The sequence below is a fragment of the Prinia subflava genome, chromosome 4 (genome assembly GCF_021018805.1).
Source record: "Prinia subflava isolate CZ2003 ecotype Zambia chromosome 4, Cam_Psub_1.2, whole genome shotgun sequence".
Classification (NCBI taxonomy): domain Eukaryota; kingdom Metazoa; phylum Chordata; class Aves; order Passeriformes; family Cisticolidae; genus Prinia; species Prinia subflava.
The window spans coordinates 46,077,759-46,149,547 of NC_086250.1; the positions used below are offsets into that span (position 1 = coordinate 46,077,759).

Here is a 71,789-nt window from a genome sequence, read left to right on the forward strand (position 1 = left end):
AAGGGAAGGTTTGCATTTCTTGTTTTGGGAGCTACCTTACAGAGACTTTTTTTCAACATCAGATGTGACACTAGGCTCGACAGAGGGCAAATATTTGTCCTTCATTGGGGTCACTCCAAAGCCTTTTGCAACAAGAAGGGATCACAGCTGGCTGGGAGGCAGCTCCAGGGCATCCTGACTTCACTGTGAATTTCATTTTGTGCAGGCTCTGATATAATTGAGGGAGAAGAAGGAGTAGCATTTCTCAGAGGAAGCACTGAGTATGTTGAGACCAATTCTTTTGTTATTTCAGGTCTGCACACATTTCATGAGTACAGTGCTTGAGTACTTTGTTATTACACCATGTCAGGTGACAAAGGTATCAGCTCTCTGTTTTAGCATTTGCAGCATCTTCCTAGACCTGAGTCTGTGCAAATTGTGTCACCTCCTCTTGGCAGCCACTGCTGTCCCTTTGAGGGGCTGGTTGTGAGGAAGAGCTGTGCCTGGGGTGCCTGCTGTGGCTCCAGGCCACTGGCACACGCTGTCAGCCTTGGCAACCACTTCCTGCCTCAGGGCAAGCACCTTGGATCTGCAGAGAATAAAAAACATTGGTGGCATGACTTATAAGGGCAGCCTGATGTGTAACACCTACACACTTTTAAAATGCAGCCTTTAGTCTTTAGCTTCTTCTTAAAGAATAGAAATACTTGAGGAAAGTGCAGCAATATAAAAAGCTCTTTTTTTTGGAATTACCTACATCTTGCCCTGGGAAAGGGGCTGGGGGAAAGTGCAGTGGAAATTTGTAATCTTTGCTTTGCATAAAGGACATGTTAGAGGGCCATGCATCAGGAACCTCAGTGATGAGTGTCTTACATTGACTAGGTCTCTGTGAGTCTTCACATTGTGGGATCTAACACAGGGCTGCCTACCTATGCCTGCCTCAGGGAATGTCTCTCATAACAGAAATAGACTTTTGCTGTGAAGGACAGGAAATGGTCTGTGTGGAGAACAAACAATATCAGGGTTGATTTAAGTTTTTAAAATTCATGACTTAACTTTTATTTATGGTCTTACTCATATCCCTTGAAAATCGTAAACCTTTATGAAGAAAGGAAGAAAATCAAAATGAACAGTCACTTAATGCTTTTAATATCCCTGCAGCTCTGAAATGTTATTTGCTTCTGTATTTTCTCTGGAGAACTGCAGAAACATGGCTGTTGTGCAGGTGTCAGCATTCAGTGAAAATTGTTCATTCCCAGTTACAGCTTTTCAGGATGATAACTTTTTCTGTTTCAAAATCCATCAATTTGCTCACTAGAAAGCAGTAAAGGGTTATCGAGATTTCTCCCGATAACTCCGAGGGTCCAGCCAGCGGAGTCATGGCTTAATAAAATAGCGAGACGGCTTCCCAGGATATGCTTTGTAAAATAAAAGTTTTAATAACAGCAAAAATAATAAACGTTAAAAAATGAAAAGAGATAAGCCGAGCACAGTGTACCAAGCACAGCTACACAGGCTAAGGCACTCCCAAAAAGCCTTGTGTACCCTTATGCAGGCCCTTTAATACTCGATGGTCTAGGTGGGCTTATTTGGCTCTTTGCCCAATGAGATGGACACTGGGCTTTGAGGTGCACTTCCAAAGCCCTATCACTGTGTCTGTGCTGGGACTGAGCCAATTGCAATGAGCAGGCTATAGAAAATTCTAGTTTGACTTCCTTATATGGAAACACCTGCTCGGGTACAGAAATGCACAACTACATCTCACCCTGTAAAATCATATTAAAAAAAGAAAAAAAAAGAGAAATAGTTACTTTGAAAAAATTCTCACTTTTGTTCATAATTGTGATTGTGTCAATAACTTATTGTTATTTAACAATTTGGTTTATAGTTAAGCTGTAGTTTTATGGATTACAAAATTTTAAATTTGGTACTTTCTTTTTATTAGCCAATCTTTTAAAATTAATATTTAGTCTCAAATTACATATGAATCTTATTTTACTTTTTGTTTGGGGAGATTTTTTCAAGTGAACTATATTTTCTTTTTCTTCTGCATAAAGATTTGATAATAACTTTTAACATACAACAACGAACAATTTTGACATGACAATAATAACTTCAAAAATTTTAACAGTGCAACTTTTATAAAACTTAAGTCTCTGCTTCAAATGTATTTCAGTGTCTATAGTGCTGGGCTGTGTCAGAATGCAGAAGTCTTCTTGAAGCTACCATCCGGGGTCATCTAGTGTCTTTGGTGTGTTCTTCTTCAGGTGTGCTCTGCTGCTCTTTTATCTGCTGCAATTGCGGCTTCACATTCTTTGCAGGGATCTTTCTTAGAGTCTGTACCTGTGGAGACAAACAAAACCTCTCTCCCTGCCATAAAGGACAGGCTCTAAAATTTGTCTTGTTTTCAGAATTTTTATGAATATGAGAGATTAAAAAACATATATATAACTTTGTTCAACCTTTCTATAATAGAAAGCACTACACCCTCTCCCATTTTTATATTTTAAAGAGCATTCTTAGCTATTTGTGTGCTTTTTAACAATAGATTGGCTTTTGAATGAATTAGTTATAATATGTGGTAGATTTGATATGTTGAAAAACTTCTGTAATTTTAAGAACTGTACATTTAGGAATGAGAAATGTTTACAAGAGATGTTTTAATTGTCTTTTTTGGTCTTTTTCTCCTTTATGTGTTGAGGTAGAACATACTTTAAAAAGTGTGTGGTTAGGCAAGTGAATTTGTTTGAATTGTTTAAATGGTTGATATTGCATGATACTTGTTTTTAATTTTGAGGGTTAACTTTTGCTGCTATTGATGGCGTAGTTAGTGTTTGGTAGTTTGGGCATGGTTGCACAATTGTCTTAATTTGACTTTGAGATATATGCGACACTTTTTACAAGAGCTGATGTATTTTGATGTATGGTTAAAAGTTTGCTGTTACCTTGCTATTTGCTATAAAACTTAGGAGTTTAGTGTTTGCTTTAACATGTGACACAATACAGTTGCTGTTGAGAAAAAAGGAAAAAGATTAGTATTTTAATGTGAATTTTACAATTGATTAGAACTTTTTCTTGAGAGGTCTTTGCTTTTTCTATTAAACTTGTAACATAAATTTGTAAATATAAAATATGAACTTTGAAAAACATGTAGACAGTTGTTCTTTTTTGGTTTTGAGATATAGTTTTTAGACTTTCTTAAAATCTGATTTTTATTTTTTGGTGTTAGGATTTTACTACATGGTTATGAGATTTTAGATTTTTTTGACTTATTTATAAAACAAATTGTTTTTAGAGGAGTATGAATTTTGAAAGGTTTTCAATTTAATTATAGAGATGAATTTAATAATTAGAAATTTTTTTTTGTAATATTTATACAGGCCATTTTTAAAAACTTTTGAATTTTGAATTAACTATTTCAATTAAAGATACGAGCAAGCAAAATATTTTTGCAGAATCTTTTCCTGTAAAGGAAAAATTATTTAGGAATTAGCTTTTATAATTAGTTTGGAATATAAATTTTTGGGCAAGTTATTACAATCTTCTTGCTTAATTGACAAAACAGAAAAGAAAAACCTTTTGTTTTGGAATTACTTGGTAGTCTTTTTCAGATCTTAATGAAAAAATTAACTTATAAAGTTCTGGGTTTCTTGTTAAAACTGCAAAATAAAAGAATAGGTCAGGGTTTTAAGGTATTTTGAGCCTGCTGCTTTGGTGGATTCTTGTGGTGGTTTTCATGACAGTCTTCTTTTGGACGAAGTCTACTTTGTATCTTGGCTGCTGGAATTGAACTGTTAGCTGTCTCTGTTCTGTTTTCTTGGAGGGTTTTAGACGATGATAAACTTTCACTGCTTCAGTCTTGCTCTGTCCTTGTTTTTGTTTTGTTTTGGTCTCTTGTCGCCAGAGCCGGGCTGGCTCTGGGGTGCTGGTTTCTTTCCTTATCTTGTGCCAGGGATCTATGCTGGCTGATGAATCCTCTGAATCATCAGAGAAACTGCAGGACGTGTGGGAAACCTTCTGATTTTTCATCGGAGTTTGTTTACATTTCTCCGGCATGGGCGCCGCCATCTTGGGGGTGGCGAGTTCCGGGGTGTCACATCCGGTTCCCACGCTCGTCACAGCCAGGGCGTGTCTGTCCCGGCTGTGGGTGACAACCCGGGGCGGTGCCCGAGGCTTGGGAGTGCCCATGGAGGGGGAGCCTCCCGTGCTGGAGTGGGAGGAGCTGAGCGACACATCAGATGGTTCGTGCCGCAGCGTCGGGCTGTACTGAGCCCGCCCACGTGGAGCTAAAGTTTCTGCCTCAGAGATGGGGAGAATTCCACGTTTTTCTTTGTTCTGTGAGCCCGCGCTTTCAGGGCTTTGTTCAAAACTCGCGCGCTCAAAATTAACGGACCGGGATCGCCCGAATCTCGTACTGGGTGACTGAGGGGGTGGGGAGGGCGGTTGGAATGGAACCCTAGCCCGCGTGGCCAAGGCTGGCACAGGTCCCACTCCGGGGGACTGAGGAGGGCTCGGGGGAGGGCTTTGGGAGCCTTTTTGCATTTTACTTTCTGGGCTCCTTTTTTATGGTTGCTTTTAGAGGCTTTTTCCAAGGTTTCTCTTTCTGCAGTTTCAAGTGTTTTTTCACTGCTGAGCCTTTCACCTTCTTCTGTTACAAAGTCTAACACAGTTTTAAAGATGGGTCTTAATTTTAACACAGATTTTTTCTTTGAATTATACAACTTCAATCCTATTTTGTTCCAAAATTCCACTGTTACTGTTTCAGCTGTATTAGTGTCCGGAAACTTTTTATAGACCCATTTCACAAGTTTTTTAAGTTCTTTCCTCTCAAACTTATAGTCTTGAATAGTCAGTTTATAATTAAAATAACAAAAGGTGTCTCGCTGTTCTACGGATTGCCGGGTCCCCATTGTCACTCACCAGAATGGCTCTTGTGATCCCCCGGCAGCTCTTGGTTTGTCTCCGACTCTCTCAGGTCACTCGGTGATTAGCTGTTCTCCAGCTCTGCTAGACTGCAGCTTCTCTCTTCTAAAGAGTAATCCACCTTGTACCAGAATCGGTGTCCGGCAAAGACCCCCTCTCACCGGTATAGGGGTTCAGTCAAAAGGCTCCCTCTCAGCCTTTTTGACCCAAAAATGTGGTTTTATTTTCACGACCAAAAAAACCACCACGAGCTCGCTTTTAAAAAAACGAAAACCAAGAGCAAAATGGCCTAGCTGAACATGAGGGCTTGTCAGCAAACTTCGATTCAGTTACCCTAATGTAGGGTCCGTGTTCGAAGGCGCCATTTATCGGGATTTCTCCCGATAACTCCGAGGGTCCAGCCAGCGGAGTAATGGCTTAATAAAATAGCGAGACGGCTTCCCAGGATATGCTTTGTAAAATAAAAGTTTTAATAACAGCAAAAATAATAAATGTTACAAAATGAAAAGAGATAAGCCGAGCACAGTGTACCAAGCACAGCTACACAGGCTAAGGCACTCCCAAAAAGCCTTGTGTACCCTTATGCAGGCCCTTTAGTACTCGATGGTCTAGGTGGGCTTATTTGGCTCTTTGCCCAATGAGATGGACACTGGGCTTTGAGGTGCACTTCCAAAGCCCTATCACTGTGTCTGTGCTGGGACTGAGCCAATTACAGCGAGCAGGCTATAGAAAATTCTAGTTTGACTTCCTTATATGGAAACACCTGCTCGGGTACAGAAATGCACGACTACAAAGGGTATGTGCCAGAAGGTTATTGATCCTGTCAAATGTAAAATACTGATGTCAAATACTGCAGTTTTAGAGAATGTCCTGAATGAAAAGGCAGACATATTATTCTGTCATATAACATTTCATTACTGCTTCATGTTCTACTGTTAAAAATGTCTATAAACAATAAAATGCATTTTTACAATAAATGTTGAGAACCAAGAATGAGTTTGTTTTCATGCTTACAGGGAGAAAATTGTAGTGTGTCTGGGATTTGTTTTGGCAACATTATTAAAATATCTTTTTGCTGTTTAAGGAAGTACAGTATCTTGAGAGTTTTTGGGATGTACATGTGTGTATGATAGAGTATAAATCGTCTGCCTCTGCATCAGTTACCATCACTTCTGCATTGTGTTCATATCAATGCATGACCCTCACAGCATTTCACCTCCAATTAAACTTATATTAAAAACTCATGCTTTTAATTGTTCTTAAGCATACTTATTTAAAACCCAAAGCAAAACTTTCATTTCTAGCTAAAACATCATTTGAGAAACTTACAGTATTTCTTTAACTGTCAGATTATTTTTTCCCTGTGGTGAGTAACTACAAAATTTAAAAAACCTGCAGGTGTTTAGAACAGCTAGTCATCACAGGGACTCCCAAAAGCTTTCCATCTTTTTTATTTCTTATGCTGGAGATCAGATCAGTGATTTCTGCTATTATATTATAGATGCAGTTGTTTATGGCAAATTTTTAAAATCTGTATTTATCAAAGAAATAGATCAAATAATTAGAAAAGCCCATAGCTGTGGTTTAGTACTGTATTCTTTGCCTTTTTTCTTCCATTTCCATATATTATCTGCTATCAACAATGAGGGAGCTGGAGCTGCAGACCCCCACAGTGACAGATTATTGTAAGCCAAGTCCTTTCAGACATAATGGAGAGTTAATTTTTAATAAAGTAGGTTAAAAGCTATCCTACTCATTGAAAAAGACAACACCTAACATATTCACATTAGCTGGTGGAAGATAATTGACCTTACCAGCCAGGGCGCAGTAAAAGGAAGCTGTGCAAGAGGATTTCAGTGCAATAAGCCATGGGCATATCTACACCCCACAAATTTAGCGTGTGAGCTTGTGGCCAGACAGAGAGATGTAGGCTGTAAGCAATGCCTGCTAGAAACAGCAGGCTCCTGGAAGCCTGAGGAGGGATTTTGAAATAGGATGTTGTGTTCTTGAAGTCCTGAGATGAGATCGGTGTAAAAGGTGAACAAAACCAAGGTAAAAAAAGAATGTCTGCAATTCTTCAGTACACACCAAACCCCATTGACAAAGTTGTAAATTCATTTCAGATGTTAAATACAAAATAAAATTTATTGAAATCTCACCAAATGGATACTTGAAGAAGCAAATTGATGGTTTTAATGTGAAAGACGTAAAATACAATTTCATTTGGATTTACGACTGTGATATCGTTATGGTGATTTATATGTTTAAAAGCTGTGAAATTAGTCATCTCAAATGAAACTGTGGCTGAGCTCATGTTTCTGTAGCAAGTCTCAGGTAAGTTTCAGTGTCTAACACATTTTTAAGTAAAAATGTAATTGAGATTTTTATTGCTTCTAATTGATGTTCATAAATGAAATGTAGTTTTGTGCTCATTATCTGTATTTTTCTTCCTTGCAGGATTTCCTACCCCAGTAAGTCTCAGAGCCGTGGATTATTGGTTCCTCTTTCACTACAGTGAGGGGGAGGAAATAAAAGAGTATAAGGCAGCATCAGTCCAGGTTTTGCTTCTTTGTCAAGTCCCTGCTGAAGGTCTGAGCTGTGATTCAGGTCAAAGCAGATGTCCTCTGAGCCAACCAAACCTTGAACATGTGCTTTCCTCACAGTGGGAAAACGCAGTGTTTCTGTACCAGGTGGGAAGTTGAGCTCATTGGGAGAGTGCCCGCACTTCTTCAGGGACTACAGAGATAACTGAACCTCAGAGAGGGGCTGCTGTGCTGCTAGGGAGGGGTGGGTGCCTTTCTACAGATGTTGGTTGGGGCTCTGGCTTGTGAAAAGAGAGCCTGCTGTACTCATCCTTATCTGGCGGCAGCAGAACGTTCACCATTTCCTGCAAACAGCCTGTCAGTCTGCTGGAGCCAGCCCTGGGGAGGTTAATTCATGCTCTGACAGCATTCACAGTCTGTCATTGGGCACTGAGGCAACATAGGGCTGTCACTCCATGCCATGGCTTAACCCCAGCCAGCAGCTAAGTACCATGAAGGTGCTCGCTCACTCTCTCAGCTCCCTGCAGGATGGGAGAGATAACGGGGAAAAAAGAAAGGGTAAAACCTGTGGGTTGAGATAAGAACAGTATAATATTTGAAATAAAATATAAAATTAAGAATAATTGTATTAAAAATGGAAATTAAAAAAAAAATGAAATAAACCCCTAGAAAGGCAGGTGATGTGTAATCCAGCTGCTCACCACCTGCTGACTGATGCCCAGCCCATCACTGAGCACTGATCTGCAGCTCCTGGCCAGCTTCCCCCGTTTATAAACTGGACATGATGCTCTGTGGTATGACATATCCCTTTGGCCAGTTTGGGTCAGCTGTCCTGGCCATGCCCCCTCCCAGCTTCTTGTGCAGCTCCTCCCTAGCTGAGCATATGAACCTGGAAACTCCTTGAGTTGGGGTAAGCACTGCTCCACAACAATTAAAACATCACTGAGTTTTCAACATTATTCTCATGATGAATCCAAAAACCCACAGCACTATACCAGCTACTGAGAGGGAAATTAACTCTTAGTCCAGCCAAAAAAAAGGACACTGTGTAACTACCTTCAAGCTAGAGCCAGCTTTACACGGTACAGGATTTCTCACCACATAAAACACTGAATAAAGGAATTTGATGTAAGATTAATAACAGCTGCTGCTATGTATAGGATCTAAAGGGCTTTATATATTTTGCTTGCTGTGAAACTTTCCCTCTCATGTCTTTATTGTCTCCAATCAGTAGCTATTCTTGTCATTGAGAGCTTCCAAAGCCTGGCTTCAGAGTCTACTGACTCGGAACGAAGGTCAGACTGCTGGTATTTGTGATCTATAATGTGCTCACCCAAGCACACATGGCTGAAAAAGATCCACTGGTGGTGTTTGCTGCCACTCCAGGGAGGAGCTATAGCAGTGACAAGTTTGTTTTCAGGCCCGAGGGGCTGTCAGGGGTCAAACGTGTCTGACTGCAACCAGTCTGTACAATTCATGGGGGAGCACAGAGCTCTTACAGCTGATGCGCACCTCGGGAGGGTGTTTTGCAGCACCGAGACTTGTGCCTTTGATGTACTTGGACTAAGGCAGGCACCTGGTGAATGAGTTTTCCTACTTTCCTACAAATTTTGTAGAGAGATAGAGGTGTCTTTCAAAATCTTAAGGAAAAAAAAGGATTGTATCTATACAAATGAAATATCTGAGCAAAATCCCTTCTAGAATTTTCAAAGATCTTCATCTCGTCACTGGCTTTACAGGAAACTTGAGGCACAATTTTGAAGGTCTGTTGTGCTCAACTCCTTCATTTTAGACTTTAGTCTTTCTAACTAGTCCCTGTCTGAGAACTAAAAGCAATTTACATTTGGAAACAGCTGAGATCTATATTAGGGAACCTAGGTATTTATAAGATATGAGGGATTTATTTTATAGATATATATATATATATATTTAAATCTGAAATATCTGTCTAGAACATCCCCTGGCTATATTCAGAAGATGAGCATACATATACTTAGTTACTTTCTTCTTCTTCATATCAAATACCACTTAATTGTGGTGCACCTCACGGTGGATACATAGATAGTCGGGTGAGATGATTTCTTTCAGGAGACTGTGGTGTCCGGGCTGACCACCACTTGCTGAGGACTTAGAAACTGCAACACGTGGCCCCACCAGCCTTGAGGATCATTTATGGCTCTGAAGCCAGTGGTTGCTTTGATACCTATCCCTTCACTATCTGGTTTTGCAGTGCCACTGCTGCTGCCTCATTCCTTTAATTCAGAAAATCACGTGTACTTCCAACGTTTACTGTAATGCCCAAATATCTGTTAACATTTTGAAAGTAACACTGAAAAAAGGAAGAAGAAACTTGCTTGAATGTGTACAACCAACACTCCCCTATTCTGCTCATCTCAAATTGTATATTCTCAGCAAAATTTAGAGGATATTATGCCACACATAAGCTGTTGTGCACATAACTTCCCAGTCTCAAAAGCATGGCTGCAGTACTTGAGCAGCAAACCAGACACCCCTGATGGAGGATGTGATTAAACACTCACACTATTATCCTGATTAATATGCAAATAAGCAACGCTAAACTGTTTATGAGATTCAAACAGTAATCACTGACCCACTTCAACAAATGAGGAATGCAGTCATGCTCCACGTAAGAATAGTGAATACATTTCTTTTTGCCATTCATTTGAGCAGAAGGCTCTTGAATTTAATGTTTTATGTTCAGAATATAAATGAGTTTCCTCTTGTCTGAAGCTTTATCTAAGATTGAAGAGAATGTCACACTGTTTTGTTCATACACTGCCCTTCTGTATTAAAGATGCATTTGAAATTTAAAGATACATCTGAAATAATGGGAAAAAACCTGCAGACCCTGCATGGTTAATCTTTTGCATATGTTTAATCAACAACAGAATAAAAATAAAGTGCACGTCTTTAGTGTCACTTCTACAGCATGATCCAGTAGCACCACCTGCTGTTTACAGGGAGCACTGCTGCTTTAGTTATATACACCACATACTATTTTTATTTAGAGATGTCCATACAGACCATAAGCATCTCTACGGCTTAACCTGTTTGAATGGCTATGGAAAAGGCTTCTAAATTGCTTTAGTGCTCTCAGAAACGTCAGTCCTTTACAGGAAAGGCAGGTATTTAAACAGTGATAGACTTTTGCAATGTACCCCATAATATTTAGCAATGCCAAGAGATGTATTTACTGGAAAATGTCTGTTTAGATGCCTTACTCTTACTGTTTTCTTTGTGGAAAAGATTTTGGCTGAAACTCATATCTTGGCAGCAGTAATGGTAAATTAGAAATCCATTACACTGGTTCCAGTACAGGAGAAAATAAAGCAATGATTTTTTGTAAGTGGGAATAAAATTCTAAAGCACTTACAGAGATCCACTTGAGATTGCAGAAATTTAAATTAGCTCATGTTAGTAAGTTAGAAAATTGTGTCATAAATGAACAAAGGATAATGTATTTTTTTTGTCTAAATCTAAGCTCATTTTCAAGTAAGTAATGAGCATATAACTTGCTCTTTTCCCTTTCTCTGTTTCTTTCCCCTCTTGCCTTGGTGCTGGCAATTCGTGACTTCAGTGCATTGTAGGAGAAGGGAATACAGGTGACCCTGACAAGTAACAGCTGTGTTAATTCCCCAAGACAGCCTCGCCCCTGATGAGTCACAGCTATAGCCAATAAAGACAAGTGTGATAAAAGGGAGTGGGCTAGCTGTTAAGAGAAAATCATCATGGAGGGGGAAGTCTTTAGAGTCATGAATGAGAGGCTCATGAAGAAGAAGGAGGGTCCTGAGGAGGGAGAATCACTGCTATGAGGTCAGTCTGGGTCTGCAGTTAGAGCCTGTTGTTGGAACCTGCAGTCACAGTCTAGCTGGGTGAAAGCTGCATTCAGAGTCTGCAAACTGATAGCTACAGTCAGAGGCTGCAAGGGAAACCTACAGCAGGAGCTGCTGCAGCCAGAGTCAGTGAATGGTTGGAGTCAGAATGGCTGAGCTGTAAAGAGGAATAAACCAGGACCCTTTTCATGCTGTGTGCAACAAGAAGTCTGCATCTCAGCTCATTTCTACTCTCTAACAAGAGGGGTGCTGCAACATGCATTACTTGGTTTTCTCTGCAGCTTTGAGCTGTGCTGGCACGGGGAATGCAATGAGGGGGACAGCAACTGCAGCTGGTGCTGCGTTGGTGCAGAGATGCCCCACAGAGGAACACTTTTCCCAGTGCCAATGCTAAAGCCCACTCCTTCCTCCCATTTCCCTGAGCAACTCACAAGGCCCCAGTGTGCAGGTGCTGCTTCTGCTCTAGCCTTGCAGCACAGCAAGAGGTTTCCTGCTTGTGGAATTTATGGAAAGGAACCAAGTCATTCACCTATGTCTTATACCTGTTCTCAAGGCTGGATGTGGAATTTGTCTGGTTCTGCCTGGGTGGTTAAATAATTCATTCTGCTGCTCACAGTGTCTCCTGGGTTGCCCAGAAAGGAGGTGAGTCTTTTGTGTGCCTATTAATGTGTAGCTACAGTCTCTCACAAACACAGGCTCTGGATCTCATTGCCCTACTGTCATTATGAGTAAGACTTTAAAAAGTCTAAGAGGAAAGGAATTTCAGCACTTTTTCAGTGGGTTTAGAAATAACACATTCTGCAAAGAAGTCTCTTACCATTGCCATTGACATAATTAAGTAATTATGGTTGTAGGAGTCCTCGGAGTGCAGACAGCCCTGCCAGCACGAGCCCTGGCCTGTGATGTGATGGGGTCCCTGGGTGTTAGACCATCTCTGTGACAGGGAAAGGCTGGGCTAGGCTGTCCTAGTGCTTTGCTGAGGCAGCACTGGATACAGGCTGAAGTGCAGGATGTGGATTTGCATGTATGACATTAACCTGAAGTTCAGTGGCACTATCCAGGGAGAGGAAGCATTGAGTGGTGCATAAGTCAAACAGGAACAAAGTGTGTGTTGTGGTTAAACCTCAGTCAGAAACTAAGCAAGCCTCATGCTGCCACTTGCACATTCTTCCTGGTGGGATGGGGAGAGAGAATCAGAAGAGTAAAAGGGAGGGAATTTGTGAGTTGACTACAAAGACAATTTAAAAGGGAAAGCAAAAGCTAACACATACAAGCAAATCAAAAAAATGGAATTCACCCACCACTTCTTGCAGGCAGGCAGAGAGAGTTTAAGTGGCAAGTGGTTTAAGTGGAATAATTACAAATGCACTGAGGGAAAAAGAGAGAAAAAAGATCAAAAACATTGAATGAGACATCTAGACAGACTTCTAAGGAATGGCTGTGATGCATGCAAGAGTGCAGTCAGTATTTGCACCACTGATGCAAGAAAGCACAAAAGAGAAACTCTGGACAGTTGTTAGTCTGAAAGGAATAAAAAGTCCCCTGTAGCTGTCCCTGCATTCAGAATGAGAGAGAAATTTCACTGAATGAGAGTGATAAATTCAGAAGACAGAAAATCATGGGAAATGGGCACCAGTTTATTCCAGATGGAATGCCACTGCTTGTAGGTAAATCTAATAAAACTGCTGGAATTTAAATAAAGGAGAAAGTAAATGCCAAATTTCTGCAGTGGACGAGAAATAATGCTGAACAATTCAAGAGGTGACTTTAAAAAACACAGATGGCAATTAAATATGTATGAAGTAATTAGTTACATCTGTGGAAGTGGAAAGTCAAAAGTTTTTTTAAAAATTGATGCAAATGAAAAGTTATTGAAAAGGTAAATGTGTGCATTTGAGTTGAATCAAGGTAAGCCCAATACATTACAAAAGGAATAATGATGATTCAGTGCACTTCTTGGATGCAGGGCTGCAATTGTACCAAAGCAGTTTCCACTGGATTTAGGAAGTAATAAAATGCCCATAAAGCTTAGTGAAATAAAATTGTGTGTGTGCAGGGCTGCACTTTATGATTAGGAAACACTGAAATTGCACTGCACATGTAGCATCTAATTCAGAGGGGTTTGTTAATTCTCAACATGCTGTTTCTCCTTTAAATATTTAGCCCACATAATTCAGGGTTAGGGTATAACTGAAGCAAAGGACCCAGGCATATCTTCCTGTCAGCAGCAACAGCCAACTATAATGCTAAATATTTTTAAATTAATACATCCACCCTTGCCCTATTGGTCCAAAACATGGGGAAATTTCAGACATAGTGAGATGCTTGTAGAGTTACTGAGTTTTTCTGTTATAATCTGGGACTGAGATGAAGTTCATTTCCCCAGACAGCCCTCACGATGCTGTGCTGTGCACTGGTAGCTGGAGAGGTGCAGATAACGCAGCGGTGTTTTGGCTGCAGCTGAGCACAGCTGGCATCTGCGCAGTCTCCCCAAACTCCCGGCCAGCGGTGGGCAAGATCCCAGGAGTGGACACAACCAGGACAACTGACCCAAGTAGTCCAAAAGGATATTCCATTCCATAAGGTGTCAGCTCACATATAAAAGCTAAGGGAAGGAAGAGGAAGGAGGAAATTGGTTATTTACAATATTTGCCTTTTGGAGCTACCACCATGCATGCTGAAGTGCTGCTTCCCGGGAAGTGGCTGAATGTTATTGCAAATGTGAAGCTGAGAATTAACCCCTCTTTTTCTTTCTCTTTGCTTGTGTGCATGCAAACTTTTGCTTTTGTTTTAGTAAACTGCCTTATCTCAACCCATGAGTTGTTTTCCATCTTGTTTTCTCTCCCTGTCTATCTGGAAGGGGAGAGACAGAAAAGCTTAGTGGGCACCTGGCATCCAGCCCAAGTCAACCCACATAAGCCCCAATAAATCCCATAATAGAATGGAAAATTTTGGGTTCCCCCATTTGAAGAAATCTATGCCACGAACAGCACTCTCAATTTAAATATAGTAAGCTCTTAGTAAAAGCAAAAATGTATCAGCTATGCAAATCTCATGTTAAACGCCACAAATTTTTTGGGGGACTAGAGCTTTGCTGAGACAACAGCTTACGGTGTTGCAGCTCTTTTGCCATGTCTGACTGCTCACTGCCATTCACAGACTACAGCGAACTTTTGAAATGGGTTGTTAGTCTTCAAATATACAGCATTAGCAGAGGATTTGTAGTACACTCATGAAACTTCTAAAATTGCCAAATCACTTAGCAATTTCATGTTGCATTTTGTAAATCGCTTTAAAAGATCTCTTACTTTGTAAAATGTTACAAAATGTGCAGTTCAGAGAGGGCACCTGGACAATGTTCCCAAGACAGGATCAGACACAGCAGTAATGTGTCTACAGTACACAGGACACCCCTTGTGATTTCATAGCACACAAGGCAGAACAGGAATGTTCTCTTGTTCCAGGAAGAACAAAATGGGCAGGTCAGAGACATGGTAAACAACTCCCCATATTATACGTGACCTCTATGTCCTTTAGCAATTTTACCAAGCATAGCCTGTGCCTAAAGTCTGAAAGAAGTTAATGAAGACAAAGCAAGCCTAATCCAGTGGTTACTAATGCAGACTAACCTCTTACAGCACTGTGCTTTAGCAGCCCAACTTCTGCACATCAAGATGTTCCAAGTCTCAAAAATTTTGGAATTTGTAACTTATTATCTAGTTGGAGGCCAGCTTTCTAGCTAGTGTGAACTGATTCTCAATTCCTTATGAAGACATTACCAGAACAGTTTAAAAAGTGTGTAAAAGAGAATATAAATAACATTGAAAAGGAACCCATTTGCTCCAGTCCTAGACTGGGGATGACACCATTTTGAATAAAAAACATCCTCAAGCAATCTAATGGTTGTAGAATATAATACACTAGAAGAGTTCAGCTGGAAGGGGTGTAACAAGGATCACCTAGCACGGCTGTGATGTCTAGTCAGGGACCATATGATCTAGGATTTTTTCACCATACCAGAGCACACAGCAAACTAGATCCAAAGGGTGGCACACTGACAGAATAAGCAGAAAGTACTTAAGCAAATTAATTTTTCTCAAAATGAATTATAGTATCTGTCTGCTATAGTGATAACCTATGCATTAGAAACAGTTAATAAGATCAGTAAAGGGGAGTAGTCTTCTAGTTCTGTAATTCTGTTTCGTGCAAAGTAAAATTCTGATTTCACTAGCAATCTGCTTTGGAGAACATTGTTTTCTTCGGTGTATTATTAAAGTATATATGCATTACCCAGCTGTAGGCTGTAAGAGGACCAATGCAGACAGCCCTCAATAAATAGAGCTCTCCCTTTTCCAAACTAGCAAAACCATCTGTGATTAAGATTGCTTTCCAATTGAGCTGAATCGTAACAAAAAAAAAAGAAAAATAAGATGGGCCTGTCCAGTGGAACAATACCCTTATGAGAACTTTTGTTTCTAGAAACAAATGAATAAAAACAGTGTTTATGCAGAAACATTTTTAATAAGATCAAAGCATACATAAAAACATCAGAACAAATGTTACATGAACAGAAAACTAAAGAGCAATTTTGGCCTCACTGGACAATGCAAATATATACATATATAATTCTTCATACTATATGCTTGTTTTATCCATTCTACTGCTGTCCCTAATGCAGGCATTGCACTTTCGAGAGAAGCCTGCAGCTGAGAAAGGGTTAAATTATCTTACTGACTTAAAAAATCTTTGCCCAATTCAGAGGGTTTTTTTTAATCTCACTTGCCAGTCATGTTTTACAGACAGCATTCTACCACTTAGCTTTGGTTGATGTAACATTTTAAAGAATATTTGCTATTCACATGATTTGCATTAGATATTTACAACATTACAACTGGAAATAAAAGTTAATTTGTCCAAAAGTACAGTCAAAGACGCTAAAAAGATATTTTAGAACCATAAATTGAAAGCCTTTACTGTATCATAGTCACTTCAAGTGTTGTAAAGTAATTTTCTACCATCTTCAGCTTTTCCTCAGAAAGCAGGTTTTCTTGCTTCAGCTGTCTAATAAGAGCTTCCAACGACCTGAGCCTTCCCAAAGTTTTTACCTCCTGCATTTCAAGTAAAGTTATCTTAGAGTGGAGTTTTGAAATTTTTTGCCAAAGGTGATCTCTGTCCATTTCTTGCCTGCAGTATGAATGCTCAGTCTGCAGTATTTCATTTCTGTCGTGTTCAGTCACTTTTGTCTCCCCTGCATCAAGAAACTCTTCCTTAACAGGCAGGAAAGAACTATTTACTCTTTCAGGCTCTTCTGGACTCTCAGCTGGCATAATAATAGCAATGACAGACTCTTCACTTCCACTGAACTGTTCAATGGTTTGTGTGACTGTACTCAGTAGAACTGCATCTTCACTTGTCTGCACTTCACCAGAACAGACCAAATGAGGGACAGAATTTTCAACTGCATAGTCAGTAACTGACCCTAAGGCACTGTTCGGTTTCAGAAATGAATTCAAGTAGTCAGGGTCTGTAAATTGCAGGACTGTAGCTGTACAACCTCCTGAATCCTCTACAGAAGTATGAACACTGGTAGCTTCCATGCTTTGGACTGCTGCTGTCAATAAAAAGGGATTAGGCTGATGTACATACCGCCCACATGAACTACCAAGAATGACACTGTCTACCCGAAAGCCACCTTCACCTGGAAGCTGCAGGTTTTGAACTTGTAAAGGTTTACTCAGTGCAGTTGGACAAACCACTTCTGCCTTTTCCTCTACATTTTGTGCAATTACAGGATTTTTCTTTGGTGTACAAAGTTCAAGTGGTACAGATACTTTCTCTGACACAACATTTGTTTCTTCCCGGTCTTCTTTCTTTACCTGTTGTGGACTGCTCTGAGAAGAATTTTTTTCCTGGAGGAGAAAAAAGAATAAAAAAAAAGATCAATACCTTGTAACAAGAAAATCATTGAGCATACAAAAGTTAGACAAATCTCATTTCACAGCATGGTACTGCAAAAGGACTAACTTAGATGAGTACTGTTTAAAAATTGCCTCAGAGGCCAAGAACTCATGTAAGCATCTTCCACAACTTTGCTTCAGGTCCTAAATGTTAAAATAATATTTTAAAGCTCTAAAAGCAATAATACTGTTTGGTTTTTTAGTTTTGGGGTTTTTTTCTTTTCTTATTGCGGTTTGGGGTTTTTTATTTGTTTTATTGGTTTTTTTTTTTTAACTCTAGGGAATTTGGACTGTTTTACACAAGATACAGTAATTTTAAATGCACTTCAAGAGAAGTGGTTACACAAAGTCTAGCTAGCACCTTCTATTACCAACTGAAACATTGTATTAAATATATTAAATGTACACAGTACAAGGTTCTTGCATTAAGATAATTGTAAACCAGCAATTCAATTCTGCCAACTAAACTTCACAATTTATGAAAATGGAGAATATTTTTTTTGATAGACAGAAATCTTAGAAGAAAAATACAATGTTATCAGGACTTTAAACTTAAAAAAGAAGTTGATACTGAAAGAGAGACAATATGAAGCTTATCCTTTTTTAGCCACTTTCTTTTCCTTTTCTTCACGTAAACTGTATCACATAATTACACTGAAGATTAATATACAAATAAGCTTTTAGGTATGTCAGTCAATGAAACAAAAATACAAAAATAGTGGGTATTTTTTTCTAGTAGATCTGATTATGAAAAAGACCAGTCTGAAGAATTTGTATAAAACTGTATACATGTTTAGCCTGGGAACTAAAAGACAAAACAAAAAACCACACAGAACAAAAAACCAGAAAAATAAGTTATTTTAATTTTGCTAATTAAATAGGCCAGGCAAAAACCCCAACCAAACCAAGCAAACAACCAACCAACCTCAAAATCCCAAACCAATTAAAAAACAGGAGAAGGATAAAAAGAAAGAAAAAAAAAAACAGAAAAAAAGAGGCCAGGCTGAAAAAATGTATTACAATAAAAAGAGAATTTCAAAGCGTATATTCCTGAAAGTACATATGTCGTTTGAAGTATCCTAACAACATTAAACTTTGCGATTCAGTTTTATATGAAACTTTACTCTCAAAAGGACTGGAAATTTTATACAGAAATAGCATTCATTTGGTTAGCATCACTTTTTCAAAGACAATACTTAACATCATGTCAATCTTTGGGATTTTGTAGAAATGAAGCGTTTCCCTTTTTTTGTTCTATCTGCAGCTGAAAAACTTTCTCAGACTATGTATTTTACCTAGACAAATGTCTTACAAAATATATTAGGTAAATGTTCCTCAAATCCTCACCTCGCAGAGCTGCCAATAAAGTTAAGGAAATGCACCAAAACAAGTCTCAGGATGTTGCTTAAAGGAAGACTCTTCTGTTGAAAAGTCTCCTTGTCTATCAGTCCCTGCCCTCCCACTCGTAGGCCAATCTTCAAATAAAAACTCTTGCAAGGTGATGTAGAATGGTTGCTGATATTGAAATGCCAGCAATTATCTGCTCTTGAGCCACACACATTCTTTATTTAAAAGAAGAAACAGAATGAAATGTTTTATCATTAAGCATTTCTGAGAAGACATCCTTCACTTGCTTAGTAACACAAGAAACAAGGTGGTGGTGAGCAATATGCAAATACTGCAACTCTTTGCTCTCAGTTTCCAAAGGCAGTCTGGGGCCTCAGCTTCTTGTTCCTCCACATTTAGTCAGAGATAACACTAATCAGAAATTTTTTCCCAAAATAAGAACTCTTTTCTGTATCTTTCTGAATACTCAGTCTATGTAGAAAGGTAAGGTTTGGAGCAAGTAGCGAACCAGAGGTCAAGTCAAAATTGATTTACTGATTTGCTGAGGTGGTCACTAAAGCATATGACTTGATGTTTAGAAAAGTACAGTGAGAAGAAAGTAATGCCAGAGAGAGAAGTACCACAGGAAAACAGGTTCACAGTATCACAGATACAAAGCACTGGCATCTCTCTTCTTCTGACAGCAGGAAAATGATGGCTATATTAAAAATAAGCATAGAAATTACTCTTCCAAACTGCATAAATCTATCTGGGATTTCTCAGATATATATTGGTGATGCCAAAGTAATTTAGAGAAGCCATTGGTATGTTCTTGGCAACACAACTGCATAAGAAGTTTGTTACCTTTGTAACTCTACTGTCCATCCTTGTAGGTGTACTATGACTGGTCTATGTTCACATGCAAATCAAGATAATGAAGAGGTGGATAAAAGATGACTTTTCTTTGGGATCAAAACACCCAGCTTATCTGTAACTGCACAGAAGCATGGGACAGCAAAGTCCAATTCCAAATTCACAGCTCCCTATTACAATAGCAGCTCAGGAATATGATGGATCTACTGAATCAGGGCGAGAGGAGTTAAAGGAAAGATATTTCTTGCGAAATTAGTACTGCCACAACTTGCAAGATTTACTATTTTAGTACTCGAGAGATTTATCAAGATTACTTTTCACTCCAGAGTCAAGAGAGTCTAGACAACAGATGTTCAAGACGACAGAGTACTTCATGACTAAGAACAGTTTTGTAAAATTAATTAGCCACATATTTCAGTTCCACCTATTTAAATTAAATCAGCCCTTCCATTCCTCCCACCTGCAACGTGATGATCCAGTAAGATAAACACATGCTAGAAGAGAATTAGCATAGCTTTGATCAAGATTAGGTGCCTGTGCAGCACAGTATTTTTACGTATCCAATAGCATAAGTCTGTGAAAGACAAGATGGACTAGTCTTTGTAGGTTGTCTTTGGCAGCCTACAGTCCTGAGCTCTTAGGTTAAAGGTTAGGGACAGGAAAGAGAAACTGTATTTCTGTACAGGAAATAAATGACTTTTAAGGAACATAAAAATATTAAGAGTAATTGTGTAAGAAAAAGCTTAGAATCATAAAATTCTCGTAAGAAATTTAACATTTTCTATAGTAAATACTTCTGCAATTTCTAGTTAAAAAAAGATATTGAACCTCCACTCAGACTAGGGGAAGTTGTTCCTTCTTTACATTATGGAATCACATACCTGTTTTGTGTCAGTCCTGCTGACAAACTGTTTTGATGGACAGGGATTCTAGTTTTAAAATAAAAAATTATTATCTAACAGATTAGAAAAGCTGTATTACACGAAGACTTGGTTAGCTTTATACTACAAAACAAAAGAGAAGACAGAAATAGATTACTTCATCATCTGAGGAAGAGAAAATGGTTGGCACAGCGGTGTTTTTCAAGTAGCGTATCCCCCACCGCACGTCCAGGGAATCAGGGGTAAAGTGATCGCTGCACAGGAGCTGGTGCTTACTCGGAGTCCAGGAACTCCGCTTCATGTTCCGCAGCCATTTCTCAAGTCGCTCTTTATCACGAAGTGGAAACCTTTTTAAACCAGTTGAAAAGACAAATAAGAAAATATACAAAAAACCCCCCATTACTGTTGTCTTTCTCTGTTTTAAATAAGAATATCTCATTACCTAGAAGGGAGCTTTCCTTTAGAAAAGATTAAAATAATATTTTTTCAAAAATTTTAGGTATTAAATGCTAATCTGAATGTCACATACATGTTAATCCAATCATTATCCAAATTATTTCTAGTTGGGTATTTGGTCTGGAGCTCAGCAGCAGAATTTCTGATTTCTGCTAGCCAAGGGTTTCAGAATCCATGGCCAGGATGTTTTGAAAAGTTTGATCCTACAACACTTGCTCAGAAAGCAGTTCTGCTGAAGGAAAATGAAACACTGAGACCTAATTTAAAGAAAGTTAAGACTGTTCCTCATTTTATTAATAGTATTTCTAGGGCTTATTTGTCTTTCTAGACACAGTATTTTCTGTTTAACAGAACACCTCCTAATACATGCACCTCTTGGTTTATCAGATAAATTTGGCAAGGTGAATATTTCCAAGACAGGACTTCAATTTTGTTCAAAAAGTAAATGTATGGAAATGCAAAGCATTTCTATATTTTGTGTTTCAGCCATTAAACATTCCCACAGCCTTAGGAGCCCACATCATATTTTATAATTTAGGATTAACTTTTCAATCATCTAACCTACCTGAAAATTAAAATGATGAGTACACACCTTCCTGGAAAAAAATTTGACTTTAAAAATACATGCAAATGGTCAGACAAATTATATCAGAAAGAGAACTAAACTAAAAGGAAAGTGTGTGAAGATATGTAATTTACTTAATGAATCGTAATGCACAGATTAAAGGGAAATTAAAGGCTTATTATGATGCATGCACAGTCAAGAAGTGATGGCAACGGGAACATGAACATTCAGACCACTTTTGTGTCTCACCTCTTCTGAGACAGGTATCAGGGTATTTGAAATGTGCTTCCATATTTCTCTGGTGCATATCAATTTTATTTTAACTCTAGCATATGATACATAAACCATAAGTTGAATTCTGAGCGCTGTTAAGTAACTACTGTTCAGAAAACAATGTTCCTGAGAATCATGAACAATAATAATTACAAAAGAAAAATCTCCACTTTTGTGATCCCACCCTCAAATCCCCAAAGCTGCAGGTTTCCTCCAAAAGCCACACACAGCAAAGACTCTTATGCAGGCACTGTGTTCCAAAACAGCAAAATCAGGTGATTTTGAGAGAAAGACAGCTGAAATTCACAGTGTAAAGGTGCATGTCTTTACCCCTTCCCCAATTTTCTGAATTTGCTGCCATGTAAGTCTTCAAATTACCAAGGAAACAGAGCAAGCTTTTGATGCGTCCAGCTCTGAGAATCTGCAGGAATGCAAGGAATAATGCTGATAAGAATACAATAAGCTCTGAAGGACAAGTTAGAGCTTCAGGGTTTTCAAATCCTGTCTGCTTAGTTCACATACACCCAGTGGCAGCATTGCATGTATGACACAGCATGCTCCCCTTAGCCTGGGTGTTACTACAGAGATCCAAAAAAGTCACTCAGGAAGATGATGGCTTCCTTTCATTGAAGGTCCTGTCACCAATTACACCCTCTCCAAGAAGGCCCTGAGAACACTTACTCCCACTGCAGCTGGGTCACAACACAGGACCCACTGCTCCACCCAGACTGCTTCAGATGGAAAACAAAATAATCTGTAGTAAGAGAAGGGTCTGATGGTGAAAGTTATTATTTTAGTTTAAAGGCAACTTTGCTAAAATGTCATGCTTCAACACCCCCTTGCTAATCAACAGAATCTGTTCTGTGGTGTAAACAAAGCATTAAAAAAAGGGGAAATTGAAAGAGGAAGTGGATAGAATTTATTTAGCAGCTGCCATGACTACATGAGTCAGAGAAGTGAAGAAATAAAACAAGGCATAAAACTGACATCAAGGCCACTGGAGATTAGGTGACAAAAGGTTTGGCAGGGGCTCAGATCCCAACCACAGAGCAGCAGAGGACTTCTTCAGTGGTGGTAAGAGGCAAGGGAATAAAACCTGCAATTCATGTCAGTAGTAGTCACTAATATAAGGCAAGAGAAACCAATAAATCAAATCTCAGCACCTCTTCTACAGGAGCATGAAAGTCAGAACGCAGCACAACTCAAAGGTTAGATAAAACAGCTAAGTTTGGCAATCATCTCCATACTGATGCCATACACTGGAATATAAACATGTCTTGTCTTGTTTTGATTAACCATGTGACGCTCACACTCTCTAAAACATAAAGAAAAAGAAATTATTTTCATGATTGTCTTATGATGCATTCCATATTAGAAAGGTGCCAGGGAAATAAGCTTTCCTTCAATCTAAAATAAAATTTCTTTCAAAGCAGTCCTCCTGTAGGTCTTCCTACACAGCCTTCTTGATCTTGGAATAGTTATGACTAATCAGAAGATGAAAGAAAACTTAGCTTGAAATATAAATTTTGCCAAAACAGAATTTGAGGCTAATTGCGAAATTTAATTTTCAATTTTTTAAAAGTTGCTTCTGTTGACAAACGGTTCCATACTTTTACTCTACACAAGTACATTAATACTGAGTTACGTGCACCGCGCTTCTCTCAGGATTGGTAATTACTGTTTGTAACTCCCCATCCTGGGAAGCGATGGCCACGTAACCACACCAGTGCAGAGGTGACAGCCGGCCTGGGACACGACTGCTCCACGCACTGTCCCGCGGTGCAATGCAGACACCATAAACTGGTGTTTGGCAACCGAGGCAGCTAAGTTCCAGCTAACAACCAGCAATATCTCTGTTCACAGCGCAGGTAGGGTAATAATTCCAGTGGGAAAGTTTAATTTCAAGGAATCATTATATGTTTACTTGCTTACTCTTCCGGGTCCTGCTCCTGGCATGTAACCCGTCATTGCACAGACACTTCACCATCAAGCCAAAGCCTCCACTACTGCCTGCCCTGCTGGAACATCGCTTCCATACAGCCAGCAGCGAAACAGAGCCAGAAGCGTAAATTTTATATATTAGCCAAATTTGCTTGCTCTTCACTTCACGGACCCTCCGCACCTATTTCGGAGTCCTCAGATGCTGCCGTGTCATCGCCTCCTCCCCCAAGTCCCGTCCTCCTTGTGCGAGGGGCGGTGTGTGTGCTTGCTCCGAGCTGTGCACTCTTTATTCGCTACACCGTCCCTACCCCCAGGGGGTCAGCGTTGTTTCCCTCCAGCCTCCCGGGACCAGGAGGGGTTCCAAGGCGACCACCAGCGTGGTCGACCCGTTGAGTCTTTCTGCCATTTACTTCCGCGGTGGGGCTCACTACCACCCCCACGGCCAGCGCTCACCCGGACCCTGTCCCGCTCCGCGGCCACTCACGGGTAGAAGCTGAGCTTGCGCTGGTCCTTGGCGCTCTGGCCACCGCGGTTCTTGCAGCGCGTGGCGGCGCAATACCGCGGCATGCCGGCCACCGAGGGCCGCGCTGGCCGGGCCGGGCCGAGCTGGGCTGGGCGGGGCCGAGCTGGACTGTGCTGGGCTGTGTTGAGCTGGGCTGGGCTGGGCTGTGCTGGGCTGGGCGGGGCCGGGCCGGGCGCGGTGCCGCCTCCTCACAGCGCCCCCAGCGGCGGGCGGCGGCGGCGCCGCGGTTGCGACCTCCCGCGTGCACGGCGTCACGTGCGGCGGGCGACCAATGGCGGAGCGCTTCGTGTAGGAACGGCGGGGGCCGGACTGCGCGAGCGCCGGGCGCGGGCGGGCGGGAACGGCGGCGGCGCTGAGGGGCGGCCGAGGAGCGGCCGAGGAGCGGGGCCGGCGCTGAGGGGAGGACGGCGGAGAAGGGCCGCGGCCGCTGGGTGAGGGCTCGGAGAAAGTGGAAGGTTGCTGAAGTGGGTGGAGTGAAGGTGAATGCGGAGGGGTCGGGGGAAGGGGCGCGCGTAGGGAAGCTTGGGGGCAGCGTGGGAAACTAGTCAGGGGGGCGGAGAGGGGGGCCACTGAGGCTCGGTCCGGAGCATTTCTTTGGAATCTGGGCCTCTCCGAGCCACGCCGCGGTGGTGTTTTCCAGCGTGGCTGCACTGGAGCTGGGACAGCGTCGCTCAGTGCGGCTGTTAGCGGCTGCCGAGCTCCGGCCTGGCCCCGCCCCGCCCGGTGTTGCGGTCCGGCTCCAGCCAGGGCTTCAGGGGTCTGCATAGGCAGGGGGATGTCAGGGTGATTCCTTCGTTTCCCTGTGCTCCACGGCAAGATTCAGGAACCTTCTGTGTTTGGTTTCGAGTCGGTATAGGAGAGGTCAAGACAAGTACAAGCCCCTCGGTTTGACAGACCTGCCTGTAGCTGCCTGAGACTGGAAGACTTGCTTACTCATCGGATTAGTCGTGGTAGGGGAACCAAGGGAAGATCTCAGTAACTTTATTGCTATTAATAAATTGTTGCCGAAGTAATTATAGGACGTGAGCATTCCACAGGTTAGTGTATAGCCATTCTGTAATGAAAACAGTAGCAGAACACTAGTGATGCTCTGTGTCCTCTGAGTACGTGAGACTTTGAATATAAGCATTTATCCAATATTTAGGTTAATTACTTTCAAGGAAGAATGGAATACGATATTTGTGTTGCAAGACGAAGTAGCTTCTTATTTTCTAAATCTGACAGATTCTATTCTAGGTACGTCATCCTCAAACATTGCCTCATTGTGCAGCAATTGATAAATGTTCATAAACTAATGAAGAACTGATTGTTACCACCTCTGCAGTACTTTGGACAAACATTAGACGGTGCACAAAGGTGAATAGTAGTTGAGATCTGTACCTGCTCATCCAACAGAGTTAAATAGTTACTATGCAGCATAAGATCTCCTACTTCATTGACAGATGTACCTAAATAAAGTGTAGCCCTTCATAATTATTGGAAGAGCTCGTTATGGCATGAGCTTAATGTGTACAGAATTTATTGAATTTTGGAATGTGGTTTAAGTAGCTACAAGTGTATGGCCTGGGAAGTGTAAATTACCTGTCACTTTTTGATTGAGAAACAGAGGGTAAAGAGACGTAAACAAAAAAAAAGTATTTAGAAGAGACTTTGTTTTGAAAAGGATTGTAAAATCAGTTAGGGATGGCAGGGCTGAAGTAGTTGACAGAAGCAACACTAAGGTACTGACAGCATATAAAATAGGTGTTTTCTAAAAAGTAAATTGAATAATTGGAAGTATCTAAACATAAGACTTGTGCTCTCTGATAACCCTATGAAGTTTGAAATGCTGCTTATACTGGAGTTTTATTTGTATTTGGTTTTCATTTACATCTTATTCTTAAATTTGAGTGATTTGTTCAAGGACAGGATTAAATCTGTGTTTGCTAGTTTAAAAAACAATAAAACATAAGTACTGTTTTTTTTTACTGTGTTTCAGAAATCACTTATAGCAAAGAACTTCATTACAGAACTCCTAATGTAAGGAACTGTAGAAAAAGAAAAATTCAGATGTATTTTGCTATCAAGAATTAATACAAGTTGAGATGGTTAGCCAGAGCAGAAAACCTGAAAGGACTAACTTGATGATCTCTGATGAGTTATGAAAGAGGGTTTTGCTCTTAATGGAGGACATGAACTGTTCCTTTTAGCTCTTTTCAGTGTTCAGTAATAGAAGCAGGGTGGTTGACCTGAAGAGAATGCAGCAGGTGATTATGCAAGCATGATGCAGGTGGGGTTAAGGAAGTAAATAAAAACAATCTCTGGTGTGAGATGAACACATAAGTCTGCATCTATAAAGCACAAACGGGAAGAAAGCCCCAAACACGTAGAAGGATGTTCACGTGGGTAACTCTTAGTGTCCAAGGGGTAAAATTTCAGGTTAGTGAAGTGGTGAGAGAAGATATGTGGGAAAAATTTGTACTAAAATATGTCTGATATTGTGCATAAAGAATACTGGAAAGAACTGTCCATTTGGTATCTAAGTACACTGATCAAAATACAATTAGTTTCAACTGCTGCCCCTTAGCACTTGATATCATGCAGGCTGCTGGCCAAATAAATGCTTAAGAGGGCATGGGTAGATTAATCTTGCAAGCCTTTTGCTCTCGTCTCACAGCATTCATTTTAGCGCCCTGACTTACCTATTAGAAATGATATTCTTTTTTCCATTTTTGGTTCTTGCATTTTAATTTTGTTTAATGGATATTGACTTTCAGGTAAATACTTAATTTTCATATGTATCAGATATTCAAAGTTTTTGAATTCTGCCTGAAAAATATTGGGTCCCATGCTGGCTAGCAAAAGTATTCCAACTTTAGTGGTGCTCAGACTGTAAGTTTGTTTATTCAACTTTCAGGAAAGTAACACCAGTCGTCTCTGAGTTGTTCTTACATTACATTCAAAGTAGTGTAGTCCGGTGGGGGAGACATGTTACATCTGGAATGCTCAGGGTCTTCTCGTACATTCTTCTGGTCAGTGCCAGCTGCATTCCGTCTTTGAACATTTGCCTTTCTGCACTCTATGTTTTGTATATAATATGCACAGGCATATTATCAGTTCTCACCTTGTAGTAGGAACAGCTCACTCTGTCCTTCGTGAAAATCATGAGACATCACATGGCTATGTGGAACTGTTTTTTTTAAATCATTTATATATGCCACAATTTTCCCCTGAGTTCTCAGATATGTGTTTCAAAATACATCTTTTTCACAGGTGCGTTGTTGAAAAAAAGGCTACAGCTTTTAATTATTGTTGAATCTACTTGTCTTGTATAAAAGACTTTTTTTTCTTATTCAGTTCCAACACTGACGGTTTCAAACGTAAACCTTTCTATGCAGTGATATTTATCAGATGAATTCTTTGATATCAAAGATATGGTAGATGTTTTCTTTTGTAATGCAATCTGATACGCGGATGAGCTAAGCCAGCCTCTTGTTAAATAAAGGAAAATGTGCTTTACTTGGCTGAACTCTGGAAATGAATAATCTGCTTTTTATCATGTTCACCTTAGGTTGGTTAAACAAACCGAAGCTATCACGAGTGTCTAATAGTCTTGTCTTCCTGCACCTTGCAGTCATCTCTAGGCCAGTTGTGTTGTCAGGCTCCTGTTGTTGCACCAGCTAATCACTGAGTTGGTCTTCCAGTAGAGAATCAGATTTTGCAGCCTGTTCTTCATTTAGAGCTGCTGTGTTTATGGTCCTAGAACTCAAGGATTAATGTAAAGCTAGGTCAGGTATGGCAGCGTGAGTGCAATGAAATGTGCTGTGTATTTACTTTTGCAACTTTGTATGACAATGATCAGTTAAGTGTGAAACAAAGATGACCACTAAAGGGGTTGTTGTGCATGTGAAATGTCACTTTGCAGTATTTTCACTTACATATCCTGTGAATATAGAAACAGTGTAATGGAGTTTGGCAGGTGTAAAACAGTGCGCTTACAAGTCTGTCATTGACTCCTGAAACACCCTGGTCTTCCTCTGCCGGATTGCAGTTGTCGTGGAATGTAAAATAACTTGTTCTTCAAGTATATTTCTTTTTCTTTTTAGGAACTGGAGAAATGGCCACTACACAATCTGTCTTCACATTTGCTCTCTGCATCTTAATGATAACTGAATTAATACTGGCTACAGAGAGCTATTATGATATCTTAGGAGTTCCAAAGAATGCATCTGACCGCCAGATTAAGAAGGCATTTCACAAGCTGGCTATGAAATACCACCCAGACAAAAATAAGAGTCCTGGAGCAGAAGCAAAATTTAGAGAAATTGCTGAAGGTTGTATACACTGTCTTTTGTTTTAATAATTTGATACATGCCTTATATCTATAACCTAATTGCGTTTTGTTTTTACTGAATAAGGGCTATAAAGGGTTTTTTTTTCTGAATTCCGCTTAAGTGCTGTCAAATGTCCAGTATAAAAATCTGAGTTGTTTCTGTGTTCTTGCACATAGGAAGGCTTTTTACACAGTTTATACACTTCTGCTTATTAGGCTTTTGGCATATTCCTCTTCTCACAAAAAATACTCGGTAGTAGGACAGCTTTAGCCTTGGGAGGTTAATTGTTAGTTTTTGGTCTGTTTCATAAGATCCAGCTCAGGATTACTACCAGGGCTTCAGGAAGGCCTAATAGCAATCTTGCAGTAACTCTGGGGGGATTATAAGAAAACACACAGCAGGGTACACACAGCTTCAGTGGTTCACTGTGGGAATACAATAGATGACAGGTGCACCAGGTTTGAGTGGTTATAAGGAAAAACTTTTGCAGCTTGAGAATAACGGTTGGATTTGATGATCTCGGAGATCTTTTCCAGTCTTAACAATTCTGTGATTCTGTTCTACAGGCCAGTGTTAGAACAGGTTGCCTAGAGAGGTTGTGCAGTCTCCAACCTTGGACACTTTTCAGGAATGACTGGGTACAGCTCTGACTAACCTAGTCTGATGTCTAGAACTGACCCTACTTTGAGCAGGAGGTTAGAGTAGAGACTGAGGTCATGTGTAACTTGAACTATCCTGTGATCCTACAAATACACCACGTATAGGTATTGTGTGAGAAAATGGTGCGAGTGGATAATTAAGAACAGAAAGACTTGCTGAAAAATAAGGTATATCCACTTGTATTCCCTGTAGACTCAGGTATAACATCCATCTGGCCATGTAGTTCTCCTAACTAAGCTAAATGGGATTTCTGGCCTTTACCTTCTTGTCTGCAGAAGAGTCATTTTGAAAGAAGTTAGTAATATATTGGAAGGGAGCAACAGCCTTGTTGGATACTTACTGCAGTTGTTAGCACCTACTGCAGGAGGAAATAGAAACTCTAAATGTTGAATTATATAGAATAATTTCAAGTCTTTGACAGGTAAGAAAATGAAAATGAGTTTTTAAATTATTTAGTTATCAGAATGGGTATATTTTCTATTAAAGTTTCTGCATTGGAATACCAGTAGTTGTAGTTGTAAAGCAAAGATTGGAGGGAAATCTAATTTCATTTTGGGTATATCTAGTCACAAAATCTACGTTTATTGCTGAACTTTGGAAAAATTGAGACTTGGCACATGGTGAAATTAATTTTCTTTACCTCCTTGATGTTTATGTTGTTGCTTGTTTGTAACTGGTGTTGCTGGCTGGCTGCCAGGTAGCTCTGCAGACATTACCCTGTGTTTCTGTGAGTGCAGCAGATCCTTTGTCTTGTTGGGTAGAGCTCCTAACTCATCCTTCTTCCCTCAGGCTTTCTGATCACCACTTCTCATTGTTATTTTCTTTCGAATCTAAACACTAATACTTATTGATGGTTAAACTGTGTTATATTATGTGTAAGCTGTCCTCATAATGTAGCTGTGTTTGTTAATTTTTAAGTATTTTGAAGCAGTTTGTTTTGGTTCAGAGAAAGGTAAATCAACATTGGGCTTGATTGGGCTTGAGCACTCAATGACAGTCTTGTTTGAGATTTGTTTGGTTCAGGAAGAGTGAGAGAGAAAGCTGCTGTTCTTTGTATTTGTGTAAAGTTTTTTTTTTTTCTGTAACAACTTTTTTTTTTTTTAACTTAATAGCATATGAAACATTGTCAGATGAGAATAAACGAAGAGAATATGATCAGCTTGGCCATCGTGGAGGAAAAGGAAGTAATGGAAGCCCGTTCCATCAGTCATTTAATTTTGACTTTGATGACCTGTTCAAAGACTTTGACCTATTTAGTCAAAATTCACGGTCGAAAAAGCACTTTGAAAATCACTTCCGAAGTCATCGGGAGGCTCATAATCGGCAAAGACGTTCTTTCCAAGAGTTTTCTTTTGGAGGTGGACTGTTTGATGATGTGTTTGAGAATATGGAGAAGATGTTTTCGTTCAGTGACTTTGAAAATGCACACAGACATGCGGTGCGAACTGATGCCAGGTTTCATGGATCCAGCAAGCACTGCAGGACTGTCACTCAGAGACGAGGAAACATGGTTACCACATACACCGACTGTTCTGGACAATAATGTTTCCTTTCTTCTAAACTTTTCTTCTTTTCTCAACATCTTCATAATCTTTCTTGGTTTTGTGCTAACATGGAAGAAATTCTCTGAACTGTATTTTCTAAAAAACACTTAAACTACTATAAAGAAGTTGTAGATGAAATTAATCTTCAGAATAGAAACTACATCCTGTTGGGAAATAAATGTGCCAACAACTACTTGGGAGAGTATGGGAGAGAAGTAATCTCATGTAACAGAAAAAATTATATATATTTCAGTTTAGTAAACACTTCCCTAAATTTGAGCTCAAGATATATATTTTTCATTTCAGAAATGTAATATAATTTTTTTCATAAAAACCAGTTTAGGACTGGTTGAATTACTGGTGTGTGGATTTAAGCAGAGGAGATACTTTAATTTTGACATGCTGCTTGTTTTTTTAGTCATTTCCCAGTTTGCACTTGCAGTTTTTGCCTGATACAGATGTACTGTGCAAATTACATAATTTACACAAAATAGCAGCAGAAATATGACTTCCCTGGGTCTTTGTTACTCTCTCTGGCATTGCAAAAGTATTAGTAAAACCTTTACTTTTTGAAGTTGGAAAATAGCGAGGGAATATGCTAAGACAGTGAGTGATGTAGGAATTAGTTTTATTTCTGAACTGGCCTGAAATGATCTTACGATTTGAATAACCCTTGACTTATTTAGGGGATATAGAGATATTCGTGTATGTAAGTTTGTGTGCACACAAAGTTTTTGTTTGGGGTTTTTTTTCCCCTTCTTCCACAATACAAATATCTCTCTAACAAGTTTGGAAGGGCACACCCAAAACACTCTTGTTTTATGCTTACTATATTACCACATGTGCACTCACTTATAGCTCACTTTATTGAACTAAAATATCCCTCTGAGATCTTAGGAACTTCAATAAGATAAGCTTGCTTACAGACTTGTGGTGTTCCTGAAAGGGTCTAGGTAAAAGCTACAGTGTTTAGATTGACAGATTTATTACCTGTCAGCAGGAATTTTTCAGTGTTGCTATTTGAAAGGTAAATTCTTCACCTAACCACAGAGTAAAACTGAAAATTACAATCCTTGTTTTCATCCAATGCCTTGTGGGGCTGGAAACTGCTAGTAAGGACAGCACTAATGGGTATTGATTTTAGCACCATGGAAACCCACAACCAGTGTCAACTGCTTAAAACTAAAAAGGAAGGAAAAACCACCAGAAAATGCTGCACAACAAAACTCCCAAATACTTTAACTGATGTCAATCAAAAAGTTCCGTTGCAGCCTTTAACTAGTCAGACAGGTTCAGTAGGTTAAATTAGCTGTCTCATTAGTAATGGGAGGTAAGAATTTTCCTTTCAGGTTGATTACATGAGCAAAATAAGCATTTTAACTAGCAGTGTTCAAAATAGGCTTTGAGTTCTCAAAATCTTTATTAAGAGATTTAACCCTTTGCTTCTTGGATGGATATTGAAAGCTGCCTGTTTGCTAAGGAACTTCAGCCTTCCCCTCAAATGTGTGTATTATCGCTTGTTCAGTTTTCATTGCCTAATCTTTGGAACGGATTGTTGCATTATATTAAGTGCTTTTCCATTTCCATGTTCTTCTTTATTTATTAATAGACTAATACCTCATATATGGTCTTTATTAAAAGCCAGTAATTTGTGCAACATTATTGGAATGTGCAATATTCTTATAGTAGGAAAAGTGCTGGATTGAGTGTTTTTTTCACCCTTTTCCTGTGTAAGTAAAGATCTTTGTTTCTTCTGTATAATTAATATATGATTCAAGCAAAAGTTGTACTTTGTGTAGATTTCTGCATTTATTTTCTTTAACATACTTCGTTAGTCCTGTGCATGAATCAAACAATCTGCCCAATTCATATCATATGGGCATCTGAGTGAACAAATTAGTAACTTAAAGTTACAAATTACTTTCTCTTACAAAGATTAAGTATTAAACATGAGAGTATTTGTGAATGTCCTTGGGTGGAAGGCAACTCCAGAAGTGGGATGCAAAGGTAAATTATTAATTCATTTCTTAGTTTAGTGAATATTTTCTTAATTAAAAAAAAAAATGGAACAGTAGAACGAGCAATTCACTTGTGTCCCTTCCCAAACTCTGAATTAGAGGGAATAAAAGCTGAAATGAACACTGTAAATTATAGGAAACACATTTCACTCTAAAAACTCAAGTCATTTAAGTGATTGTATAAGTTCACAGTCTTTCGAGCTAAACTTTTAGGTGAAAATAGGGGTCCTGGCTGCTTCTAGACTAGTTTCTCCTCTTAAAGAATGCTCCAAACTTAGTACAAAGTGTACTTGTTTTCCTGATTTCTTTAAAGTGTAAGTATGAAACTGATAAGAAAATCAGTAATGTTGCAAGTTTTTAGCTGATCCGCCTTAAAAAAAAAAGTCTGCTTAGTCTATTTTAACTTTATTTCATATTATTTCCCCTAATTACTCATCATGGCAAAAACGAATGCTTTCCATGATTTCTGTGGCTTCTCCAAGTCACTCTCTGGTTGTTTTTGTTGTTGATCCAAGGTCAGATCTAAAGGAAAGCTTGTCATGAATATTGCAGAAAGCGGCGTGTGGCTGTCCCTGTGGCTTTCAATGGTGGGTTTGCTTTGAATAGACTTTAGCTGGGGAAGTTTGGGCAGGCTTTCCTCAGCCAAGTCTTCACTCTCATGGCCCTGAGAACACAGGCTTGCAAAACATGTTGTGCTTCTCACTTATTCGGAGCTCTTGCACATTCTTCCCCTATTTATAGTGTTTGCTTCATGGCAGGCTCCAGCGGAAGTCCTGGTATAACCTTATGACACCCTGACTTCAGAGTTCAAGTGCCATCTATGATCTCTCTTTAAATTTATGAAAATACCCAACAAAACCAGTTTTTGTTGGATAAGGGTAAAAAATAAAATAGTGAACAATTTTTGAAAGTAAATTATGCTTATGTAACTCCAAATGATTTAGTTTTTAAGACTACCAAAAAGTGTTTTTTCATGTTTATTTTCTTCCCATTATACTTTTGAAACACAGTATCTAGTGGAGATGAAAGTACTGTAAAGTTAATAAGAGTGCCATTACATTAAACATGTGAAAATTAATGGTATGGTGTTATTTTTCCTTTTTTTTTTTCTCTTCAAGATATAGATGGGAAACCAAATTGAAGTGGTGCTTGTGTTTTATGGAATGTTTTGGCCTCTGCACTTTCCCTGAGTGAGCTGGTGGGATTGGCAGGGAGAAGAGAGTGGGGCTGAAAAAAAATGAGTCGATTTCACCTGGTTTTTATTTTTTTGGAGATGTTGGGAATGGCTTGGAGTTAAGGTATTATGCTGTTAAACAAAGCAGGCAAAAAATGCTGTGCAAAAGGACCTTTTTTGTGAGAAGCAGGGTGTGTAAGATGTGCCTGTGCTTTGCCCTGCTGAGGTGTGTGAGGGCAGTACTGGCCAGCGCGAGAGGCTTGGAGTGCCACAGGGAATCACAGGTTCGGAAGCCAAGGGGAAGTACTGTGCTGATTTACAAGACTGCTTGAGGATTCCTGTTTTCTGGGTCTGATCTTTAAAAGGTGGAGAGTATGAAAATTTTGGGATTTGGTTTGTCTCATCTGGTCCTTTCTCATTAGAATCATCTTCCTTGGAAACCCAAGCACACTGTTATCTTAATAATGCAAACCTAGGTTTTGAGGACTGACAGTGTTGGAAACACTGTAAGATCTGCATTATATTGTTATGGTGAGGAGTGTGGGGGTTTTAAAAAATTATTTGTAAATTGAAAACTCATTAGAAGTGTATATTGGACTTAAACGCCTTGTGTAGTGTTTATCGGCTGTGCCATGTATGGGCTCCTTTCAGAGTAAAATGCCGTTCTGAGGCTTGTGTGGCTCTGGCAGCTGTTGTGGTTGAGTCTGACTGGTCTGCCCTCGGATAGTGAGTGATTCACACAGCCGTGCTGCTGGCTTCTGTCCTTTGGGCACCTGTTCCTCCAGGAATGGGCAGAGGCCAGCTCTGCAGAGGCCACTTAGCAGTTGTGATATCCATTGACTGTATCCTGGTACAAGTCTGGATCAGTTTTAGGTTATGGCTGTGGTTCATCCTTGATTCCAGTTTTTTGTTTTGAAAAGTTTTTCAAAATAACAAACTTTTTCAAAATCAAACAAAAAATAGACATGTAATAAAAACAATACCAAAGCCCAACACAACTGCTTTGAAGTGATGTACTCCAAGGCTTAATTAGGGGCATGTTACCTGTTCTGCAGTGGTGTGTAGTTTAACAGCACCAATTTTATGAACTACAGTGGCACTGAAATGAACATTACTGCTTGTGTTGTTCCTGCTGAGGTTGCAGTCACACCAAAAGGTGTTGTGGAGCAGCAATACAGACCCCTAGAATGGCTGCAGGATTCTGCCAAGACAGACACTACCTGGAGGTGGTAGACTGTCTTGTCCAAGCAGCTCTTCTGGGACAGTACACCAAGGAATGAATGTGACCTTAGTATTAAGACATCTTTTTTTGTGTGCACAAAACCTGAGGTGATAGTGCTGGGTTTGTGTTGACTTGTGTTGCTGGTCTGTTGAGAATCTGAGTTGTGTGTTTCTCTAGGCTGGCAAAAAGTGATGCCCCTCTCAAAGCATCCATGAGGGGAGAGAGGTGTTTGAGGCACCTTTGCTCAGCCTGACACCTGATCTCCAGCCATGGGCAGCTGGGAATGGGTGCTGACAATGGGCTCAGTCGTGCTGGTGCTGTGGAACTGTTGACCACTGTGGATCAGTGAGTGGTTTTGGTGTCTCGCTCTGTCAAGAGCTTGAGTCATGAACCTGTCTTAGGTGAGGCTGTAACATCTCTTATGTTAAGCTGAAGAATTCTGGGCAGCATACATATGGTAGCCAGAAGCACAAGCAGACTGTTATTGTTGCTCCAGATAGTTATGCTGGATTTAGAGGAAACAGAAGTACAGAATATTGAGTAATACACATAAAAGGACCCTGAAGCTCTACCTGTGTTGCTGTCTTATGAAGATTTTTCTAATTCCACATTGAATGGTCTTCTTAAGCACCATTTTTTACTACAATTTTATCTAGATATGAGAAAGAAAATGGAGTTTTAGTGGTTGCTTGTTGGATGTTATTGCCATAATCTGTTAATCTCCCACTGATGTAGAAGTGAATGTGAATTAGGAAAGATGAAGTGAGCTGTCTGGAGGTTGCACTAGAGTTTTACCCATTTAACTTTGGGACTTGGAAGATTTTTAGCTTTCAATATGCAGGATTTTAGGTAGTGACCTAATGACAAGTTGTGTGTTATGCCCACATGGCAGTAGTAACATACCTGTCCTTGCTGTGCAATAGCAGGCACTTCAGGGAACTCAGATTATGAAGTGGAGTGAGGTGCCTGTGCTGTGGCAGCGTTTGCCAGACTCCACCTGGCTGAAGCAGGGGAATCCATAGCAGCACCATGACTGTTAATGCTGAGCATGCACAGCTCCAGCTGAGGGAGAGGGTACTCTGGGCCCAAATTCCTTAATGAATCCCAACAATTTATTTCATTCCGTCTTTCTGCTTTAATATGTACATTTTTGCATTGAAAGTTGTTTTAAAATAATATGGATCTTCAGCCTGTCAGGCAGCCAATGCCTGCTAGGGTGGGCAGTTCTGCCACCTCTTGGTAGCTCAGACTTGGAGACAGGTGGGGAGGCAGGGCAGAGGAAGGGCTCAGACTGTTGCTGGGAGCAGAGTGCAGATGTTATCACTTGTGTAAGAATAAATTAAATCATTACCTGTGCAGATGGAGCACAAATATAGCTTGCTTCTGCTGGGAGCTGAATGCAGAGCTTGTGGCTTGTTGGTAGAAATGTTATTACTATCAACAACACGTATTGTCTTCACCTCTTCTGACACCCTCCTCCCCTCTCTTTCTGCTTTTGATGGCTGATGATAACCTTGAAGCTTAAAGATGAAACAAACCTGAAACCCCACCCACCCAAACCCAAACCCGCTACCTTGGTGAGTGTGAAGGTTAACCTGAGAAGGGTAACTATTTTGCAAAATTTCTTCTGTGTTGAGGGAAACAGGTTTTTAAACAAATGATAAATAAATATCTGTAAGAGATAATGGAAGGAAGTGGCTGGAGCACTTATACCTCCACAAGTAGATTTGTGCTTGCTAAAATAAAAAGATTTATTTCAACTTAAGGGCACCTACTCAACACAGGGCACTCTATGAAGTTATCCCCTTGTCAAATGAGTATTGTTTACACTTTCTAAGTACTGTTTTACATCTGCCCAGATTCAAAGTATTTGCATCAGCTTATGTATCCTTCACTGGCTATGACAATGCAAGGAATTATCATGAGTTATTGCTACTTAGACCAACAGTAACTTACTGCCTGCTCATAATTTAGTCACACGTTTGAATCCTGACCTGAGTTACACATGGTTGCATAAATAATTTGAGATAGAGCCATGAGCAGAGGCCAGATTTCTTGACTCCTGACATTGTACTATTATCATGAAGCTGCTCTGACTCTGTTCAATCAGGTCCTGCCTCCTGAACCAGTGTCAAATTAACAGACTGCTTCAGGTAATGTTTTTGGCTGTTACAAAACCTGTCCTGTGTATGAGGTGCTTCTATTGAAACCTTTTTCTTCTGTTGTGATAAAGGTGGATCAGGAACTACCCCCGTTTTATGTTGAAAATAATATATATATATTTTTGATGTGTGGATCTTTAATGAAGAAGACATAGGTAGTTATTTTCACATCTGTGGATTTACAGTAATTTAATTGATCTGTGTACTAAAAAGAATGTGGATGGAATAAACTGCAAGCTCAAAAAGTCTATGTTTGAAAACAGTGGATGGTGCCATAAAGAATGGGTAAGCATGGAGAATGGGCAATTGGTCATGGAGCATCACAGCTGCCCAATAAGTGGTGTTGATCTTCCAAGGAGAGTGCATTTGGAAGAGGGGATATGACTGCATTATTGCATTTATGTGCTGCAGGAGTTCTGTAGATACACATTATTTATGCCTGTATGTAGTATTTCCAGTAGCTGGCTGACTGTCACTTCACACTGACTTAAGTACTGTAAAATAACAGCTGTCACACCTCATGAGACCCACAGTCTATTCCAACAATATCATAAATCTGTTTACTTGCTGTCCATGAAGCCTAAGAATCACAGAAATGCTACATGGCACAGCAGTACTCCCCTATGAAATAAGCAACAAGCCATCTTTAGGCCATTTTTTTTTTAGGCCACGCAGTTCTTTTCAAGGCAAACAAATACACAAATTAGGCTCAGAAAATATATTAGTCACTTAACACAGTCTAGAAATACAGGCTTGTTTCTATTGTCCATGCCTAAAGATTTTACTCCATTTCAAGCTGATATGCACGTGAGGTGATTCTGACCAGAAAATTGTTGATTTTTTGCTTGTTTTGTTCATTTTAAAAAAATAAATTCTATGACAAGATGATCTTTCTGTAGAAACTGTGTTTCTTCTTCCTGAAACTGTTAAAAAGTGCTGCTATAAGAGGGGAAGAAAGTCACCTCAGAAAATTTGTTGGATTAAAAATGTGAAAGGACAGATGTGAGGGTGATCTCTTCACACCTTTTTATTGTATAAGTAAATTAGCAATATCAGTGTTATATACTGTTACTTCCAGTGAGGCTTGGTTTATTGAACAATGAAGCAGCAAGTGGAGATTGAAGCAGATCAATGTAAGGTGATGTTCATGGGGTAAAATGAAAATTCATGAGCCTATTTGATGATCTCTGTTAGCAAGACCTTGGAGTTGTAGGGCACAGGTCCAGGAAAATATCAGCTGTGGGTCTAGGAGAAATGAGCAAAGTGAATCAGATTTTAGGGAGGAGTAAATAATAATAAAGAGAACATGGTTTACCTTGACTCTGGCCAGTTCTGATCCCTGGATTTTCAAGACACAATATTAAAACTGGAAGGCATTTGGGAAATGGCCACAGGGATAATTAGATGGGAAGAGTTTGCATATGAGGTTTGACTGAGCAGATTATCTTTCTTGAGAAGTGGCTATGGGGTGTTGCACAGGCCTTGACAGTGGTAATGAGATCATGGATGGGGTTTGACTGTTTGTAATCTTTTAGACTATAAGGACCAGTCAGTTCCACGAAAATAAAGTAAGCTGTTCTTCATACGAGAGATAGTAGACTTAGAGAATTTGCAAAAAATGTGGTGATGACAAGACTATGAGAGAGGTTCAAGTTGAAACGGGGCAAATCTTGGAAGAGTTTTCTGTTGGGGTTTAATAAACATGTAAATCTCTTCAAGCTCAGGAACTTCCTGAGGAGAAAATATTTGGAGCTAAGGGGAGTAGAAGGGAACACCAGCAAATGTATTTACCCTGTGCTAACCTTCCAAGGAGTTTGCTAATGGAACAGTTGAAGAAAGAGTATTAGACTTGAAGGACCTTTGGTTTGAGCTAGTGCAGCCATGCTAATGTTTAAGACTCTTAAAATTCCATATTATATTTAAATTGATAAATAATTTTGTTGGGGTTTTTTGCACTCACCTTCCAGCTTGTTGCAAGCCACCTGCTAGCAAGTGTAATTTTATAGGTGCATTCATGCTCAGCTTGATGTGATGTCCTCTGGCAGGTACAGCTGTCTGTCTTCTGTCACTCTTCATTCTCTTTTAGTACTGTGGTTTTTCAAAACAAATTCTGTCTACACACTTATTCATTAATGTTATTTAGTAGAAGAAAGAATTTTAGTCTTGTTCTCTTTTTCACCCATGTTGGTAATTTCTTATGACCTTAAGATACTGTGCCTGGTCTTGTGACAACTAGATTGTAAAATCAATGGATAGCTGCAAGTTGCACAATCTGAATTCTACAGATTGTGGTTAAAGAGAAAAATAAAGGAATTAGATCAGGTTAGAAGATAGGCAAATCTATTTAAATGAATAGTAGAAGAATTTGAGTTCTGTTTTCATTACTCATCTTTTTTTTTTGCAGAATGCTAGAAACACATACTCCCAGGAGTATGGGAAATATGGAGCAGACACAGACAGAGACACAGAGTGCCTTGTGCTGCTGCATGGTGGCAGTCAGGCCTCGCAGACACTGTGCTCACTGTGCTCAGAGTCACTGTCTCTGATGCAGAACTGTAAGCACAGAAACAGCCATGCATGGCTGTGAGATATGGGAGTGCTGTCAGATCAAAGGGTGTCCTGTCCCCCAGCCATCTGGAATTAGTGATTGTTTTGAGAGAGCAGCAGAGCAGTGCTGAACTGAGCTCCCAGAGACACAGATATGTCCTGGTCTGGAAATGCTGGAACAGGGGTGGAGAAATCCCAGCTCCCAGCACAATAATGCCCTGACAGCAAGGATTTCTGATAACACATTGGTTTTACCCTCAAGTTTCGTTTATTTATCACAAGCTGCAATTGTAAGAAGCTAATCCTCCAGGCATAGGAGCAAAGTCAATGTTTACCAACCCTGTAGCTAATTATATACTGGAAAGGATCAGAATATTTTTGATTAGCACAGTGACTACAGTAGGCACCTAGAAGACAGGCAGCAAACTTTGCTTTAGATATGCAGACAGCTCCAGGGGGAGGAAGTTCATTCAGGGTTGCTATTGCTTGCTCTTTACTACCTATTTACAAGACTCTACCTCAAAGTTGTCATCTGGACTAGGGGAGGAAAAAGTCCTTCTAGAGGGGTTCTCTACTAGGGGTTAGGAAGCTTTCTGAGTCCCCAGAGTGACAGCACAGCACTATGTACTGGGAATAAGCATGGAAAAGCTTCAGCTCCACTTAACCTTGAGCCTGGAGTTATTTGCAGGGATGGGCAAGAGAGATATCTGAGACACAAAATTAGGCGAAGATCCAGTGATTTGTGGTCACTGCTAGTTCTTCTGGTTAATCAGAACAAGACTGATATAGTTTAAACAAACCCCAGCACTGTAAGTAGCTGTGGGAGTCTGGAGACTCTTCAATCAGAATGAAGAAATGGGTGATGGCTGTCTTGACTTGCTTTAGTTTAACAGATAGGAGAAGCTTTTCATGAAAATACTTCTATCACCTCAGTTTTCTTTCCTTGGACAAAGGGTGCATGAGTAATTCCACGGACTAGAGGATTTAAATACAAGTGCCTTATATGAGAGTTTGGGCAGTTCAGGGCCTTTTCCCTGGAGCTTTGTAAATTGGCCAGAGTTACTTCCTAAAGTATGGTGGAGAAGTCTGGTCATTGCAGGCTGATGGGACCAGGGGATTTGTGAGTCATGGTACAAAGTTGGCAACTGATAAATCAGCTGAATATCATAGACAGCCTTTGTCTCATTGACAAATGTTCAGCCTTTATGAACAATCCAGTTGACTAGAAATTCAGGTAGATGATTACAAATATCTCTTAAAGCTAGTTTTTGGGAGAATGTGTCTGTTAGAGGAGGTGAAAAATGAAGGAGAGTGTGAAAAGTAAAATGTGATGAGAGGGTCTAGATCCTTCTTCACAGCCCCACTGAATACATCCTGTTCAGTAAGAATTCTAAGTTCAGCCTGCAGTTGCTGATAGCTCTCATCATGAGTTAAACCACCTCCTTGGCACCATGCTTTGATGCTTAAATGGCAAGGATAATAACTTTGTATGATTGTTTTGCAATATGCATCTTTTGTAGGCAATACAGTTCATGTGGGATTCACCTAAACAGCGGCAGGGGCCCCTGTGCAGAGGCAGGTTGGCTCCAATAGCGCTGTTGCCAGACTTGCAGAACTGCCCTAAGCAGAGGAGACAACTCTCAGGTGCTCTCATGTGCTGTTTAAGGAATGCAGATGTCCTTCAGCATCTTCTTCAAACGACCAGCAGCACCATCCAAGTCCAGCCTAAATGCTTTCCTTAACAATGTAGCCTGAGGATGGGTGCTGGTATAAATGGATGTACCGTTGGCCAGGAAGAGATATAGAAAAGTCCCAGGGAGTTGGAGAATTTTCAAAAGGAGTTGGAGTTTTTTCAAAAGGTCACATCTTTCCAAATAACTGCATTATAAATTTTAAAGAAATCCATGTGTAATAAAAAGGGAGATTGCTTAACTCTTAGTTTTATAATAAACGAATGATATTCCTCAATGAGGTAGATTTCCTTCTGTAAAAATTATTATCTTTCCTTAGCACTTAAATAATGAAAGGGGAATTATTCTCAGTACTTCCAGATTTGCACTTTGACCTAACGAGAAATTAAAACTAGATTTTCAGCATATTTTCATACCTAACTTGTTGTGCTAATAGTGCCTTACCAGTCCTGTTCAGTTTAGATGCACTATCTGAATGAATGCTGTTATCTAGGAACTGATCCAAAACAAGGAGGTGGTCCTGAACTTTCTGGCAAGACTTGTTTCAAAACTTTCTGGAATCAGGGCTTTACCTGGCAGCTGAAGGGAATAAAAAATGAGCTTTCTGCAGTGGCTCTCCAAATATCTCAGGCACAGCTTTACTGACAACTCTTTTTATCAGCTTCAGAGCTATCATACCTTCAAAAGAAAATGGGCCATTCCTGGCCAACACGGGTTTAAAATGCTGAAAGGCAACATTGAAAAAAATTGATTTTTTCCCAATCCCATGTTGCAGCTTCATAGACAAACAGCACATAGAGTGAACCTGCACAGTCTTCAGTAGTGTCCTCAGAATACAAAGGACCATAGTCTGAACTGTGCCAGCTCTGCCTTGAGGGTAGTCCAAGGAGATGGGTTAGAAATGGATTTCCACAGTTTTTTGGCTCCAGGTTTCTGGAGATCAGCCAGGCCTTGGCATACTTGAAAGCAATTAGGGAAAACAAAACAAAACAGAGAGCAGGTCAATATAATAATGCTGAGAGCTTGGCACAGGCCATTTATTGTCTGAATTAACCTTTCACATGTGTTTTGATAAAGTTGGTGTTGTGCTGCTGAGACAACAACATTTTTTCTCTTCTTTGTGAAGAGAATCTGAGACTGAATGTTTCCTGAGGTCAGGCCAAAAACAAAGAGAAAGGAAAACAAGAATGTGTTCCTGGAGGCCAAGGTAAGAGTCAAGCTGGAGCATCCTGTCTTTGAAAGACTTAAAGCACGAGTTGCTACGGTGAGGAATAAACCTGGCATTCCTTTGGGTGCTGCTAGCCAACTCTGCCTGCATTTTGTTCTTTTCTGTCCATGGCAGCTAAAATCAATGTGGCATAAGAAAGGCAAAGAACCAGGAGCTTAACTAATTACCGAGTCTCTGCTGGCAAAGCCACATTAATTCTTCTAACCCTGCACTCTCTTTAGTAGTTCTCATGCTGCCACACATGAAAAATGTGAACTGCCAGAAGCCTTTTTTTTACATTAACAAAGAGGAGGCTATTGATGTGGCTGTATTAAACTGGAGGAGGAAGGGGCAAGAGAAGTGGGTGAGGCTCTGCATTCTTATCTCCAGAAACAGTTACAATGGCAGGAGAAAATCAGCTTTCAAAGACAAAGCTGAAATCTAAAGAGGGATAAGAATTAAAATCCACAGCATTTGCTGATGAGATTTTTATGATAAAAATACTAAAGTTTGTTGTGTTTTGGTTTTTTTTATATATGGAATGGGCATTTTTAGGTCTCATATAGGATCTTTGAATGCAGTTATTGGGTTGCTAGCTGGGCAATTTAAAATCAAGATGTCATGTATTTCATGCTTTACAAAAGGTCTGTAAAACTGAAGCTCCTGGAAAGCAGCATTTTAACAATTCACCACTGGATGGAGACAGCACTCCAACTGTTGTGATTACTACCGGGACTGTAATGAAATGCCTCGTGATTAAGAGCTTGAATAATTAGTGGACTGCAGCTGCAAACAGTGGAGCACCAGCCAGATTTATGGCAGAAAATATATTGAAGGCACATCCCTCAGATTTGTGCATGGCCTATTTTTATGGGGAGAAAAGACAAGATTTAGCTGAAAAAAATTAATTCCACTTCTCCCTCCACATAAAGCATCAATGACACAGACTAGCAAAAAACCACAGGAAGACAAAGACAGGCTGTTTAGGATCCTTTCTATCTTTCCCCAGGTCACAGTATATTTTTCCTGGCAGGCGGATCCTTTGGCTTTGTGGGTCTGGTCTTGAGGGCCGAGTGCTGCAGGCAGCAGCTGGGGTCTCTCCAGCAATGGTTACAGTGGATATCACATTTGCAGTGGGAGCCTTCCCTTGCTTGAAAGTAGCAGAGAGGAGGTCACTGGATGAGAAGATGCAACAAAAGGAATTCCCACCAACTTGATGGTCGATAGGAAAACTTTCAGAATTCACTGCAGTTCAGGGGTGATAGCATAGATGAGGGACAGCCTGCCCTATCAGGGTTAGTGTCTCTCATCAAGTATGTTACAGTATTAACACACATTTTCTTCCCACTTTGAGTATGTATCTATGTGCATGCATGCTCATGTGCATGAGAGAGGGAAGGAGGAAAGCCCTGTGGTGGATTTTAGCCCAATCCCTTATTTAATCATACTGAGCTTCTCTGTTAGCAATAATTTTAATTTTTTTTTTTATTTAAAGATAAATGAATTAAAGGATAATTAAAGTATTATAAATTTTGTGAAATTAACCAGCCAGATAGGTTGGAAACTCTTGAAATACTCTGACTAAAGGCTGAAGAGTGAACTCATACAGTAGAGAGTCCACTCTGGAAAGAGCTTTTATAAGTGCCCTTTCCCTGGGAGAAGCTTTAATCAGAGCTTGCAATCAACCACAAGATAAGAATAACCATAGGCAACCAGACTTCATCAGTTCAATAAGCACTAGAACCTTTCCTTAAAAGCAACAGAAAAGCTGACCTATTCCATTACCATTTCTCCTCTGCCTCCAGGTCACTGAGTCTGTACAGAGTTTAAAAGCTGAGAATTTTCACAAATAAAAGCAGCGCCAAAGCAAATAACATCCACTGAGACTGATTTTTCATGTGTCTGCTTGTTATATTCAGGCAATGTTTTTTCCAGACAGCTGTGACACTGCATAACGATTAGTGGGGTGAAGCTCTAGAGGGAAGGGGCATGGAGAAGAGAGGCTGAACATAAAAGGGTGTGACAGGTGCTAATGTATGCCTGTCACTTTTGTTCCCCAAATACAGTATCTGTTGGATCAATTATATGCTCATTTAAATGAAAATGTCTTAATTTTTTTCTGAAACCAAGATTTCAAGTGTAATTCCTTTGCCCACAGCCAAGTGTGATGTAAATCTTCAAGAATGGATTCTTAAAGGTATTTAGGTGTCCTATTCCTGGATGAAGTTCTCTGCCAACTTCACCATCCAGGATGTCTAGGGAGACGTCTGGTGCTGAGACAAGAAACCTGATCAGTATGATGAGCAGAGTTCTAAGCCACTACAGGGAAATGCACAGTGTTTAGGCACTAGGGGGAGGTGACCTTCTGTGGGTAAGATTTGTTTGCAGTGACAGACAGGTTTGCAAGCATGTGCCTTGTTATTTACTTATTCGTGTGCTCAGCTATTGATATGTACCCACCTCATCTGTTATTTATCTGGTATGCTGCTCTTTGGAGAAAGTGGTGAATACAGAAAAGTTTGAGAACAACCTTTCCTTCACTATATTATGGGAGCACTCTGTCTTGGAGAAGGCTTGGGCTGGAGGGAACCACCCTCAGTTTTCCTGTCCACAATACTTTTTGGTGTTTTTGAGGAAAACCCTGATGTGGGAGCTGGTCAGGAAGGGGATATGCTGTTGCATGGCCACTCAGTGTGAAATTATGGACTGTGACTTTGGTCAGTGATAACAATCAGTTTCAGAAGAGAAGCCCTCTGAGGAAAGAAACATGTCAAAAAATAACTCTGCTCTAGGTGCTTGATGTGGGAGCAGGAAAACATACTTACTGGATGAAATTAAGAGGCTGGATTAAGATACGAGAAACAGAGCAAGAGGCAGGCCAGGAGCACCAGGATCACATGCTTGTAGTGGTGATGAGCTTGGATGTGCTCTAGATAATTAGAAAAATGGTGTACTTGATTGGCAGAGGCAATACTAAAGCCAGGGCTCTAAGCAGTGAAGAGCAGCAAAACTCAGCCCCTTGTGATGGTGAGACATGACCTGCTAAGTAGCACAGGACCTTGTGGGTGATTAACCATGATCATTAGAATGGATCTGAAAGTTCAACATGTGCTATGTTCCCTGCTTCCTTTGTGATTGATTGATGGGTATATGTGACCTGACTAATCTAAAAGAGCCCTTTCTTTCTCTGCTTTGTGCAGCAAGTTGCAGTTCCATGGATGCCACAGTGTGATCAGACATGCTGGGGTTGCTGTGCAGCCTTCCAGGTGACCATGGGAATGATGTCCTGGCATCTCTCTGTGTACTCCTCCAGCACTGCCCAAGTGTCAAAGGCAGAGCTGAATGTGCTCTGAGTTGTCTGCTGTTGGATATCCCTCCATGCCAGGCAAGCACCTCAAACCTTCCCTCTGACAACTGACTCTGCAATTGCATGGAGCCAAGTAATACTTGAGGCCAACTAATCCACGTGCAGAAGAGCATGTACTTACATACAGGTGTGATTTCTTTGCTGGTCAGTCTCTGTGCTGTACCACTAGTATGAGTGCCACAGTGCCACTGGAAGGTTTATGGAAGTTTCTCTCCTCATAAGGAAACTTCAGAGGCCATGTCCATTAGATCCTATTAATTTGCCAGTCATTGCTCTTTCTCCTGCTGTAGAACTGCAAGTAAATGCTTGAGGAGAAGGAGGAATTTGTTACAGCATTTCTATCTCATACGGGATGAGTGGGATTTCAAATCAATATCTGGTTCCTTCTCAGCTTCTTCTTCCTCCGGCCTGGCCCATTTCCATCAATGATGAAAAGCTTCCCACTCTCAGCAAATGACCACTCCACGTGATTAATCACTCAGATCACAGCCATAAAGAGATCTGCCAGTCCCATAACTTCAAAACCTTCTCAACCAGGCAGCATGCCAGATTGATTAAGAAGCTTGTGACGACAAATAGGAGAATCATTGATATTTGGTGCTGAGAAAAAAACCCTGACAAACAAACCAATAAATTTTCACACAGAAAGGTGACCACAGGTTTTCAGAGAGCCTAGGATGCATTTACATTTATGAACAGCTGAAATGTCCTGTGTTTGCATTGCCAGAGCAGTTATACCAAATACCTTTTCTGTTCGTGTCCTCTATGGGACCTAGCTCAGTTCTCTCTGTTATGGAAAGGGAGAGAAGAAGACCAGGAACACCCAGTAATATTTAATAACTTACTGGTTAAAGCATTGCCAAATAATAGGATAGTTCCCACTGATGACATCCAGGGATTTTATACAATTAAATGCCCTCTGGCTTTGTCTTACACTCGGTCTGTTTATTAACTGAAGTGCTTCAGCAGTTTTCTGCATGATGAATGATGAGAACATAAACCTTGCTGTGTCTAGTGTCCTGTGTGACATACTGACAGCAGGACAAGGTTCTTGAGAACCTCTATGACCCAGCAATGGTGAATCTGAAAGCCCAAAGGGTAAGGGAGCTGTGTGAATATCCCTGAGAATCCAGTTTAATACACAAAGGAGTGACTATGTGGTTTTGTTTCAATTTGAATCATCAATCTAGTTGTGATTCAGTTTTATACAAATCCTGAAGCTTACATAGCAAATTTTGGGTTGACCTAGAATCTTGAAAGTAATTGTTCCTTGAATATGCCCTAGATACTGCAGAGTCTTTAACTACCAAAGTGTTTTTCCTGAACTTCCTTTTTCTTTGACTTGGAAGATTTGCAAGAAAATATCACTCAATTGTTTTGAAATTTTGTGTGAAAAGTTCATTTTAAATAGGTTGATAGCAAATTCCAGAATTTTCTTTTGGAAAAGAAAAAGGGGCAGTGTCAAAAGCATATAGCTTTTATATAGCAAACAGGTGGGATTTTCTTTTGTTTTCCTGTTGGGTGGTTACCTGACTCCCTTTAAAATAAAGAATTTAAAGTGAAAGTGAAGATAAATCTTGAACTGTGCTTAGAGAACAGCATGTATAAAAAGAACCATGAAGATTATTGTAGTGTTTCAATCTTGCTCAGAGCGAATCCCCATGTTTTTCATGAACCTATTAAATGTTTCATTTAAAGTTAAATATGCTCACATATAAAATGTTGAACCCATAGGGTGTTCTCTGCTTTATCTAAAACCATGCCACTATCTTGTGTGATGTAGGGTTTGTGCTCATATCCTGTTTGCTTGCATTATGTTGTTCTGTTTCACTGGTTGTCATTGCCTCCTGCTGTTGTGTGGACAGCGCAAAAAACCAGCAGCACGTGTGTGAGTCGTATGCGTGGGAACAGACCCATCCAGAATGTGGTTGTGAAGTGTCCAGCATTTTGATGACACCTATCTACTAAGAAGTATCTCTCTCCTGTGAAGATGGGTGTTCTGCAGAATACTGTGGGAAGAGGCAAAAGGAGTGAGGTGTGCTCAGCAGACACAGGAAGCTCTGGGACTGCCGCAAGAAGAGATCAGGCTGGGCGTGATGTTGACTACCTTAAAGACCCTCTTTGTGTAGGCTTTCTGCTAACAGGAGATAATGACAGCTGTTCCCAGGGTAAATGGTGAAGAGTACTTCAGGAATGCAACAGCTGTGGAATGTTATTTTCTGATTAGTGCTCTTCAATAACTCAGAGAGATTTGTAGCAGCATTACGGTTTCTACTTGTCACTCAAAGTTATGGCAGTATCATTGCAAAGGAGGAAAAGTTCCTGGTGTGTTAGCAGCTCGTATTTCTGGTGCAGCAACAGAAATTAAACCATCGACCTCACCAGTCATTCTGCCTTTGCCCAGACGTGTTTGTATTCAGAGTCCCAGGATGATAAAAAGAGACATAAAGATCTCCTTTGGGGGCCAAGCTCCTGAAGCCCTCTCAGAAATGAGTTACTGGTTAAAAACTTTTGAGCAATTTTCAACTGCCATTCACAAAGCCAAGCACTCCACTCTGCTCATGTTCCAGTTAGCCAAAGCCAGGAGAGTATTCTAAGAGAACTCCATATAGAGTGTACAAATACAGGGAAAACTTCCTGATGTGCCATACAGAAAAGAGAAGTAGAACAGAATAGCACTGTTGGGAACGCTTCTTATCCCATCCTGCTCTCTTCTGCGTTCGTTTTCCATATGTTATCATGTGAAATTAATTCCTAATTAATGCCAGTAATGGTCTGTTTAATTCAGTGATTTTTCTTTTTAGAGCAGTATTTAATATTCCACATTGTATGTGTTATTGATAATTTTAGAAACATAGCTACCTCATTGAGGTTTGCAACATAAGTGGTATCAATATATCCCTCTGGTCTCTCTGATGCCAATTTAAAAGGCAAATAAACAAAATTTGCAAAACACTGGTTTTCCTATTGACAGTATTGTGTTCCCGTCCCATAATACATGCTGTATGTCTTTGGAAATGTGTCTGAACAATATACATACATATGTGTGTGTGTACACATTCTGTCTTGCATATGCAGCAGCTTCCTCTCAGTGTTCTTTAATGTACAGACACACAGAATGTAATAATCAGGCTTGGAAGAAACAATCACAATTCTTTCCGTTTGCAACAGGAGGTTACAATACTCAGTGCAGAATGTGTGTGCTAATAGCCTTAGAACATATCAGAATGGTTTCCCATGTGAAAATGCTGGCAGGAACATTTGCTTTTATCATTTTTGTGCAGGATCTAATAATGCAGATTGAAAGACCAGTTTGGAGAGGAAATCACAGTTCAGCATGGCTTACTTCTTCATACTAATTATGTCTATTTTATTTTTGCCTTGTCTTACCTCTTTTCCTCTATTCACATCTGTCTATTGTACACAGGACAGAGCAAGATCTCCCTTTTAAACTTCTGTAGAGGGCGTACTACCATGGAGCTGACATTAGAGCTCTTATATTAAGGTCTTTTGTTAAGGTCTTTTGTTAAGGTCTTTGTCTGTGTCTTTTAAGAATTTAACAGTGGGACAAGGTGACACAATCAGCACCAGAGAAGTGTTGGCTTTACAGGAAGCCTGGCTCAAGGAGCAGCTGAAGTCTTTCAATTGCCTATCTCATCCTGAAAAGGTGAGGTGAGACCTCAGGGGAGGAATTGCCACCCCTACCTGTAAGCCACATGAACAGTTTGCATCACCACAGTTCTGCAGGGTGCATGGTATTTGCCATGCAAAATTTTGAGTCTGCCAAAATGGTCTGGTTGGGACAAGGTGGACAGACAGTCACTCCTGGTTTCAGAAGGAAAAGGGAGAGCTGTAGTGGGCTCTGCTATGAGACAGAGACTGCGCCTTGTGCCTTCCAGGGAAAAAGTTCCCAGATGCAGCAACAGGAGTGTCTGCTAAAAGCAGATGAAGGAGCCCTGCTTGTCTGAGGCCTCTCAGCTTACAGGGACTTGAGAGAATCTGACAGAAGCACAGAAGAAAATTGCATGAAGAAGCGAATAAGCAATATTTTGTCTCTTTATTGCTAGTGAAACGAAAGCATGTTTTTTTCTCCTGATACTGTGGTACTGCATTCAGTTATCAACTTCCACTCTAACAGTCAAATGATTTCTTTGTAAAATGAATTCCTTCTCGAGTAATTTGTTTCCATTATTCATGTATGCATTGATATTTTCCATGAATTTCTTCTAAAAAAAGTTATCTGAGAAGCCATACCAGGTATCATGTATAATCTTGGAACAATGCTTTGACTAATTTAATATTTACATAGGGAAATTTTTTGAAGGTTTCAAGATACCCATATAAAAGCCATATTATATGTTGTATTATAAACTTAGCCAAAGGCAAGCTATTTTATGTGACAATTACCATGATAGACAGACGGATAGCACAACATTAATAGAGACTACTTTTGACAAGTCTAAAAACCACTGTTAAGAACAATGATTGAAATTATAGAGATTGAATCTTACATGAGCCAACTCTTATGCTCCAAGCACAGAAATGAGTATTACACAAATCCAAATCTGATGAATAGGAGGCTATAACCTCACTGATATCATTACATCTATAACATATGGTCTGTAATTAGAAGGAATTGATGCTGTGGGCATGCTGTTGTCAGGAAATATACAATTGCCCTTATTCTGAAGTTACGACAATTTTTATTTTTAAGTGTATTGTCTGACTCAGAATTGTCAGTCTGTGAGATATACATCAGTAGACAAACTATATACACTGCACTGAGCATCATCTGCAATAAGACAACTGCTCCCATCTGTATCCTTTCAAAACTGGGCTGCAGGGGATGTGCTTACATATCTGTAGATTTTGATGTGTTTGGTCTTTTTTACCTATATGGACTGTTAAGTGGGGTTCCCAGACACATTTGCCTAAAAGTAAGAATTGAGAAAAAAGACTTTATTCGAAGAAGACTGTTGAAACTGGAAACTGCAAATTGCATTCACTGCTGAAGACCTGCACCCCTCCTGGTGTGTTAAAAAACCTGAATTCCATCATGATTCACTTTCAGCTTTACATCTCACATTACCTTTTATTCTGTTTGGTGTCTGAGAACACAAGCTCTCTAATTAAGTGTCACTTTCTATTGAAGTCAGGTTTTGAATTTCCTGCTTTTGAAAGGACACCAAGAAGAAGTTATTTTCCCACCCTTCCAGGAGACAGCATTTTTGTTCATCAGCTCTCTGCTGGCTGAATAAGTGATCCAACATTAAAAAGAAAAATTGCCACTGGTGAACATAAATAGAACTTTGAAACATCTTGGGGTTTAGTTTTTTCTTTTTTTTATGTTGCTTTTCATTTCATTGAACAACATTTGTGATGCCTCTTTGTAAACATCAAACACTAATTTGTGGCCCAAGTTTGTTATTCTTTTTCAAGTGATTCCTTCCTTCCTTCCTTCCTTCCTTCCTTCCTTCCTTCCTTCCTTCCTTCCTTCCTTCCTTCCTTCCTTCCTTCCTTCCTTCCTTCCTTCCTTCCTTCCTTCCTTCCTTCCTTCCTTCCTTCCTTCCTTCCTTCCTTCCTTCCTTCCTTCCTTCCTTCCTTCCTTCCTTCCTTCCTTCCTTCCTTCCTTCCTTCCTTCCTTCCTTCCTTCCTTCCTTCCTTCCTTCCTTCCTTCCTTCCTTCCTTCCTTCCTTCCTTCCTTCCTTCCTTCCTTCCTTCCTGCCTTCCTTCCTGCCTTCCTGCCTTCCTGCCTTCCTGCCTTCCTGCCTTCCTGCCTTCCTGCCTTCCCTGTTCTTTCCTTTTCTCTTGTTTTTTTTCTTTTCCTTTTTTTCTCTTTTTTTGTTTTTTTTTTTTTCCCTGCGTATGTGCAGAAACTATAATAGAAAAAGAAGCATCAATACAGCAGAGTTCTAATAAAAATGAACCTGTCTTGGATCAGGTTAAACTGTTGAAAAATCAGCCTAATATATTCTTTAGGTAAAGAGACAGAATATGGTTGCTATCTTGGTCTTGAAACCAGTTGTATAGAGTAAGATTCTGGTAGATTTGGGTTATTTCTGTGATCAGTAAATGGATGATTTCACAGCCTGATAGAATCACTGAGACTGGAGGAAGACACCTCTTGGAGATCTCCTAGTCCAACAACCTCCCAGTTCAGGGGCAGTTAGGCCAGGTTTCGCAGGGACATGTTTTGGTTAGGTTTTGAGTAGATCCAACAAGGGAAGGTGCATCAGTAGAAGGTTTTTTTCTATATTTGTATGGAATTTCCTCTATTTCCTTTTGTGTCCATTGCCTCTCACCCTGTCACTGGGCACCAGGGTCGAGGTCCCTGGCTACGTGTTCTTTGCTGCCCTCAGCAGGTATTTATACACACGGAGGGGCTCTCGCTGAGCCTTCTCCAGGATGAACAGTCCCAGCTCTGTCAGCCTCTCATGTATGTCAGCTGCTGTAAATCCTTTGTCACCTCCTTGCCCCTTTGCCAGGCTCACTCCAGTAGCTCCATGTCTGTCTTGCAGTAGGGAGCCCAGAATTGGGTCTGGGTGTGTCTCACCAGCTCTCAATAAAGGGAAGGATGACTGCCTTCAGTCTGCTGGCAGTGCTTCTCCTAATGCAGCCTCAGAGGCTGTTGGCCCTTTACTGCTGCAAGGGAGCAGTGCTGGCTGATGTTCAATTTTGTGCCTGCTAGGACTTGCAGGTCCTTTTCTGTACAGCTGCTTTTCAGCCGGTTGGTCTCCAGCCTGTAATTTCACCTGGGTTTTTTTCTTCCCAGGTACAGGATTTTGCACTTCCCTTTGTTGAACTTCATGGGAATCCTGTTTGCTCACTTCAAAGGAAGTTGTTCAACCTTCAATCTGCTTTCAAATGGTAAAATTGATCATCAAGGAAAAGAACCCTCAAACACTCTCAAATGAAAACGTGTTGTTCCTGACAAAGGAGGATTAAAAAGTAAACAGGGAAATGCAACCCATCTCTTTAGATATAATAGGATTTACCACATGTACTTTCATTCCTAGTGTTAAACTTCATTGAAATAAATCCCATTATACTTAATAACTGTACAGATTAGAGAGTCTTCTAAAAGTGACTGATCAGTATTAAAAAGAATGATTTCAATACCTTATGTGTCTATGCTGATTCTGAAAACTGAATAAATAAAAAACATTCTTTAAAAGGATTTTTCTGTGATCAGCATTCAGTGTCTCTTGTTGAAAAAAATACCTTATTTTTTTCAGTGTAAGAGAAGTGGAAAAAGAGGTTACTGTCTACATTATTATTTCAAGACCTAGGAAAGAAAGCTGAATAAATAAGCCCTGTGGAGAATCAACTAAGAAGATTATTTTGCTGTATGAATATCTGGGTTATTATAATTTGCACAGTGTCTTAAGACAAATAACTAGAAGAGCAGTATAACACTGCTAGGTTGAATCACAGGAGATCTCTTATAAAATATGTTTGGAATCAGTGTGAAGGACATGCAAGAAAAAGTAGCTTGAACGTGTGTTTTTTGTGTAATAAGAATAGGCAGTGCAGCCTATGTAATCCATTACTACTGACTTGCATTTCTCTCATTAGCACTCCTACAACTCCAGTGGCTTCAGTAACAATTTAGATATCATTTCAGAAATATCAAACCCTTCAGCTTTTTGATTACCTTTTTCAATTTCATGTAATTCTCTTTTCCTGTTCACGTCATAAGGCTGTAAATCCTGGTTTTTTTCTGTGTACTGATCCAGCCTCACTGAAGAGGACTGACAGCAGAATCTGTCCCTGGGTATTTTGTACATGTAGTTGCTGTGTTTCATTTGTAACTACTACTTACAGAATTTACCTTGGTGTAATACTGATTTACAAGAGAAAAGTGAAAGTCTTACCACTAAAATTGACAGAGAAAATGTGCAGAGAGGATGCTTTGTTAGGAATCATTGCATATCAAAAATTAAACAAAAAGGAGTGAATTGGAATTACATCAGTGTCTTATCCTGCAACATCATCTTTTATTCAGTCATTAGTGGGCACTAAAGAGATTGCAGGCTAAAGAACACATTATGTCTTAGGGTGCTTTTGTCTGACTGCTTAGAAAATGAATACAAAGAAGGCAACAGTGACCTAGGAAGAGAACGTGAACTGGTTTAAATTGATTTAGCACTGAGAAAGTCAGTAAGAACTACAAAAACCTGAGAACAAAAACCACGAACATCATCCCCTCTCTCCACCCCCAAATCTTTCAACTGTGGTTTTATGTTCAGAAAACTGAATTTAACACTCTGTGTGATTGTTGTGTTAAAGCAGACATGCAACCACTCGTTTTGCATGAGCAAGATTCTCTGTTTTTTTCTATGTCTCTGTTCTGTTCCTTTTAATAAGGAAGAAGAAGCCTGTTGGGCTGACATATATTTAAAATGTATCATTTTAAATATATGCCACCTTCAATTTTAAATGTAATTTTTTGGTGAATTTACAGTGTAGTTTTCTCATTCGGAGACATTTGGAAGGCGGAAACAGACCAATGATTACATGGTGTACAATGATATCCAGGCAAGGGTAATGCAAAAATTTAATAAAAATGGAGAAGCTAAAATATTGAAAAACCAAACAGAAGCTTTATTGATGCACGTGCTGAATACTACATCTCTTGGAAGAGCAGGCATAGAAATCTCGGCACATAATTAAAATTATTACCTGATTGGCATAGCAGAGGCTTTAGGGAATAATTGACACAACTGCAATATTGATATACCAGGGTAGAGCTGGCTCAAGAAGTTTGGGCTGATAAAAGGAGGAAAATACGCTGCTTTGTAATTAGGAACATATAGACAGAGGAGACAGAGATATAAACAAACACCAGTGAAAATCTGCTAACAATTAAAAGAGAAGAGAATTGGACAACAGTCTCTGAAATGCTCAACTGTGATGATAATTTTAAAGAGGCAAGGCAGTTGGTCCTGTTTTTTTCTAAAACTAAATTTTCTCCAGAATGTAAGGGTTTCAGACCTCTTGATGAAGGAGGCTGGATATGCAGGTTGCTTCTGTTCTGCTCTGTTCTGTTCTGCTCTGTTCTGTTCTGAAGGCAGTAAAGCCTTCCAGAAAGGGTCAGAGCCCAAATTTATTTTGAACTGCACAGCTTTGAGATGGTGCAGCAGATACTTCTAGGTTGGAAAATTGGAATGTCTTTTTTCCTTCTTTTCAGACCCAGGAACTTCTCATACTGTGCATGTTCTTGCAATGCTATCAGGTGATGTATATCAGCAGAGAGGCTATCCTGGGCACAAGAAACACAGCTAAAAAGGCATTCCTGGCTGACCCCCAGGATCAAATGCTGTTGGAGCATCAGCAGCTCTCAGTCTGCTGAGCTGTAGTTTCAAACAAACCATTTGAAAAGCTTTTGCAGTATGCTGAAAGCAATTTCTTGACAATGCACTGAACTTGAAAGAAAGTAATTAAAACTGGTTATTCTTGACTATGAATAACAGACAAGAAATGAAACAGAAATTCAAAGATGAAAGGCATGATTTGTTGGAAAGAAAGGAGAAAGAATAAAAAATAGAGACAATAGACAGACTTTAAAAAGCCAGGTCATAATCTTTCTGCAGAAGGAAGGTCAAGGAAAAAGATTTCAAGAGAGTTAGCAGCCTCAGAAAAGAAAGAAGTGTGTGCAATATCTGTGGAAAGGAAGGACAAGAAAAAAAGTTCACTAAACATGAATAATTGCCAGGCCTGAACAAAATGTTGAATTGACAGTCTGGTACTGGGAATGAGAAGGCCTCTGTGCACAGCAACAGGAATGCAAGGACTGAAACACAAGTAAAGGGGTCTAAATTGTAACAGGAATGCATTTTATAAGTACATTGATAGTGAGGAGCAGACCAAGTAATAATTAAATCCCTTCCCCCTTCCCTCAAAAACAGCTAATTGCAGATCATACAAAAAAAATAGAAAAAGTTTGATATTCAGCCCTCTACTGGCCATCACATTGAGTGTTCATTGATCAAATGGTTAATACCGTTGGCAGCAGTGACAGAAAGTCCTGAACAACAGACTGGTGAAAGAATATGTTTGAATATTTGGATAGTTTAGAACTTCTTCAAGAGTTCTTCCAGAACAAACAGAAAAAATGTCAGTGCCATTAACTATTGTTCTGTAAATTATTCACAAACGATGTCATTCCAGAAAGGGCAAATGTATTACCTGTCCTTAGACATAGTAAATGAAAGAGAAGAAATTACAGACCAGTCAGCTCAGCCCTGATGTCTATAATGGTGGCAGAAGAAATAGTCAAAAAGCTTTCAAAATAGCTAAATGACAAATAACAGCCAGAATAGATCTGGGGAAAAAAAAGTCATATCAACTAAATCTCTTTTTATGAATAATAGCAAGCTTTTCAGATAGAGAAAAAACCCAACTGACTTTAGTAAGCTGGTTTGTCCTCTGTCATATATATTTTGTTCTGCTAAAAAACCCTAGGCAAAACTACCTTGATGAAATTACTGTGACATGAAAAAAGGGACTGGGGAGCTCTTCCCACAAAATGCATCCAAAAGTTCCTGGTCAAAGTGAGAAAATATTTCAGATTATGTTCTAAATACATTTTTCAGTGTCAGTCATTCCTTGCATCAAAGATGTTATGAAAGAGCTTATTTATTTCATCTGGGCATGGTAAAATGGAAGCAGTTAGAAGAACTAGGGTGGACAGTACTTAGAATTCAGAATAACTGGCAAAAATATACATTGTCTGAAAAATACCAAACATATGACTTGATGTGATAAATGTTATAAGGCTAGGACAGGGCTAAAAGAACACAAAATATGGCCTGTGAGGGAAGAGCAGAGAAGGCAGAGAAGAGATGGCAGCATGATAACACTCCCCAAATGTGCAAAGGAAAAAGGAACGAATGGTCTCCATGCATGTGAATATGAAGAAGAAATGTGGTGGTTTTTAGATGGTATGAAGGGTGTTTCTGGATGCATATCAGGGTAAAACACCTCTAGTTGGCCTTGTTAATCAGTGGTCCTCCATACTAAGAGGATATTGGATGCTGCAAGCTTTCTCTGCAGACATGAGTTAGAGTGTGGTTACCTTGCCTTGACAACCCCTAGGGGTATCTTTCACATCTATTTTGCATTAGAGAACAGTTGTTAACTGCTACCAAATTGTAATTTAATTCTATTGGAGGACCAAGAAAATTTTTTTATGAGAGGTAAGCATTCAATTCATTTTGCAAAATGTGAAGCATTCTTTTCTGCATCTTTTCTTCTATAGCTTTTACTAACACAGTGATATTACCTGTAGAAAATGAACAAGAGAAAAATAGCACCTGAGAGGTATTTAAAATATCTCTAAAAATATTTAAATATTTTCCCTGTATTGATATTAGTCACTTGACCGAGGAAAACAAGCGCTGCATGTTGTATTGAAAGTGGAGGAAACTCTTTTTGGTGGTGTAAAGTTCTGGTTTCACCATGTGACCACTAAACCTCTCTATTGGGGTAGCATGTTTAGTCTCCAGAGATCTAAAGCTAGTGGAGGGAGAAATGTATAGAGTGCCTTGGAACAGGCAGCTGCTATGCTCAGCTGGTGAGAAGATGGAGCAAGCACACATGGGTGGAGGGTGGGATGAGGGGCTGTGCTTTGCCTCCTAGGGCATGAGTCCAGTGCCAGAGGTCTGTCTTGCTTAATTTTGACTGTAAGCCCACTGGCTGGGGCTTAGGGGCTCATGGGTGTGGCAAGGGCCACGCTGCCCTTCCTGCAGCCACCACAGAAACTGTGCTTGAAGTCAGGGGAGAGAAGCTGGGGGCCTGCAGCACTGCTGAGCAGGTTAGAGAGCAAGGTGTTGGTGAGAGTGTTGTAGGGAGAAGTTTAGAGTACAGAGGATAGACTGGATGACCCAAACTTGTCTTTTCTGATGTGAAACACCAAGTAGCAACAAAAATAACCAGCCAGAGAGATTTTGTTATTACTGTTTGTGATCAGGATCCTCCTTTGAGGTCTGTTGTAGGCAGTTTTGACTGACAGTCTGTTCCTGCTGAATATGCTGAACTCTCAGCAGCATTCACTTGCTCCAGGTATATCAGGTGGCAGAATCTGCTGAAAATCATGTTGTAGTAGAAACAGAAAACCAAAATATGACATCTCTGGTTTGCTTTAGGTCAATAAATTAGACTTTTTTTTCAGAGCTAAATTTTCTCAAAGTAAAGTATGAAGAGACCCTTTCAGAGGATTATTAAAAAAATGTACAAACATTGATTTTATTTTCTATGGAACCAATTAACACATTACCTATCATTATAAGAATCATAGCACTGTGGATAACAGATATGTTTGCTATGTTTTGGTGGCTGCATTAGAATACAATGAATCTGTACTCTCTGAAGTCAAACAGCTCTTCTTTGCACTAATACCATAACACAGTAAGTTCTGTTAAGTAAGTGTCTGTACAGAAATTTTACCTTTTTTATTGTTCTTTACAAATTTAAATGTTGTTTAAAGTGACCAAATGGTTTCAGAAATAAATATGCCCCTCCCTGCTAGTGACTAGGATAAAGAAGTTACACGAGACTGAGAGAACGTGAGATAAGATGCAGGGGTAGCAGCCATGTGTCAGCAATCATGAAAGAATGGTTTAGCTGTTCTTTTCCTTTGGATCTTTTGATTCTTGTTATTTAGATGCACTTTACTATGTTTAGCTGACATTGAAAATAGTAAGGATCTGTGATGAGCTTTTATGATAAAGATCCTTTAAACATCTTTTCTTGAATGTCTGCATCAGAACACCTGAACATCTGCTGCAGATGAAATAAAATTAACTCCAATTCCACTTCATTTCCTGCTTTCTAGGCTGTCCTGTCCAACTCAACAGCTTTGCCAGAACCAAGGCTTAGAAAAATTCAGAGCAGCTGAATGTATTTCAGACCTCTGTCATTTGTCTCACTGCTCATATTCTGTGCCTTTATTTGGTTTCAAAGACCTGAAATTTCACTGGGTTTTGTTTGGTTTTTTTTTTCCTTTGGTACAAACTTAAAAATATGGCTAAAATAATGTTTTAATGTTTTAAAATAATGTTTTAAACATTCTGCATGAGGACAAACATTTTTTTTGGTGATGTTGTCTGATCTACTCAGCTAATGCATTAAGGTGTTGGAGGGCTAAACGTTGTAAATGGCCAGCAGGCAGAACAGAAAATTAAAACTCTGCTTGACGTCTGTGGCTATGGTGTCAAGGATGAAATGAAGTGCCTGTTAAGCTGAAGAGTGTCAGAAGGCTGGGGCTTGCAGGCTCTGGGGCTGCAGGGAGGGATCATGCCCCCGTGCAGCAGAGGGAAAGCGAGCAGGGCTGTGTTGGCTGTGCAAGCCTTGCTCTTTCTGGCGTTACCTTCCACACTGGGAGAGGCAGCTGAAGAGAAGCCAGCTGCAGGCAGCAGGGTCGGCTGGGCACTGAGCACAGCCTTGTTTCTGTCAGCCCTGGCTGCAGTGGCGGCTGATGTTGTGTTAGTTAACATATCCCCTCAAGCCTTGTTCTCCTACACCTCATTAGGCACTCTCCCGCTTTTGGTATTGACTGAGATTTGTGCATCCACGGTTTGTAACGTGCCTTTTTTTTTTCTAGGTCAGCTCTGTGAAAGGACTTCATGTCATTTCACTGGCTTGTACAGATATCTTAAAATTAAAGTGGTACACACAGAGATTATACATCTGTCACACCCTCACTTTTTTTTTTTTTTTTTAAGACTGTATTTAATGAAAAAAAAGGCGCCAATTTTTCCATAAAATGGTTAGGAGAGAAAATTTTCCACTAGTGCAACAGGGAAGAAAAAAATAAATACTGAATTATTTGACAGATTGGTTCAAGGTAACAGACTAATCTCAAGTCAATATAAGGTGAAATAATTACAAGTATCCAGCCTGGAAGGAATTAAATCCCTGCAGAGCTCATTTGCATCTGGACATTATGGCTTCAGAAAACAGTTTTGATAGCAAATGCCCCTCCTTTGGCTTTTTTTCGAGAAAAAGTCTATGAATCCTGTTTTAATCCTGCAGTATCTTTAAAACTATGGAAGTCAATAAGTCCTCACTGTGTTACTTTCTAGTTGGTATGGTACAGACCAATTTCTTTGCTCATATAAAAACTTTAGATGAATGTCTGGGAACACTTCATTTCTTAAATAAAAGCAGAAGATTTCAAAATCAAACACAATCTTAGAAGATGTTTGAGGTTCAGTTAGCTTGTGTAGCAGGTAGACCATTCTAGAAAGAAAAGGAAAAAGGAGTAAGGTGACATTTACATCTTTGAAAGAGAGAAAATTATCAGGTGACAGCTCATATTATGTGTGATACAAATGAGCCCATGTTTTCTGTTTCTGGTAAAATTATGATTTTTAGCTCTTATGCTCATTTTCTTTTTCAGATATTTTGTGGGTTTTCCCTGTTATACAGAGCTGAGGATTAGAGAGAGGATGATTATTCTGTGAAAAATGTTCATCCATTGACAACTACCTAATCCTTTATAGATTGCCTGGATGAGTCCATTCTGCTGTGAAGTGTTTGCTTAGTTTCCCTGACATAATTACTCTCAGGGCATCTGATGTGCTGGCTGAAGAATATAACATGCCTGGATGTGCAAGAACAGCTCTGGCAGGATATTTAGGGTCGTACTTGGGTTTGCTCATGGATATCAGAATCCAGGCACATGCATATGTCAGTTTTATGTCTGTCATCAAGCAGCCTTTGCCAGTAGCAGGCAGGCCTTGCAGAGAGTATCATGGGCAGGGACCTCCCTCTGCAAAGGGAGCCATTGGACTGCATTTGTCCATTGTGAACTGCAGGGCTGAAGTTTGGCCCCTGTGGTTTAACAGTATGGAATTTCATCAGGATGCCTGGGGACAAATGGGGGAGTCTTTGTGCCTGCCAGCCTACCTTTGCAGACAGGACGTGCAGGACTCTCCTCTGAGCATGGATCAATTCTTCTCCAGGAAACTCAGTGTCAATCAATGTCAAGTGAAATAGGAGCAGGCTGTAGCCCATCATTGCCATGCTCCATTGATCTGTCTCTTTTTCCTCAAAGGATAGTCAAGAAGAGCCATAAAGAGGTCAGGTGGCACTGGCAAAATGTGACAACCACAGTGAGAGAGCAGGACCTGCCTGTAACTCCAAGGCATATTTATACTTAAAAATAAACAATGATCCATGAGTAGATGTAACTACAGCTAATAACTGCTCTGCTGTTTGGGCTAATTACTTCAAGCTGATGCATCTCTGACCATGCTAGGCAGTTTTTATTTAGAGCACATTTTAGCTAGATTTAGATATTAGTTGTCACAAAGATGTGAGGAAATAAAAACAAAGATTGTGGGGATTAAGTTTAAATTTATCATAGACTTGGGCTCCTGAAGAGGTTTTTGGCATCTGTTAAGTCACTTGATCTCTGAGAACTGCAGGTGTCCTCAGAGTGCTCTGGTTACGTGCACATATCAGGGCCCACGGGATGCCTTGGCCATGCCAAGACTTCTGAGGCCTCTTGACTGCCTTTAAACATCAAACCTTGCCTGCTGTTGTCCACTGTCCCAAATTAGTGGCAATAATCTCTCAGCTCCTCTTTTTCCATGGAACTGCTGTGGGAGGATAAATAGAGGAGAAAAAGGGGGTTTAAAGATGTGGCACTGTGAAATGTGAATGACCACCTTTCCCCACTGCTCGTATATCAGCTCTCTCTTTCTCTGCAAGTCAAAGAAAAACATGCTCTGAAATGTCTGCCCCTATCAGCTTGGCACTTTAGTGTCTGGATGGAGCATCAGAGTGTCTGAATAAGTATCAGGCCCCACGATATATCACTAGTTGACTTGGGTATTGATTCTTAACTTTATGTGGCTAGATCAGTTTGAATCTGTTAGAATCTGAACCTGAGAATATCAGACACAACACACTTCATTCTGACAACTTTTCCCAATTGTTACTGTCTAGGATTTTCCTTCTCTCATTCACAGAGACCACAATCAAAGGAAAGCTCCTCAAAGGGCTCTTGAGCCCCCTCTGGCTCTTTCTCAGACATGTGCCTGCAAAACACATTGAACACCTAATCTGTCATAGCTGCACTCTCTCTATGGACTGAAATATGTACAAGCGGAAGGGATGTGTCCCCAAAACTCCTCCTCGTTGAGTGTCATACCATTATCAATTTGCTTCTGAGGGAAAAATTCCCTTGAAAATCCTGAAACAAAACCTTCTTTTTTGCTCTAGTGTGGCATCTCTGGTGACTGGGACCCTGAGATGTCCTGGAACTGATGGAAATGGGTGTGTGACCTGTTGAAAAAGAGTAAATAGACAAACAAGGGATCTGGAGTTGAAGAAAATGTGTGACAGGACCAGCTACAAGGATAACTTCCACTCATACATTGAAGTCCACTCCTTGTGTTAATAGTTTTTCCAAAGGTGTGTGGACTCTAGGGAAGTGTGGACTCTAGGGATGCTTAAGCAGAAATGGGACCTGGCATACCAGGAGAGAACCAGGCTGTCAAGAATGTTTGCATTGAGCCTTCAGGACAAGCTGGGGTCCCTCCCTGTCTCTAAGCATAGCAGGGCTATTTCTGGTTTCACATACACCCACCACATTCACCCAGCTGGGATGTGATTCATGACAAGGGACTGGGAATGGGCTGATGAAGCCTATAATTCTCTATGGTAATGCACACTGGGGAAGGTATTGAAGGGCTGAGCTGACCCTGCTCCAGGAAGATAAATTAGCAAGCAGGTTAAGAAGCCTTTTCAGAATGAAGCTTTTGACTTGTGCCCATCTGCCTTACTAGCTCAAGCTGTCTATGAGCTTCAATTCTTTTTCACATGACATGAATGAGGATGTAAGCTGCATGGACACACTGGCCTTGGCTTTTGATCTCCAGTAGTGCAATAAAAGTCCCATGTGAGATTATTTGTAGTATATACACGAATAAAACTAAAGCAATATGGATGGGGTAGGCACTGATTTTGCTCAATTCAGAGTTGCAGTGAACTCTGACTTCTGACACTCCCACATGGCCATGAGAAAATACTGTAAGGTGACATTATTCTGTGACAGAGATGGCACTTTACAGACTTACTTGGTACCAGGGCAAGTTCCAGTGTTCATAAGATGAAGGGGCTGAACTGAGCCCAGAATTTCTGAGGGAATAACTCCATGAAAGCCGTGTACTGTGACTAGATACTTCAATGCTGAGAAGACATTCTTGATTCTTTATAGGGCAAACAACATATATAATAAAAAACCCCAGCTTCAGCTGTAGTGCCTGGGTACAGGAAAATTCAGAATTTTTAACAAGGTATTCCAGGTTGGGCTATATGAAGCATTTACATGGTTTTCCCTTGGCATACTATGTCCATGTTGAACATGATTCAAGGCCAAAAGCTTGTCTGTTGTTACAGGGCTTGATTTTGGGGCATGCTGAAAGAAAGAATACTTCAGTCTTCAGTAGCCCTGGTGCAAAGTTGAATGACTTAGTTCAACCTAATGACATAAAGTCTTGTACTGTGGATGAGATTATTTTTACCTAGGATTTTTTGGGCTTTATTACTTCATCAGTGTTTCAGAACTCTGTTATAAAGCAATCAAAATTCTTGAAATAAAAGGTTACTCCAGAGATTAGAAAACTCAAACAGAAGTCACTAGAATGAATTTGTAGGACTAACATCTTAATTTCTAGGCAAAAATTAGTTGGCCAAATGAATACATATTAAACATTGAAGCAAAGAAAAAAAAATCCAGTTGTTCTCTTTTATTTTATTTTTAATAGTCTTCTACTGTTATTTTTATGATCCTCTTTAAAGTTTCTGGCAACCTTCATATACAGCACTGAGTTTTCTTGAGCATTTTGCCTAATTAGTTTGCAGAGGACTGGCAGCTGACATGACTTCCATTAATCAATTCTGATACTCTACATTAACTTTTCCTTTACCTTGTGTAATAATTCAGCGCTGAGGGCCTGTCAGGAAGTGGTTGAGAATCCCTCTGGGATTGTACATGTGCTTGAAACTGAAGTGTAGGAAGATAATAAATCATGTGAATTTCTGACACTTCTCCCCGTTTGTCATTAGGCTTTTGGAGCAATTTAAGTCTGACAGTTCAGCCACACAGATTCACTTGATTTGCTCAAAAATGAAACGCAAGGATTGTTTTTTTAACAAACAGAATCTTTGGGGTTTTTTCCTGGATTTACAGCTACATTGATAAACAACTCATTTCCCTTCATCCACTGTAGTCTGTGTCATGACAGGTCTGTTTCAGTGCATGAATTTTCATAACTTTTTATTTTTAATAATAATCAAGAGAATTGATAAATGACGGAGTATAATGACAACAATAATAGTAGTAGTAGCAGCAACTATCATCAGAGAGAATTTGTGTATTATCTTTTTTTTCATGATATAAAGTCAGCAGGATTAAACTAAAATAACTTTGTGGTAGAATGTCCCATAGAGCCTAAGGGAACTGAACACCAATCTTCAGTGTGACTTATACATCTAGCTTCTTTCAAAAATTTCCTTCTTCAATAAATGCAAGAACTCATAAAATAGAAATATGTCATGACAGTCATGGCTTCTGCATCAGCAAGCTGATGACAAAGTTTTCCTTTCTTACCTGTTATTAAGATATGTTCTCTGGTTCACCTCAAACATATCAGTTTCTTGGACTGAAAGAAGTATAAACATGTAGGTTCTGGATCCTGTGACCTTCCCTTCTTCCCTTCCCCACGCCTCCCTCTTTGGTTCCCATTACTTAGCTAAACTACTAGAAACAAAGATCTCATAAATGGGATTGAGATCTAGGCTCAGATAAGGTACACTACCTTCTCCCTCTCTCTCTCTGTCTTCCTCCAGCTCCCTCTCTCCCCTAAATCATTTTTTCATATATTTAAGCAGATATAAAAATATTTAAGATATGAATTTTCAGAGTGACAAAGATGTGATAACTCACAATATTTTTCTAAAAAATACCAGAAAATAAAGAGAAATATTTGGTAATAGAGTTACTATTGGATATCTCTGTGTAGATTTAAGTCAGCGTTCCCATAGCAAAACATGTCATTCCCACTGGCCTTTAGATAGACTTTACATACGAGCCAGCCTACAATTTATACAACTTTTTTAGGAGTCACTGCACTTGAATTTTTGCAGATCCAGTGACTGCCACATTATTTCTTGTGTTTCAGCTGAAAAAAGAGTCTCACATAACATAATGTCAAATAGAATTTCCAGTATTAACAGGAAAAGACATGAGGACCTCTTAAAATCTAAGAAAAGTTGTAATTTGTTGTTGCATTTTACTGAAAGGAGCTTTACTAAAGTATATTTACATAGTCGCACTTTTGACACATACATATATTCCAAGATAGAAAGGTGACCATCCAAAAAGCAACATATCACTTGTTCCAGAAGGAATTTTTGTATGAGTTGAAAAGCAATTCAGTACAGTCCCGGTCATAATCTAACAGTTTTACTAAAAAAGTTAATTTATTATTCAGAGGAGGAGATTGTTGAAATGATTAAATCTTTTGTGTTAACTTAATTGCAAACAAAAGGAAATACTCACAGCTGAAACACCAGAAAAGAATCTTCTAAAATTACCCAGGAGGTTTAATGTTTGGTATTCACAGAATCACAGAATAGGTCAGGTTGGAAGAGACCACAGTGGAACGTTGGTCCAACCTCAAGGATCTGCTCAGGCATCATCAAAGATCATCCTGAAGCACATTGCACAGGAGTGTGTTCAGATGGTTCTTGAATATCTCCAGTGAGAGACACTCCACAACCCCTCTAGACAATCTGTATGCACAATATTTTTGACAGGAAACAGATTTTTTTTTTTTAGTTCATAAAATTTGATGTTGTCGTAAAGAAACTATACAAAAACCCTCATGTGGCTACTTCCTTTTCTTATTAGTGAAAATCTGTAGCCTAGTGGATAAAATTAGTCTGTGTCACCAACAAAGAACCTTGAATGTATAAAAAAACTCCCCAAAAATTTCAGCATATGAATTAAGAAATAGATGTTAAAAAACCCCTGAAACTTCATGTAAACAAACAAACAGTGAATATTCATGTGGAAAATACTGACATCACAGCCTTACACTGATTCAGCCAGGGAGCTGATGCTATTGGAGCCCTATTGATCAGCTGTGTTTCGTATCCCATTCTCCAGCCCTACTCACACAAATTTGATGAGATTAAATCACTAGAATGTGATGGGAAAGGCGTTTGAACTTTTTCCCTACTGCAAGTAATTTGTTGGAGTGTGTGATATCACTTGAGTAATTAAGAGCCAATTATTCAGGTGAATAAGAACATGAAAAACTGGAAATAGTTGCTTCAGTTGAAACGGAAAGATCAAGATTATATGATAGATTTGATAATAATTTAGAGAATCTGAGCTATTTTGTATTTTGGATGGGAGCATTAAATGATGAAAGCAGCTTATTAGGGCATTCTGATTCATGTGTGAAAGGGAGACCAGTATAACAATGGACAATATACTCCAACCTCAAAGCTGTAAGGCATGATTTACATTCACACGGTTTGTAAGAGCAGTGAGCAACAGTTAACCTCACTGAGAAGACACACTTGTCAATAATATGCTAATGGAATAGATGCTATTTTGATAGCTAAGTTTTGAGATTTGATTTGAAAGTAATTTTCAGCATTTGTTTCAGTCTTACAGTCTCCAGTGACTCAAAAAAAAAAAAAAAAAAAAAAGCATTTGCTTCTCTCATCAGGTTGAGACACTTCTGAAATCACATTGCTAAAAGTGAAAACATCTCCCACACATAGTCAGAGACATGTCGCTGCAATAGGGAATTAAATTGATGGAGGGCAACCTCAATGCAACCTCAAATGCAATTTGGACTTAGTGTGGTTACCTTTCTATGGGGTGAGGGGGGCTGCAGTGGAACTTGGATGGACAGGATATAATTCTTTTAAGAAAAAAACTGGATATTAAATGTCACTGGTTTTTTATATGATAAATGGATGTATTTGCAATTGAAAAGTTTCAGCAACATTTATTTCAGACATCTCTGGGACTTTTGAAACAAAATTTCATCTCTTTAATAAATCATTAGTAATAATTCCAGCTACCACAGTTATAAGAAGCATTTTGCTTCAGATCAATGGAATTGCTTTGTATGGCTAGGCATCCAAAAAGATACTAACTCTTCAGGCTGATAACAGAGCTGAGCTGTGGGGCCTGAGAACAGCTTTGTTGACTTCAGTGGGGCCCTGGGCTTTGTGTAGACTTGGCAGCTGAGGAAGTGAAACAGCATCTCCAGGTAAGGTAAAAACACCTGAGACAACAAAACCCGAAAAAGTACTTCCTTTCGTGGAAATTCCTTCCACGAAAAAATAGTTATCGTGTTTGTTGCACTTTCAATGCCTGCTCAAATTTTTACTGTCATAGTTGGGTTATCTACTTCTTCTTATTTTCCATTTTATGTCCTTGAATTGTAAATACTATGTATGATATTTTGTTGAAATGTTCATAATTTGTAGAACCATGAAATGAGGAAGTGTAGTGGCACTGAATTACATGGACCTAGAAATATAAGTTATACACACGTTTCCTAGGGAGGACAAGATCCTAGAATTATTATCCTTTTAATTGTATACATTACTGACTCTGTTAATGTTCATAATTCCAGTTCTAATCTACTTCAGAAAAATCTGTATCCCGGAGGAAAGACCCTTTGATCAAATCTGATTAAACCTTTCCGTCAGCTTCTTCAGCCTGTAGAACAGAATTCTGAGTACCTGGAGAGACTGAACTTCTCTTCAAAAGCTTTTGGAGCATAATTTGATTCAGTCAAAGCTGTCTCCATAATCCTCCACAAAAACAAGGGAAATTCTGAAGTGTTTGAAAAAGAATGAAGTTTAGTTACTGTCAGCTAGGAAGGTGTAGGGAGGTTATACTTACCAAATAAATTTTGTAAAGCGAAGAACGGTTAGAGTGTATAGTTCCTCCACAGAGCTAAAATAACATTCATTTGAAAGAGCAAATGCAAAATTTGAAATTAGAAAATAATATTTCTTAAACGCTGGATTTTTCTTAAATGCATGTATTTTCTTTATGTTGCTAAACTGGTTATTCTTTTTTTATTAATACTTTAATGTACTCAAAGATGATCCCTCCAGGGCAGAATCTAAACAAAATAGTTGAGGAGATACAAGTATACCTGTTTCTTATGGTCATTTTACCTGGGACTTTTAGCAAGAGTGATGGTGAAAGGCAGGTGAAAAAACAGTTGTGATTACTCACAGTGCTGTGAGAACTCTTCCTCAGCAGAGAAGAAGAAAGCATGCAGTTAAAAGATATTTCAGGATAGACTTTGGCTTCTGTTAGGGTCAGCTTGCACTTGTGGCCAAGTAAAGAGAGTTAAACTCCTGTGAATTATGTGTACAACCACATTAAGGCTAATTTATGTTGCCTCAGCAATATAACTGAGGTTACAATGATGTAATAAAAGTGGACAGAGTGGTCACAGTGTAAGAAGATCCTGCTCAATTTCTGAATCACAGTACGTGAAATGATTGTGTGAAAGCTTAACCCTCTGCTGTCATGAAGAAGGCAATTTAGCTAATAGCACCTCAGCCTGGCAGCTCATTCTTTTCAGTTTAAAAATCTCTATTGTGTAGCCTCAGATACATAACAATCAGTTTGTTTGAGGTAGTGGGGGGAGAGTAATTAGAAAAGGCCTGACTTTATTTTTTGCATCTGTAATTAACAGACTGAAAAAAGTCAGAAGTAGAAATAGTAAATGATCCTGCTCTGCTCCAGGCAGGTGGTTAAGGAGGAGAGAGAGAGAGAGAGAGAGATCATGCAGGGTTTTGTCTGGGTCTCAGTAGGCAAAGCTCAGTAATAAATGGCTTAATAAAATAACTGTTCAGATAGAATAAGAAGAATATTATAGTTAGTAGTATATCTTCTATCTCATGACAATATGAGGCTGAATTTATGCCAGTTTAGGAAAGCTAGTGAAAAACTGTAATCCAATTAAAAACATTATTCCTTTGCTAGAAGATATTAAAAGATTAATATTTATATATTATAAAAATCATAATGTATTCTTGTTATTCTTATGTCTCTGTGTTGTCTGAAAGGATGAAATGATGATAAAAACGGATGGTGACAAAATAGCTGGAACTAGCTTGGAAGAAGACTAATGCTGGAAGTACCTTGAAAGACTAATGTTAACTGCTTGCTTTCAGAAGCTGGTTTCCTCTGTAGTCTCCTTCAATTAGCATGAAACCATCATGGAGATACAATTATCCTTCATTAGGGATCCATGAATCGAGGAAATGAAGCAGTCCATCCTCTGTAGAAACTGCAGACAGTGACAAGATACATACTTTGTGGATCTAATCTGTTTTGTTTATGTCTCAGCCATGGATTGCAGCAGTTCTTAAAAAGATTGTCTAATGGTTTTGTTTAGCCATATTTTCTACTCACTGGAAAATGACTCCACCACTAACCATTTCTGTTGTGGTTTCTTGGTTTTTTTGTGTTGTTTTTTTCTAAAAAGTAAGTATTCCATAGGAAGATGAGATACAATTCCTGTTACAGGAACTCAGCACATTACAGTGGCAAATGCCTCTGATAAAGTCATGATTTATGAACTTCTCAGGATAAAAAGCAAGAGAGTGACTTATGGTTATCTTTCAGTAGACTGAGAAAACCACAGACTAACTGGCAGCAAGCAAAGTTGAAAAATTGCTCACAAAATGTGAACAGATTGTTCTAAACTTTTTGCTCTTCTGCATTCATGAAGGCCTAGTGCTTTGTTTGGAAAGAAATAAATTCGTTCTCAGAAGCTGAGTCATTTAACTGAATTTTCATTGGCGTGTTCAGGCACTAATGCTTCAGAATAATGTCCTTAATTAATGACTTCTGGAAGGAAGACAAAGTAGAATGAAATTAGAGTCATTCAAGATTCTGACAGTAATAGTTTGAAAGTCAACTGCTACAGGGTTCCTGAATAGCTCATGTCACTTTAAAAAAATTAAATGTTACTGTGAAAAGTAGAGACACATGTTTGCACATGATTGCATAAAGAAGTGATAGGTAGGTTGTTTAGCCTGTCACATATCCACAGTTGTGGAATTTGGAGGCACAGGTTGAATTTTCAGGCTGCAGATGTGAGGCAACCAATACATACTTGGTATGATAGATATTTTATCCGGGAGTTTTCAGATGAAAATCACACATTAGAAGTCAGTGTAAGAAACATTTCATTGCCATCATATGCAGATTTTGGAATGGATGGATAGGATTTCTGCTCATACTGAGGACCTGCATAATCAGTGTATTGAGTAATACAACATCAGTGTGATACAAAGAGCCAGGATGTGGGGGAAAATATCAGGATTTTTTTTTTTTTTAAATTTCAGATTCAGACTGATATCTCAAACTCGTACATTCTGAGTGAGAAATCTAACTGTGGCAATTAAACTAGTATCTTGATCTCAGTATCACTCTTCACTGGTTTGCAATATTAATTAGGCCACCTCAAGACAGTGTAATGACTGGTCCAGCATTGATGGTCCTGTCATTGCTGTGAGTTACACAGAGCCAGGGCTTGCATCGTGGTATTCTCTCTTCCAGACAACTGATTTGGCAAGCAGCTCTTCTGTGACAAGCAGGCTCATTTCTGTCTCCCATTTCAAAAGGCTCTGCCTTTGCTAAGTTCTTGAGAAGTTTTTTTTTTGAATCCTGAAATTCACATTGAAAGAGTAACCACCTGTTTCCCCAGGTGCAATGGTTGTGTCTCGGAACCGAATCTTGCCAAGAGACAGCTGCTACAGCTCTTGTTGAAAGCTGTGGGTAGGTACTTAGCATATCCACAGAAGGAAAAGAGCTAGAAGAAAGACATTTCTGAGAGAAATTTGATGTGGCACCATGTTGCAGTAATGAGATTTTTATTTTCATTGCTCTGGTGGGAAAAAATATACTTGTTTTTCCTCACTGGAAAAAACTAAAAGGCTTTATTATTTTTTTTTTCATGCTGATGTCACTATTCCTGAACCTATAAGTCTCTCTCATTCTGACTCTCTCTTTACCCACCATCACCCTCCTGCCCTCCATCCCAACCCTCAGCTTTAGTTCCACAGCACAAGAAAATATGTGTGTCTCCTTTCAATAGAGAAGTTTAGGCTGATGTTTAGATCCCAGTGTCTGTTGGACAACAATACGCTGAAACATATGGAGCATGCTGGGCTAAATCAACATTTCTGTAAAGAGAAATGGTGGAGTCAATAAAGTACCATTGGTGTTAATGTATCAGTGAGTTAAAAAATGAAGAATGGAATTAAGCTAAGAAAAAATATGCTCCATCATTTTCCTCAGACTGTTGTCTAAGCAGACTCACTCCAACCTCTTTTTCCTTATATTTTTCTTCAGATATTATTAGCTTTTTGTTGGTTTTATTTTGTAAAAGGGGAGAAGGCTGGTACCTATCTTATGCTGTGCCATTTCTACTAGTAAATTTTTGAAACAGTATAGGTTTCTGTTCAGAAAGAAAGAAAGAAAGAAAGAAAGAGAAAAAGAAAAAAAGAAAGCCTGACCTCTGTTTCACAGCAGAGTAACACAGCTCTGTTTTGTGGTATTTTTTGTTACACTCCCACTGCACAACAATATGAGCTGGGATGAGTTTTGCAGTCAACCTTTGAGTTTTGTGTTTTGAAACATAGACCAGAAAATAGTAATGGCTTATGGGGAAAACGATGCTCAGGATATGTGGCCATTCTTCTAGAAACTCAGGATT

General features: G+C 39.6%; 2 protein-coding genes across 24 annotated transcripts; one reads left to right on the forward strand and one right to left on the reverse strand.

Moving 5' to 3' along the window:
• Positions 1 to 15,775: 15,775 nt before the first annotated feature.
• Positions 15,776 to 24,212, reverse strand: THAP5 (THAP domain containing 5). 22 transcript variants are annotated; one of them, XM_063396678.1, is made up of 5 exons: positions 24,025 to 24,198; positions 21,358 to 21,388; positions 20,494 to 20,683; positions 17,350 to 17,400; positions 15,776 to 17,208 (listed from the first exon to the last, which is right to left on the reverse strand). In XM_063396678.1, exons 3-5 carry the CDS (start codon positions 20,635 to 20,637, stop codon positions 16,270 to 16,272), a joined length of 1,134 nt encoding a protein of 377 aa, XP_063252748.1. In that variant the 5' UTR covers positions 20,638 to 20,683; positions 21,358 to 21,388; positions 24,025 to 24,198; the 3' UTR covers positions 15,776 to 16,269. The 22 variants fall into 22 exon arrangements, 14 of the variants coding, with proteins under 14 accessions (XP_063252748.1, XP_063252747.1, XP_063252744.1 ...); XM_063396677.1 differs by lacking the exon at positions 21,358 to 21,388 and adding an exon at positions 22,794 to 22,945; XM_063396674.1 differs by having other exon boundaries at positions 23,753 to 24,198.
• Positions 24,213 to 24,396: 184 nt separating this feature from the next.
• DNAJB9 (DnaJ heat shock protein family (Hsp40) member B9) lies at positions 24,397 to 33,707 on the forward strand. 2 transcript variants are annotated; one of them, XM_063396682.1, is made up of 3 exons: positions 24,397 to 24,525; positions 28,180 to 28,407; positions 30,180 to 33,707. In XM_063396682.1, the coding sequence occupies exons 2-3, from the start codon at positions 28,191 to 28,193 to the stop codon at positions 30,608 to 30,610; spliced, it is 648 nt and encodes a 215-aa protein (XP_063252752.1). In that variant the 5' UTR covers positions 24,397 to 24,525; positions 28,180 to 28,190; the 3' UTR covers positions 30,611 to 33,707. The 2 variants fall into 2 exon arrangements, with proteins under 2 accessions (XP_063252752.1, XP_063252753.1); XM_063396683.1 differs by having other exon boundaries at positions 24,436 to 24,573.
• The last annotated feature ends 38,082 nt before the right edge of the window (positions 33,708 to 71,789 follow it).

Coding starts and splice junctions, on each gene's coding strand:
- THAP5 (XM_063396667.1), bottom strand. CDS start 24,138: ATGCCGCGGTATTGCGCCGCCACGCGCTGCAAGAACCGCGGTGGCCAG. Junction 20,684..24,055: donor CGCAAGCTCAGCTTCTACCC/GTGAGTGGCCGC, acceptor TGGTTTAAAAAG/GTTTCCACTTCGTGATAAAG. Junction 17,209..17,349: donor ATGAGTTCTTGGCCTCTGAG/GCAATTTTTAAA, acceptor TTTCTCCTCCAG/GAAAAAAATTCTTCTCAGAG.
- DNAJB9 (XM_063396682.1), top strand. CDS start 28,191: ATGGCCACTACACAATCTGTCTTCACATTTGCTCTCTGCATCTTAATG. Junction 28,408..30,179: donor ATTTAGAGAAATTGCTGAAG/GTTGTATACACT, acceptor TTAACTTAATAG/CATATGAAACATTGTCAGAT.